Raw genomic sequence first — 72,089 nt, 5'->3', positions numbered from 1 at the left:
TCAATGGGGCTAATTATACCTATTGGAAAAATAGGATGATGTACTTCATTCAAGCAAGTGACATGGGAGCATGGAATGTCGTAGAAGAAGGATACTTCAAGCCTCTCACTCATCCAAGATTATGGAGTGAAGGAGAGACAAAAATGTTCTAGCTCAACTCCAAAGCCATCTATATCATATTTTGTGCTCTTGGACCAGATGAATACGGAAGAGTTTCATCTTGTACAACCGCTAAAGAAATATGGGACAAACTTCAAGTCACTCATGAAGGTACCGATGAGGTAAAGAAATCTAAAATTAGTATTCTAACGCATAGCTATGAAAATTTCAGGATGAAACCAAATGAAGATATCAAAGCTATGACGGATAGATTCTCAACGATTGTCAATGGTCTCAAATCATATGGAGAGATCATTTCAAATGAAAAGCTTGTGAGGAAGTTAGTCTACTCCCTCCCAAAATCATGGCAATCAAAGAAGACGACAATCATCGAGTCTAAGGATCTAACATCCTTAACTCTTGAAGAGCTAATCGGTTCACTCCTCACTCATGAAATGATGCTTGAAGATGAGGTGGACCTTGATAAGATTGAAGAGACACCAAAGGAGAAGGAGAAGAAGAAAAACATTGGAGTTGCTCTCAAATCCACAAAAAAATGAGAGTGATTTGGATGAAGATGACGATGACGAGGAAATGGCATTGTTTGCAAAACGGTTCAGAAAAATGATGAGACCTTACCGAGGAAGAAAATTCAAACGAAATCAAGGCCTCAAAAATGAACTAAAAAGAGAAGGACCCGATCATTTGCTATGAATGCAAAAAGCCGGGGCATGTTAAATATGATTGCCCATAACTGAAGAGAAAGGCTCAATCAAAATTAAGCACAAGGCTCATATGGCTACATGGAGCGATGAAGAAGGTTCCGATGAAGAGGAACAAGAAGTAGCAAACTTGTGCTTGATGGAATTCGGGGAATATTCTAAGGTAACCTCTAACTCATCTGATTTTGATGATTTATCCTATGATGAGTTATTAGAGGAATATAATGGGTTGGCTACGGATTATGAGAAATTATTTTTAAAATATAAAATGATGTTTCAAAATTAAAAAAATGAAAATAAACTCATATCCAAAACCAACAACGATCTTGAAAGTAAAATCAAAGATGTGCAAATCAAACTAAAAGAGTTTGAAAAGAAAAATTTGGATTTGCAAAATTTACTTTCAAAGGTCAATGATGATCATCAAAAGAAAATTGATGATCTTAAAACTTCTTTTGATAAAGTTGGAACAAAACATTTTGAAAATGGAGAAAATTCAAAATCCAACTTTGTTAGAAAAAGTTTTAAAAACTACAATCATAGAGGTCCCCAAAGAACCTCTAATGGAAAAATCATTAGAAGTATATGGGTTCCTAAAGAGCTCATTACTACTAAAGATAAGAATATCCTACACAAATGGATACCTAAGGGGACTAGGATTTTGGAAACTAATGAATATGGACCCAAAAGAATTTGGGTACCAAAAATTAGAAATTAATCTATGTTTGTAGGAAAAGGAGCATTGCTACAAGGCACGGGAAACAAATCCAAATTCATGGTACCTTGATAGTGGATGCTCAAGACACATGACCGAAGACACAAATCGGTTCATTAAGCTTAACGCCAAAAATGGAGGAGAAGTGACTTTTGGTGATGATTCAAAAGGTCACATTGAAGGTATTGGTACTATTGGTAATACCTCTTCCATACAAATTAAGAATGTTTTATATGTGAATGGATTAAAGCATAATCTATTGAGTATTAGTCAATTTTGTGATAAGGGATTCAATGTCATGTTTGATATTAATGGTTGTAAAGTTATTGACATTGCATCTAATCGGATTATGCTTGTTGGTCATAGAATAGGAAACATATACATGGTGCATTTAGATTCTATTGATATGACTAATTTGTGCCTAGTTGCTAAGGATGAACATGATAGTTGGTTATGGCATAGGAGACTAGGACATTCTAGTATGAGTGTTTTGCAACGACTAATTCAAGGTGATTTAGTTCGAGGGTTGCCTAAGCTTAAATTTGATAATGATAAAATCTATGATGCTTGTGCTAAAGGAAAACAAAAGCGAGTTTCTTTTAAATCCATTAATGACGTATCAACTAGTAGAGTATTACAATTGATCCATATAGATCTTTTTGGGCCAACTAGGACTACTAGCTTGGGCGGAAAACAATATGCATTTGTCTTGGTAGATGACTATTCTAGATATACTTGGGTTCTATTCTTAAGTACTAAAGATGAAGCATTAGAAAAATTCATCACATTTTCAAAAGTAATCCAAAACGATAAAGGTTACTCTATAACTAGTGTTAGGAGTGATCATCGCACTGAATTTGAAAATCTTGGATTTACTTAGTTTTGTAATTCTAATGGTATTAGTCACAATTTTTCAGCACCTAGAACCCCTCAACAAAATGGAGTTGTTGAGAGGAAAAATCTAACTTTAGAAGAAATGGCTAGAACCATGCTTTGAGAAAATAATTTGCCAAAATATTTTTGGGCAAAAGCCACAAATACCGCTTGTTATGTTGTAAATCGAGTAATGATTAGGCCAATTTTAAAGAAAACTCCATATGAAATTTTCAAAAATAAAAAGCCTAACATTAGCTATTTTCATCCTTTTGGATGTAAATGTTTTGTTTTAAACAACGGTAAAGAAAACCTTGGTAAATTTGATGCTAAAAGTGATGAAGGAATTTTTCTGGGTTATTCCTTAAATTATAAAGCTTATCGAGTATTTAATAAAAGAACTTTAGTTGTAGAAGAGTCTATACATGTTGTTTTCGATGATAATCCCCTTCCGAGGAAGGATTCTTGTGTTAATGATTATGTAGGTATTATAAATACAAATGACGTTAGATATGACATTGGAGAATCATCATCAAAAGAAGAAACGAAAGATGAGGAAACTCATGATCCCCTCGAGAATCCAACCATTGAAGAAAGGGAAGTATCTTATCCAAGAGAGTATAACTATGTCAAGGATGGTGAGATTATAGGTGATCCATCCAAAGGGGTAACGACTCGATCTTCTCTTAAAAATATTTGTAATTATGTTGCATTTATTTCATGCATAGAGCCTAAAAATATTAAAGAAGCATTAAATGATGAACATTGGATTATGGCTATGCAATAAGAATTAAATCAATTTGAGAGAAGTAACGTATGGACATTAGTTGAAAGGCCTAGTAATAAATCTACTGTAGGTACTAGATGGGTATTTAGGAATAAGCTTGATGAGAGTGGTAATATAGTGAGAAACAAGGCTAGACTTGTTTCTCAAGGGTATACTCAAGAAGAGGGCATAGACTATGATGAAACATACGCTCCTGTAGCTAGGATGGAAGCAATTAGAATGTTATTAGCATTTGCATGTTTTCATGAATTTAAATTATATCAAATGGATGTTAAAAGTGAATTTTTAAATGGTTTTATAAAGGAAGAAGTGTATGTGGAACAACCTCCAGGTTTTGTAGATTCAAAATTTCCAGATCATGTTCTTAAATTGACAAAAGCGCTTTATGGTTTAAAACAAGCTCCTAGAGCTTGGTATGAAAGATTGTCAAATTTTTAATTGAAAAAGGTTTTTCAAAAGGGAAGGTTGACACTACATTGATTTTAAAGCACAACGGTAAAGATTTATTAGGAGTTCAAATTTATGTTGATGATATAATATTTGGTTCTACTAATGATGTTCTTTGCCAAGAATTTTCTAAGCTAATGTAAAGTGAATTTGAAATGAGCATGATGGGGGAGCTCTCATTTTTCTTGGGACTCCAAATCAAGCAAAGAAAAGATGGCATCTTCATCAATCAAGCTAAATACGTCAAAGACATGCTTAAGAAGTTTGGACTGGAAAATGGCAAACCTCATGACACTCCAATGAGCTCTTCAACAAAGTTTGACTTAGATGAAGGAGGTAAATGTGTAGATGTTAAATTATATAGGCCAATGATTGGATCTCTACTTTATCTAACTGCAAGTAGACCAGACATTATGTTTAGTGTTTTCTTATGTGCTAGATTTCAATCATGCCCTAAGGAATCATATTTATTAGCTGTTAAAAGAATCTTTAGATACCTTAAGGACACTCCTAGTTTAGGACTTTGGTATCCTAGAGACTCTAGCTTTAGCTTGCATGCTTTTTCTGATGCGGATTATGGAGGATGCAAATTAGATAGGAAAAGCACCTCCGGTACTTGCCAATTCCTTGGAAATATGTTGATTTCTTGGTTTTCAAAGAAACAAAATTGTGTTGCATTATCTACCACTGAAGCCGAATACATTTCAGCTGGTAGTTGTTGTGCACAAGTTTTATGGATGAAACAACAACTTTTTGATTATGGAATTGAAGTTGGCATCATTCCTATCAAGTGTGACAATAGTAGTGCTATTTGTCTCACTAAAAATCCCATCCAACACTCTAGAACTAAGCACATTGAAATAAGACATCACTTCATTAGAGACCATGTCACTAAGGAAGATGTAGTTCTAGAATTTGTTGATACTTTGCACCAATTAGCGGATATCTTTACAAAACCTTTAGACAAGTAAATATTTTGGACACTTAGGAGAGAATTAGGTTTGACCAACCTATCTTCACTTAGTGTTTAAAATAATTTTAGCACTTTTAAGACTAAATGAAAAATGCTAATTTTTGATTGCATTCATTGCTATTAGTTAGGGGGAGTTTATGATTCTTGATGAAAAATTAATTTTATGTTCAAATATCGTTTAAAGAATAATTTGATTGTTTGAACATGATTAATTTTCAATATATGAGTTGCCAATACCACTAGAGAAAATTAATTTAGCATTTTGTGTGTTTAAAATCGGATTTTAACATTTTGGTCCAGAGGGAATCGATACCCCCATGAGGGGAACCGATTCCCCCTTTTAAGGGGAACCGATTCCCCCCACAGGGGAATCGATATCCCCCTGGGGTTCTGGTTTTATCGGGCAGAACCCTTGGTTTTGGTTCAAAAACCTTTTTTCTTCTCTTTTTGCCGCCTATCACTCCTCTACTCTCTCAAATCTCCATTTTTGCCTCAAATCAATGATTTTAATCGGAATTCACTTCAAACATCATCTTCTAAACCTGCTAGCATCATTAAAATCGTGCAAACAGCATCAAAATCCACTCAATCTCATCTTTCAAGGTAAATTTTTTTAAACTCTCTATTTCATTGATTTTGAACATAGGACTAGTTTTAATTAGTTCTAGGTAGAAATAGTGATCGGAAATTGATTGTTTAGTGATTAGAAACTAGATATTACAACTAATTTCATAAATAACACAAGAATTTTCCAAAATATTTGAAATTTTCGAAATAATAATTTTTTTTAATTATTGTGTTTTGATTGAATTATGTTGTTGTTATGAAAACTATACATATATTGTTTTTCAAAATCTTATTTTTCAATAGTTTTCAAAAACTTTGCCCATTAGGATTAAATTAGAGAACCTTGAAATATTGAGGACTCAATTGAGTTTTGGGATTGATTGAATTGCATACATGTGTTTTCTAAATTGCATGTTATCCATTCTATTCTGATTTCCAACCATGTCCAATCCTAAACATGCTAGGTCATCATCTAGTCACTCACATCGTCAACCAAATCCACCTCCAAATCCTTCTCATATTCTTGAAATTCCAATTCCTAATCCTAATCCAGTTGATTCCAATATAACGATCCAAAACTCGTGCTTCAATCATCCTAGTCCTAGAAATCATCGTTTTTGGTATTATCAATATTTCGACTCTTACAAAATTAGAGAAGAACGTATTCCTTCTCGTCAAGCTATGTTAGATATTAATTTTAAATATCTTCCTCTTTTACAAGAGTAGAAATTTGACAAACTCTTTGAACTTGAACCCATTGTCTACCATCAACTTGTTCGTATTTTCTATTCTAATACTGTTTGTGTTAAAAACCGAACTGAAACCGAAACCATAGGAATTCATTCCTACCTCCTAGGATAATTATTATATATTGACTCGGCTTACATAGCCAATGCATTCGGATTAGATAATGATGGTATTTCAAATGAAAAAAAAATCATAGGATCTCGTTATAAAAGAAGGGATAGTGCAAGTGTCTTAGACCTTCATGAATGTTTTCTTCATCAAATGATTTCTTGGTGGTTTCGACCATCCGGAGGTCGTTATTCTACTCTTAGAGCCTTGGATCTTTGGTGGTTACATTGTTTCGAAAACAATATTAAAATAAACCTACCTCAGATCATTTTTGCTGAAATTGTTGAAACTGTAAATCTTGTTCCTAACAAGAAACTCTGTTCATCTCTAGTTTACGATTGCATTTTGAGTAATCTATTTTCTAAAGCCGGGCTTAGAGTAGGTCTAGATGCCTCCTTTCCTCTAAAGAAACAAATTAATCTTATTTCTTTAACAAGAGCGGGATGGATAAAGGATAAGGAAACCGGTGAATGGGTTCGATCGTCTGAAAATACTCCGGGAGCTAGTTCTTCACGAGCTCAACCAGAAGCTGACGACGATCCCGAGCTTCAACAATTAATGCGAGACATCGATGAAGCCGAAGAGGAGCCTGAACAGCCTGAGGAGCAGCCCGAGGAGCAAGCACAACAAACGCATCAAATGCCTCCATATTTTCAATCTTTTATGGAGACATTCCATTTCCGATATGCTACCATGGATTCGCGCTTTACTTCTATAGAGTCTCATTTATCCACAATGGGAGCTCAACAATTAGAAATCCTCCGAGAGATGCGAACAAACAACGCTTCGATGAATGAACGTATTGATGCACTCTCACACGAGATGGCCGCTATGCGAGCTCGTTTTCCTCCTCCCGATCCGGATGTTTAATTATGTGTTTAACTTTAAAACTTTGAACTAAAAGATTATTGTTTCAACATTTTGAATATTTTGGATTGTTTGATTTTGTGGATTGTTAGACTTTGGATTTGTTTGGATGTTTGAACTTATTGAATATTTAAATCATGTTAGATATATGACCAATTTTGCCATGTCACATTAATTATGAATATTGATTATGGAACTAATGGCTAACATTTCTCTTGATTGTGATCTTAGCAGCTTAAACTATATATATTCAATTAGCTATCCTTGTTTAAAATCTTTTACAAGTCTTTTTGATTTAACAAAAAGGGGGAGAAGTGTTAAGTGTTTTAAATAAGTGTTTTAAAGGGAGAAGTGTTAAAGTAAGGGGGAGTAATTTTTCGGAGTAATTTTTCAAAAACGTCGTTTTTGATTTCAAAATCTTAAAATGTTTTGTTATATCAAAAAAGGGGAGATTGTTGGAAACATTTTGATATTTCGATATAAAAAATTAAGTTAAATGAATTTTAAGATTTTCCAAAAAAGTTTTCTAAGTATATTCGATATAATTATTCGAATATCAAAATATTACTCCAAATCTTTCAAATGTCATTTTTAATCCTTACTCAAGTGTAAAATTAAGTTTTAATCTTAAAATAATTTCAAAATGATTTTACAAAATATTTCGAACCATCTCAAACCCAAAAATTCCAGATTGCTCAGAGGGAACCGATTCCCCCACAAGGGGGTACCGATTCCCCCTGAATGGTTTGGCTCCGAGAATTCCAGTATACTCAGAGGGAACCAATTACCCCCCAGGGGGTACCGATTCCCCCCTATGTAACGGTCGAAATATTTGAATTTTACACTTAGGGAACCGATTTCCCTTAAGGGGTACCGATTCCCCCCACGCTCCAAACTGTTTTATTAATTGATTTCACACTAAAACGGCTATATTATATTCATTAATGATCCCCAACATTCAGAAGTGATTCAAGGTATATTTAAGCAAGCTTAGAAGCCATTGATCAACAACAAGAAACATCAAGCAACTAGAATCAAGAGAGAATCAAAGAGAAATCATCAAACCTCAAGTTTGAGCATTTCAAGCCTATTTTTCATCCAATATTCATTTTGCTTTCAAGAACACTTATTGTGCTCAATTGTATTCATTCTTGAGTGTTCTTTTCTTTGTTCTAGAATTGTGCAAACAATCTACCTTGTGAGGATTTCCTTGTAAGTTTGCAAATTTGTATTGTTCTCTTTGGGAGAGAGTGTTCTCAAGAATTTGGGGTATAATTCTTGAGGATTTATAAGGTTACTCTTTGTCCTCAAAAGAAAGACAAATTAGTGAATTTGTGGAAAATCCTTAGTGTGGATAGCTAAGGTAGTGGACGTAGACTTTGGTTGAGAAAGTCGAACCACTCTAAATCGCTGTGCAATTTCTTTCAATTTTCTGCAAAAGCTTCCACCAAAATTTTTATTGCCAATTCACCCCCCCTCTTGGCAAATTCCGTCAATCGATTAACTCAACATCTTCCCTCAAGCTCTCGAATCAACAAGTAAAGATCTGAAAAATATTAAATAACGAGTGAGAGCTATAAAGCTTAGTGAATGACTAAACATTCAAATATGAGGTACATACCAATGTTAAAGGAAAAAAATACTTAAACGCCATGGAACCTTTCTTGTTTTACCTCAATGATCATACCATAATGTCACGAAAACAAAATCCTGATTACAACATGCTTGTACAACATCATAAACCTTGCAGCAAATCATATGCACACATGCACAATTACCTTTTCGGCAAAGCGACACACAACACATACATTATTTCCATTTAATATCATTGGATAAACGGAATCTATTCAACTCCCATTTTATTTTTAGACTCATATAGGTCCAAAACCACGAAATTACATTGCAAAGCTCAACGTCCAACCTTATCCCCTAATCTTCTCAGAGCATAGCTTAACGCACCAACCTTACCATGTATAACCCAAGCACTCACACATATAAAACACATAGATTACTCTTTCCTATACATTCCTATCATATCCAAAGGTCACATTAAGAACAAATAACTAATTAATTCGAGTTACCAAGAGCAGTTTTCAATTATGCATAGTTTTTTCACATATATTGGTTTAAACTCGTTTTGAAACACAATCACAATTGGTTGTCATGATCAACCCACGTTATGGATAATGAGATGATCGAGTAGTCCAAGCACACATTCACAATTAGATATAGTTTTCATGATCAACCTCACACTTATTGACAACGACAATGTTTGACTCATCCAATCACACATTCACATTATATATAGATTTTCAAAAAACATTTTCAAAATTAAATGCATTGTAACACCTTCTGACCAATGTGGGTAACCCGATCTGATTTGAGGTGTCACATTAGGGTCATTGGAGCGACCCACAATCAAACTCAAGGAAAAAATAAATTTTTTAAAACTTGTAAACTCATAATACAATTTATAAAAAAAATACAAGTTCAGAAATCATTAATATATTATAAACATAATTAAAATCAAACAAGTTTCAGACTTAGTACATATATAAAAAAATCAAATGTGACCTACATGCCACCTAATTACACATTGTATAGTACTCTGCGAGCAAAGTCGATGGAACTTCCAAAACCTGAAATAGTGAGTAGAGAGTGAACTTTGGGAAGCTCACTAATATAGAACTACCAAATGAATGCAATAGGCCATCGGGTATAAGGTAAAGCATAAATTCTTTAGCGGGACAGATTCATAAGATTGAATTAGGGAGTCTAGTGTGTTCCAACAAAACATAAAAATGTGTACAAATCCTTTAAAAACATAAGTAGTTTAAAGCAAATTCTGAAGATTGAATTGGAGAGTCTAGTGTGTTCCAACCAAACACCGATATGCAGTTCCCCATAACTATATCCATAAAGATTTACCCTAGATACATTGGGCATTGGTGCCAACCTAAGGGAATAACTTGGGGCCTGAGAGCCATAGAGCCTACCTAAGGAAATGCCTTGGGGCCTCAGAGCCTACCCAAGGTCACATTAGGTTTGTAAGGAATTACTAGCTTGATCAAAGATGAACCTCCACACTCCACAATCCTACCCAAACAGTATCCCAATAATCAATTCATATAGTAAACTATAGATTCCTTGATCCATAAATCAGGAAAGATTATATTTTCCAATGAAAACAGGTAAACAAAGAACACATATCATGTAGTCATAGTTCATAAACAATAAATCAATACATCAGTAAATCAGAATATCAAATAGTTAAAAGATTTAGTATATTAGTAACTTTGATAAATCACATTTCAGGATAGATAAAATAATTATATAGTAAATAGGGAGAACACTAGAGGATCCAGTTATTTTCCAAGGGTACTTAGTATTTATCAAGTAGGGAGCCACGAAATTTCTTCAAATTGATTGGATTTCAGAACGAGGTCCCTATAAAAGGGAGTTTAATAACTAATGGATTCGTCAGTCATTCGGGAAGTGATTTATCAAGATCATAGTATTAAGATATATCAGTAAGGTATTTAGGAATTTTTTCATCAGAATTATTTAGGATTCAGACATTCATAAAATGTTTTCATCATGAGGATTTAAGCAAGTATTTAAGTAGTATTTATTTACTTCATGTATTTTAATAGTATTGGGGATGATCAACTTACTTAGGTTGTACTCTATAAATCTCAAGGGCGTTGCATCATTTAAAGTTTTACTGTTATCTTAAAAAGTTATCCAAAGGCATTTGTTTAATCGAAGTCATGAGGGTATTTAGATCATTATGATATTCGAGGTAGATTTATTTATTCTAGAGTTTAAAGGTATTCAGTCATTCCAGGGCTTGGGGGTATTTTAGGTTATTTCATACTTCAAGGGTATTTTGGTCATTTTACAGTTCAAGGATATTTCAGTTCTTTCCTTCCGTCCACTCTTTTCATTTAATTCAAACTTGTCATTTATTTCAGTCATTTCAAATAATTCTGATAATAAGAGTACTTTCAATTAGTTCGTCTTGGGGTGTATGCTCATAAATCAGAAATTTTGGGTCTAGTGCCTTCTCAAAGGTTACAAACTATTTATATGAAATCTACCAAAAAAAAGGAACTATACAGTTAAATTCATAATTTATCGGAATAGATATAAATTCTTATAGTACTTTCTCAATCAGGGTCAATTCAAACTATTTTTACCTCTCAATGGTAATTATGTAATTTCTTATCTATGTATTTTCGATGTTTCAATTTTTAATAAGAGTAATCAAATTTTTAGGGTTAGGAGGTTAAACACTTCATTGGTTAATCACAGAACTTGGGATTGTTCCATATAATCACAGAACTTGGGATTGTTCCTTATAAATCATCTAATTTCTTATACGGGCCATCAGAGTTTTATTCATTTACTTACTTTTTACCGCATTTGAATTAAGTTTAGAAATTATTTATTATACACATGAGAAGAAACATATTTATCCATTCACTTAGCAATACCAACATGTACCGTAAAACATGCATTGGGTAGTAAAGTATTACCTCGATTCTCGACCTACACTGGTCGAACATTCAAACTCTATTCATCACTCTCAAACTTGAATCCAATGTCCAATAATATCTTAGATATATATTAGTAGAAACTACATTAGAAGTGGAACTTAATTGCAAAAAATGGATTGAATAGAGAGGTTAATAGTGAGAAACAACTTATCGGGTTTGAATTTGGCGAAACAGACTTAGGAAGTTGAAAAACATCAGGATAGATGCTCCCAAAAAGGTCAACGGCCGGTCAATGGAAAATCAACGATTAATGTTCGATCAACACCTGGTCAAGTGCTCGGCTCAGCTCAGCTCTGCCCGAATGACTCGGTCCAGTCTAGCCCAATCAGGTGAGATTGGTCCAACTGGTCAATAGACCCCCTGATTGACAGTCGACACCCATGTGTAGGGACGACGCGTATGGTGACTTCGGTCATTGGTTTATCGTAAATTTTTCCAGTCTTGTAGATCGATACCTTAAGAGTCTCGTGCATCTGTTATTTTTTGACGAGACACGGTAGAGTGTGGAATTTTAAAATTTTCAAACTTTTCAAAGGGTAATCGACGATTGAAAATGAAAGAGTAATGACATCACAATGATTTCGGTTGGATTTTGAGCACCGGTGACGGCGAGTTTGATGGTGCAAGTGGTGAGGCAAATGGTCAGTCAGATCGACGAGAATCGATGAAAATTCGAGTGTCGGGGGTGGATTTTTTGGTGATGCTTCGAACGTTGATTTGCACAGTTGACGAAAAATCATGCTTCGATAATCCTTTGGTTTTGGTCACCGGTCGATGGTGAATCGAATGAGAGTGGTAGCGGGTTGAGCGATGGCTGGATGGTGGATAAATTAGCGGTGGAAGGGTCGACGACTAAGGATTTTGGGGATTAGGGAAATTGGGGATTTTAGGGAATATATTTTTTTATATCCCGGTTTAAAACTACAATATATATATTTATCTAAAAATATCTCCAACAGTACCCTAGCCTAAATGGTTGGCATAGGTGACCATGTTGGGGATAAGGGTTCGAACCCCACAAGCCACAAACTTCATTTTTTAATTTTTTCACTTTTGATACAAAAAGAGTAAATTAGGGTTTATGTCCCTAAATTCTCAAAATTTCATAATCAAACTGTAAGTTTCAAAAACTTGCAATTTGGTCCCTAATTTTATTAAATTTGGGTTGTTACAATTTCCCCTCCTCAAAAGAGATTTCATCCTTGAAATTTACTCAAGTTATAAAAATATGGGAAATGAGCTTTAATCAATTCTTCAATCTCTCATGTATCTATTACAGGAATATGGTTCATCTACTAGACTTTAACCAGCTGAATAAACATTCTCAACAAAACTCTACTATATCAAAATTCCAAAATCTGAACAGAATTCTCCTCGCAAAACCAAACATGCCTTAAATACCAATCCTTAATAAGATAATACCTACTTAACTTAAGTGCAACATGCAAACTTAATTGTTTTCTTTTATACGAGGAGCATCACCACAAGATTTACACTTTTACCAAGTATTCGGACATTTTCCTTTAATCTCGTACATGTCAAATCATTGAGGTGCAAAGCTTATCACTTATTTGGTTTCAAACTCATAAAATTGGAGCAAGAATTATTGCAAAAATTCTTCAATTCAGTACATCAGTTTAGAACTTTTGGAGGAGAACACTTTATTAAAACGTGGACCAAATATCCCACGTTACTCGCAGGGTAACTTCCAAGACTGGGAAGAATGCTGACATTATTTACTTTTTGCACATATTGAGTCATAATTGATAAAATCCTTTGGTATAGTCATTACATAATGCTTACTTGACATCAGAGTTTCGGCTCAGAAGAGTACGATCATAAACTAGGGGCATGTAAGCACATATTGAGTCATAATTGATAAAATCCTTTGGTATAGTCATTACATAATGCTTACTTGACATCAGAGTTTCGGCTCAGAAGAGTACGATCATAAACTAGGGGCATGTACAAACCATACATCCTATGATAGTTGATTGCACGATCTACCCAAAAGAATGACTCAACCTAAGCTCTAATACCACTAAATGTAAAACCCCTAGACCAATGCGGGTGACTCGATCTGATTCGAGTTTTCACATTAGGTCCACTAGAGCGACCCACAATAAAAATATAGGAAAAATTAAATTTTTTGTTAAAACGTTTAAAATCATAAAATAATTTATAAAAAGAATACAAATTTAGAAAACCATTCATATAACAAACATAATTAAAATCATACAATTTTCAGACTTAGTACATACATAAAAAATCAAATGTGACCTACATGCCCCTAATTACACATTGTACCATACTCTGCAAGCAAAGCTGAAAGAACTCCCAAAACTAAAGTTGATAGCTACATTGGATCGATTCTTTTAACCTAAAATAGTGAGTAAAGAGTGATCTTTGGGAAGCTTAGTAATACAGAACTACCAGATGGATGCAATAGGTCATCGGGTATAAGGTAAAGCATAAATTCCTTAGCGGGACAGACATCATCATATTCTAGCAGTGACTTCAGATTCCATTAGCTAAGTCTTCAATTACAGCCATAAATTTATGGTCTGAAGGAAATATTCAGAGAGAGATTGATTCAAAAGATTGAATTGAGAGTCTAGTGTGTTCCAACAAAATAAAAAAAAAGTGTATAGATCCTTTAAAAACATTAGTAGTTTAAAACAAATTCAAAAGATTGAATTGGGGAGTCTAGTATGTTCCAACCGAACACCGATATGCAATTCCCCATAACTGCATCCATAAAGACTTAGCCTAGGCCCATGGGTATAGGTGCTAACCCAAGGGAATATCTTGGGGCCTGAGAGCTTACCCAATGAAGTACCTTGGGACTTTAGAGCCTACCCAAGGAAATTCCTTAGGGCCTTAGAGCCTACCCAAGGAATTACCAGCTTGATCAAAGATAAACCTCCATACCCCATAATCTTACCTAGATAGTATCCCAATAATCAGTTCATACAGTAAACAATAGATTACATGATCCATAAATCAGGAACGATTATATTTTCCAATGAAAACATCTAACCAATGAACATATATCATGTAGTCATAGTTCATAAACAGTAAATCAATACATCAGTAAATCAGAAATATCGAATATTTAAAAGATTCAGTAAATTAGTAAGTTTGGTAAATCAGATTTTAGGACATATAAAATAATATTCTAGTACATAGGGAGCACAATAGAGGATCCAGTTATTTTCCGGAGGTACTTAGTATTTATCAGGTAGGGAACCATGAAATTTCTGCAAGCTGATTGAATTTTAGAACGAGGTCCCTATAAAAAGAGAGTTTGATAGCTAATGGATTCATCATCATTTGGGAAGTGATTTATCGAGATAATAGTATTCAAATATATCAACAAAGTATTAAAGAAGTTTGGATTGGAAAATGTGAAACCCCAATCCACTCCTATAAGCCCATCTATAAAGCTTGACAAATATGAAGAAGGTAAATGTGTAGATGTTAAACTCTATAGGTTTATGATTGGCTCTTTGCTTTATCTAACCGCAAGTAGATCCGACATTATGTTTAGTGTTTCCTTATATGCTAGATTTCAATCATGTCCTAAGGAATCTCATCTACAAGCCATTAAGAGGATCTTTAGATACCTTAAGGATACTCCTAGTATAGAACTTTGGTATTCTAGAGACTCTAGCTTTAGCTTGCATGCCTTCTCATGTGCAGATTATGGAGGATGTAAAATAGATAGGAAAAGCACCTCTGATACTTGTCAATTGCTAGGAAACATGTTAATCTCTTGGTTTTCAAAGAAACAAAATAGTGTTGCAATATCTACCACTGAAGCTGAACACATTTCAGCCGGTAGTTGTTGCACACAAGTTTTATGGATGAAACAACAACTTTTGAACTATGAAATTGAAGTAGGTACCATTCCTATCAAGTGTGACAATACTAGTGCTATTTGTCTCACTAAAAATCCCATCCAACACTCTAGAACTAAGCACATTAAAATTAGACATCATTTCATTAGAGATCATGTCACAATGGAATATGTAGTTCTAGAATATATAGATACTTTGCATCAATTAGCGGACTTTTTTACAAAACCTTTAGATAAAGAATGATTTTGGACACTTATGAGAGAATTAGGTCTAACAAACCTACCTTGATTTTGTGTTTAAAATAATTTTAGCACTTTTATGAATAAAACAAAAATGCATGTAAAAATGAAATTTTTAAATGCCTTCTATGCTAATAATTAGGGGGAGTTTATGATCTTTAGTGAAAATTAACAAATATGTTCAAATTAGGCTTAAGTGTGATTTGAATGATTGAACATATTTAATTTTCATAATAAGAGTTCCTTAAACCACTAGAGTTGATAAATTTTGCATGAAAAGTATTTAATTGCATATTTTTGACCATTTTGTGCACTTGGTAACGATACTGATCATCCAGTACCGATACTACTCTTGCTAGGTATCGATACTACTCTTGCTAGGTATCGATACTACTAGCATAGTATTGATACTTCTATAATTGAGTATCGATATTGTTCATGTAGTACTGATACTACTTGAATGAGTATCGATACCATGGTATCGATACTACTCGAAATATGCCTTGAAGTATCGATACTCCTCGATGAGTACTGATACTACTATTCAGGTTTAGGCTATAAATCCCTAAAAATTATATCTTTCTGCCAAAACCCCAAATAGAATACTCTTGTCGTTCCTTCCTCCTCTCTACCAAAATCTCTACTTTGCTTTATTCCAATGATTTCAAGTCGGAAATCAATCTTTTTTCAACTCAAAATCCTGTTACTTTCATTAAATTCATGCAAATAACAACACATTCCTCTCGATTCAAATTTTCTAAGTAAATTTTTCTAACACTATTTCATTGATTTTTAAACATAGGACTAGTTTTAGTTAATTTTAAATTATATTAGTGAATGTGCATTTCATAGATTTTAGTTTTACACTAGAATCTACAACTAATTTTATCGAAAACACAAAATTTTTAAAACAAATTGATTTAATTGGTGTTTTTGATTAAATTTTCAAACTTATTTTTTAAAATAGTTTTCAATTTTGCCCATTAGACACTAGTTTTAGAGAACCTTGAATTGATGACTCATATTGAGTTTTGGGAATAATTGTTGCATACATATGTTGTTTTAAATTGCAGGTTTACCATTCTGATTTCCTAAAACATGACTCCTAAAAGACCTAGGACTTGCTCTAGTCATTCCAATCAACCACAAAACTCACCTCCTATTCCACCTCCAAATCCAAATCCCAATGAACCTGAAATGACTTTCCTAAATTCTTGTTTCAATGAACCTAACCGTAGGGGTCTCTACAATAGGTACGTTAACCATTTTGAGTCATACAACATTAGAGAAGAGCATCTCCCATCTCTACAGGCTATGGAAGAGATGAAATTCAAATACTTCCCTACCCTCAAAACTTGGAAGTTTGATAACCTCTTTAAAGTAAAACCAGTTGTCTATCAGTAACTAGTTTGTATTTTTTATTCCAATGTCGTGTATCCACAAAATGAGTCCCAAACCGCCACCAAAAGTATTTGGTCCTATCTATTAAGCCAATACATTACTATAGACTCAGACTATATAGCTAGCACATTCGAACTAGATAATATAGGGGTCGAAAATGAGAGAGATTTAGTGTCTTCCCCATATGAGGTCAATAAGAGTGTGAGTGTATTAAACTATAAAGAGTGTATCATTCACTTAATGATCTCTTGGTGGTTTAGACCATCCATAGGAAAATGCTCCTCTTTTAGAGCTATTGGCATATGGTGGATCAATTGCATCTTGAAAACTAAGAAAATAAATCTACCACAAATTATCTTTGGGAAATTAGTAGAAACCGTAAAAAATGTGCCTTCCAAACAAGTTGAAACTTTAGTTTATGGTTGTATACTTAGTAATATATTCATCAAAGTTGGTATTAGAGTAGACCTTGATATAACCATCCTTTTAGGCACCGAAATCAACTTTAAATCTCTACGGAAATCGGGATGGACTGGCGAAAAAGACAATTGGGTTCAATTAATGAAGATAACTCCCGGTGCTAGTTCATCACGAGCAGCTCCAGCTCCGGCTCAAGAACTTAAAGATCTTTTATGGGATGACGGCGATCCTATAAATTAACCCGAAGAAGAGTCGCTAGGTAATAAATTTCAATGCCTCCATATTTTCATTGGTTTATGGAGACATTGGAACTACGCTTCGCATCCTTGGAGTCCCATTTGACTACTATAGGAACTTAACATTAGGAAAATCAAAGGGAAATTTGATCTCAACGCAAAGCAATGGATAATAGATTCAATGCAGTAGATGAGAGGCTCGACGCACTCACTCGCGATGTTTCTTTCCTTAAAGCACATCAATATCATCCTGATCCTCATACGGATGAGTGGCCAATCTTGCTAGGTTTCTTAAGTTGAACTATGTCTATCAACCTTTACATTGTCTTAACATTTTGATACTTTCTGGATTGAGTTATTTATGTTTGAATGTTTTGGATGTTTGTGTTTTTTGATGATTAATTATGAATGATTAGTTTTATTTTGAACTTAATTGAATATTTATGTAATTTCATTAGTTCTTGAATTACATCATAGTAAATCTTATGACCAATCCCAATTGCATACTGAATATGAATATTGATTATGTTAACTAATATTTCTCTTGGCTTGATCTTAACAGCTATATATATATATATTTCACTTTGGCTATCTTGTTTATAATTTATAGAGACTTTTTTATTTAACAAAAAGGATGAGAAATCTCAAAGTAAGGGGGAGTAAATTTTTCAAAGTGATTTTTCAAAAGAAATCTTAAAATTTCGAAAATGTTTTGTTATATCAAAAATATGGAGATTGTTGAAAACATTTTGATATTTCGATATAACAAATAAATTTGTTAATGAATTTTAAGATTTTATATTCAATTTCAAATATAAATTTGATTTAATTATTCGAATATTACAAATATTACTCCAAGTTTTAAAATGTCATATTTTAGTTCTTACTTAAATGAAAAATTTTCACTCTTAAAATATTTTTGAAATATTTTTTACAAAGTATTTCGAACCATAATCAAGTCAAAATTGAGATTTCAATAGGGTAGTACCGATACTGCCTTAACAGTATCGATACCCCCAAACATCGAATGCAAAATGTGTACCGATACCCTACACGGTATCGATACCATTGCATATAGTGGTACTGATATCATAGTCATGGTATTGATACTACCTCTTTAGTTTTGACTCTAAGAAATAACAGAATACAAATATGGTACCGATACCATGACCGGTATTGATACTAATTTACATAGTAGTATCGATACTCTTTGGATGGTATCGATACTACTACACATAGTAGTATCAATACTCCTTGAAAGGTATCTTGAAGCATTGGTGAACAAGTATTGAGAAAGAATTGAAAGAGAGAAAGCCTTAAACTTATTGTTTGAGAAAATCAAGCCAACATCCATTCAATATTCATTTTACTTTCAAGAACATCATTTGTGCTCAATTGTATTTATTTTTAAGTGTTTTTTCTTTGTTCTAGAATTGTTCAAACAATCTTACCTTGTGAGGTTTTTCTTATAAGTTTGTGAAATTTGTAATTTTCTCTTTGAGAGAGAGTGTCTTAATAATTTGAGGTATAATTCTTGAGGGAGTTGTAAGGTTACTCTTTGTCCTGAAAAGAAAGACAAATTAGTGAATTTGTGGAAAAGTCTTAGTATGGATAGCTAAGGTAGTAGACGTAGACTTTGGTTGAGAAAGTCGAACCACTCTAAATCACTGTGCAAATATTTTTATTTTCTGTCAAACTTCCACCAAAATTTTAATTGCCAATTTACCCCTTTTTGGCTATTTCATCTTATCAATTGACTCAACAAAATCAAATATTTTAAGGTTCAATATTCTTTTCTTCTCAAAAAATAATAATAGTAATTTGATTTTTATTTACAAATATATATATATATATATATATAATGAATAGAAACAGAACCTGGGAAAAAGTCGTTCACACTGGTTTAGCCACCTAAATAGTCAGCCGAGAGCCAAATGCAAAGTAGCAGTTTATCTTGGAGAGAGCATAAAACTTATGCCTAAATCCATGTTCAAAAGATTGGGTATTAGAAAGGTGAGACATAAGATAGTTATGCTACAGCTTGCAGACATATCCTATGTGCAACCAGAGTGGAAAATTGAATATATACTGGTAAAAGTTGATAAATTTATTTTTCCCACTGACTTCATTGTTATGGATTTTGAAGAAGATGAGTTCGTACTTATTATCCTTGGAATACCATTCCTAGAAACAGGAAGAACCTTAATTGATGTTGAAAAGGGATAACACATTATGAAAGTGAATGACCAGTAAGTCAAATTGAAAGTTTTTCCAACCTTAAGGCATGCTGATGATCCACAAGAATGCCAAGTTATTCACTCCACCACTGAATTCAATTTTAAAGTATATGAGAATTTCCACATCAATTCTATTGTCGAATCGGAGGAAGTTTGAGAACTTGACGATTGAGAGCATGATAAAACCATTGAATAATAAATCGATCGGGTAAATATTTCGAACAATTAGATTACTCAGGTAATGAAGGTAAACTCAAAAAATCTTCTATTGAGCAACCTTCTATTTTAAAATTGAAACCAATACCAGGACAATTAGTACTTCTCTGCAATTCTCGGTTAAAACGTTTTTAGGGAAAACTGAAATCAAGATTGTCTGGAACATTCGAGGTAGTAAAACATTTCTCCCATGGTGTCATAATAATCTAGTCCACCATTGATGACCATGAGTTTATAGTCAATGTATAACTATTAAAGCACTACATTGGTGCCCCTGTTGAGCGCAACAATAAAGTGGTTACTCTTGGAGATGCATGAATATGTTATCCTTTAGTATTTTATTTTTGTTTTTAACTTTTAGACTTTTTCTTTATTTTTTATTTTTTTTTATTTTTTCCAATTTGTTATTTTTATTTAATTTGCATTCTTATTTATTTTATACATTATATATTTAATTTCATTTTTCTCTTTATTTAATATTTATCTTTTTGTTTTGTTTGAATTTTAGGATACGAGTTCAAGAAAAGGAATAGTTTGATTAAAAGATGGAGTTTGTCCTTTGAAGAAACTAATGGGTTGATTTGAGGGATTACCTTATTTAATTTCTAGCTGCCTAGACCCTTTGTATTGCCTCTCATTCCCTTCACCACATTTTCCTTTCACCTTTACTCCATTACCTTCCCATCCACTTCTGTTTGGAGTCTTTACTATTTCATCTTCTATGAATTCTAACTTTTCATTACTTTCCATTTTTTTCTTTTCACTTTACAACCTCACAAAAACCTATGGCCATGAAATTCAAAGTTATGACTAAACCAAGTTCTTCTAAAGAACCATACCATACATTCTGTTGGAACACAAATATTCCACCATCAAAGACCTAACACGAGAATGCACCAAGCGATGAGGTTGAAGACATAAGGATTTTAAGGGCACCACCAGCAGTACGCTCCCAACCACCGCAAGCCAACAAGTGAATCAAACAAGTGACTCAAATGACACTTATCAGTCAAAGTGACACCCTTTCTAACTAACCCATTCATTTTACATGCATTGAGAACAATGCTCCTCTAGAGTTTGGGGGTGTTGTTCATTTTGTCATATTGCATTTATTATGTCATGTTTTGTGTTTTGCATTGTTTGTGTTATTCATTCAGGTTCTCCATGACATTTACATTCCATGGCATTTAGATATATAAATAATTGTTGAGACTTTCACTACTAGAAAAAACCCCTTTAATGACGCGCATTGCGCGTCATCTATTGGTACGGATGACACACAAATGACTGTCGTTGAAGCCATCGACATGAATCTTAGATGACACACAATTGTGTATGATAAATCTATGACACTCATTTATGACACACATTTATGACACACATTTATGACGCTCATTTATGATGCACATTGAACGTCATTGAAGCCCCCGTCATAAATAAAGATGACACACATTTGTGTGTCATAAATTAATGATACGCATGTATGACTTACATTACGTGTCATTGAAGCCCCCGTCATAAATGAAGATGACACACATTCGTATGTCGTGATTGTATTTCGTAAATTATATATATTTATATATATTGTAGATTGACAAATAATCAAACTAAATTACATTTAATGCCTCATAATACTAAATATATATATCATATTATATATAAGCAATCCATTTGCATACAATATATACACATGACACCCATGAAAAATGTTACCACTGGCACTGTAATATTACAAACATAAATAGCCAGTCATTACAATTATAGAGTGATTTCGTTGGATGTAATCAAATAATGCATTCTGTTTCCACATACTTAGAGCTTTGAGCATCTGGATAAAAACTACATATATATGCAAATATGCAGTGTTGCCAAACCTGTATTGACAATAACAAAAAATGAGGATGCTTAGAATATGCAAAAACAATATCAACAAAAGGTAAGCAAAATAAAACAAAGATGTCAAAATTTTGCACAGCCAGTACATAATAAGCTTCATATCATATAAGCAATTTGTAGCCAATATCATAAACCTTTTGGAAACTAAACAGCTTAAATGGATTTAAAATTTAATTTTCATTAAAAGTATAAGAAAAACAAATTAGTGTTGTCAGAACCAGTATTTCAGGGCAAGGCATTAAGATATGAAAACATGGAGTAAGACAAATGGTAGCAATTCAACAAATTAGGATCCTGGTTTAATTAAGAAACTTCATTATGCAGAGAAGGTAACTTGACCACTCCGTAAAACCCCCTTAACCTTAGTTCAAGTTTAAGAAACAAAATAAAAGGTAAAACAATACATGTAACAGGTACTACTACTGTATCTATACTTGATTTGAGCTTAACAATAATCATCCAGGTTTATTTAGTTGAGAATTTTCACAAACTCAAGTCAACCTACCAACTTGGGTTTGAAACAAGCAACAAGGAGTGGTTTTCAGTAGTACCCTACCAACAATGATCATTAAGGAACAATATTATACTTAAAACAAAAAAGAGTCTGAAACAAGCAACAAGTTCACAAGTAATACTATGTTTTCAATCTCGGTAGGGTTTTCAGTAGGGTTTTCAAGAAATATGTATTTTTTGCTGACATAAGTAACTCATTACACAACACAAACCACACCATAATAAGGAAAACACTACACCACACACCAAACAAAAATTCTAGTCATACCACAGTTAAATACTTACCAAAGACTTGATGCAAAGAATGCACTTATAGGTATTACACATGTTGCATATCTACAACACCGAGAACATTTGTTGAGGAAAGAGAACAACGATATTGTAGCTAAGCAGTAATTGAGAATAATAACATCTATTTTAGATAAAGAATAGCACTTACATTTCAAATGTCATTTTGACAGGAGCTACAACTGGAAACCTTAAATACTAATAAGAAAATGAAAATTACTAAAAAATAAGCCTAAAACCAATAATTTCTTTTGAACCTTTGGAGAAGCTTTGGAAGTCTTCCACAAAATTGTAGCATAGGCTTCTGGACTATACCATTTAAAGAAATAGGAAAGAAATGAAATATCGGCACAATTAGAAATGTCATCTAAAAAAGATCAACATTTACAAGGAATAATATACAATCTTACCAGGTACAACGAGGAAAAATAAGGTTTTAACCAATTGCAATATCATATATTGTGTGGGATCAAAAAGACAAGTTGTACAGGCTTAAACGACTTTCAATAAAAATAATTTACGACATCTCAATACCTGGCAACAGAAAAGACTGTATTTTCCAACATCAACAATTTATTAGCACAACCAATGGCCAAGGCACTGCCAGAGCCACCTTCCTCGATAACAATAGAAACGATTGGGACCTTCATACCAAATATGGTCCTCAAATTATGGGCAATAGCTTTACCCTACATGAATGTAACGCATAAAAATCAGTTGTGCCAATATTAAAAGTATATATGGTATGCTTCATAATACAATAGTCCTAATACTTGACCCAGATCCTCAGATTTAAGGTCAGCATACGCCCCATGAGTGTCAATAAAAGTAACTATAGGAAAACCATGATAATCTGCATAATACATCACGCGCAGAGCCTTCCTATAATTGTAAGCATTTCTTAAATATCAGTTAAGAGTGACAGATTTTTCTCTTTGAAAGGTAAAATTCAACATGCAAGTTTCATATACTTACCCATGGGGAGTCGACATTCCAAAGTTACGTTAAATATTCTCTTTAGTGTTTCTACCCTTTTGCTGACCAATAAACATGTATCACCTACCATCTATGGTTCCTATACCAGTAACAATAGTTGGATCGTCATACCCCGATCGATCTCCATGAAGTTCCATAAACTAGACACATGAGAATATACAAAAAATTTATTAGAACAATTCTTCACCCTCCACACACTGGGTGTTAAAGATAATGTTGATGAAAATATGTAGAATTTAATATCTGAGTTAAAGGTCATGCAACCACCAAACCTTATCGGTAATGTTAAATACATGATCAAGGAATGCAGGTCTGTTAGGGTGCTGGGCAATGTTCGTATAGGGGTTAGATGTGTGTATAAGTCCTTCAAGGCCTGAAATAAATAACATAAAGGATTATAAGAGTTAACCGAAAACCAAAAACATGGTGAAACATCAATATCTTTAACAACACATCAACACTAAATGATGTGCAAGCCTTTTCTAAAACATTGAATTAAGCTCATCCCTTATTAAGGTATCAAGCTTACAGCAGACTTAAAGTAGAATCATAGATTTTGGAGATTAACACCACCGAATTTCAAGCAAGCATATAAATGTTCTACTATTGATAATCCTCTGCAATAAGAGAATGAATCCAAAAATAAAATCAAGTACTATAATAAAATTCTAAATAACAAATAAATTCCATAGAAAATGCAACATCAGAAACATTTTATCAGCCAATATTAAATATAAATTCCTGACCTAATTTTTAGTTTTTTTATAATTAAATTGAGCACACGAAAACATATTCCATACTTAACTTTACTCTCATTAACAGGCTGAATATGTATCGACTCAGAGGAACATATAAATGTATAACTAGAAATTATATTACTTCATGGAAACAGCTAATGTACTCTCAGATGGTCTCAAATAATATAATTGTACCTGTTGATATTTATTCTCCAATAATATAATCTGATCACTGAAGTCCAATCCAGTTTCATTTGCCATCCTCCTCACCTCCATATGAAACAAACACAAAATTTGAAGCAACCACGGGCTTGTTATGATCATAAAAACCAAAAGTCACTGGAAATAAGGAATTACATCAATCATCTTATTCTCAAAATTTACAAGGAGCTTCTCTAAATCCAAAGTAACAGGATTTTGCTTTTCTTTCAAAGGCTTGAAATGGGAAATATGACTTAGGACTCCACCTTTCACATTTGGATCCGGATCTGCAAGCCACGAATATTCATGCTTCACTTTTCTCAACTTTGTAACTACAGTTACACCCCTTTTTGACGCATGAAATCATGATGTCCCTAGGGTTTCAAGAGGGATGTCTCTCATGCCATTACCGGAGCTTCGAAGAAGATAGGAAGCTGAAGTTCCAGTAAATGCAGCTGGAGAATACGTCATAGAAGCCATCATGCCTCAAGCTTAGATATCTCAGAACTCTACACAAAACTCAAACAGTCAAATCTCCAAATTTCAGTCTAATGATTAGAAAAAAATAAACTTCAAATGACATTAAAAGAATAGATGCATTACAAGCATAAATCAATGCAAAAAAGAATCAGATTTACAAAAAGAGTAAGACTGAGAAATAACTGGAAACACGAGACGGAATGGAGGAAATAGAGGTCGGTGTTGGTCAAGAAAAGGAAAGTGATTTTAGGGGAGGAGGAGGAGAGGTGGGACGAGGTGGAGGGAGAGACGGTGGCGCGGTGGAAGAGACGGAGATCATCGAGTTCATTGGAGGCGGAAATGAGCGGCAGAGGCTAGGGATTCAAACTCGGGCCTAACAAGAAGAAGAGAATCGGGATGAAAAACAGGAGAGAATGAAAGGAGTGGAAAACATTAGGCGGGGGGAAGAAGCGGGAAATGATGAAAATAATGGGGGAAATTAGAATACGACTCCTAAAGATGACACACAATTAAAAAGTGTATTTCGTGTTTTTGCAATTTTTTTGGATTATGACTATTAAATATGAGACACATTATTGTAAGTCATAAATCGTTCAGATTTTAAAAAACATGACATTGTTTATGACACACATGTTTTGCAAGTCATAAATTAGTGTGTGTTATCGTTCGTGTGTCATTAAAGGTATATTTTCTTGTAGTGTTTGTACTTACCTATGATGAGATAATTATCGATAGTATTTTAATGCCAAGAATCTTAGGGCTTGTAGATAATTTGATATTTCCTTAAGGATTATTGTGATCCTATAACTATCTACCGAATGTCTTGTTTGGTTGACTTATGGGTATTTTGGTGAATGCTTAGTTATCTTGCATTTTTGTTTAAGTTCTATGTGAATTGCTAGAGGTACCCATCTAGCTCTAGCCTAATAAATTGTTCACAACAATCTTTTAGCTCTAGAACACTCCACTGCTAAAGCAAGTTTGGTACGCTTAGTGAATACTAAGTAGGAAAGATAGTCGCCAATAGCATGAGTGAATGAAAGTCTTCACGGGATAACTCTAACTAAAAGGCTAGGGGGTTCATTGTTAACAACATCTTACTACTCAATTACTCTCAGGTAGTTACGATAAGCTGAAGTTATAGTTAATCTAAATAGTATTTGTTGCGAAATCTTTTGGTTTATTAAATAATTTGATAATTATGATATTCTCTTCAAATACCGATAGTAGTGAACCTTCTCGACTAAGAGCACAGTCTTACACGAGCATCATAGGTTGAATTGAGTTGATTTCTTGTTGTCTTGAGATTTGAAGGTGATTGGCAGAAAATTCCTAAGATTTTGAGGTAACAGGTGCAAAACAAGTGTAAGATTGATGTGTCTAATTGCTATGAGAAATGGATGTCATGCATTGCTTGAGGACAAAAAATAGTTTGAGTTTGGGGGTGTGTTAAATGCATAAAAGTACTATGTTTTATACTTTTTTTCTCATAATTATTGCTAGAGTTAGGCTTATTTTAGTTGCATTATTAGTCACTCATGCATGATTCCATAGTTTCCTTCACTGTCAAGTTTGATATGTCATTACGGTTGGTTTTTGTGGAAAAGACGTTCGTGTGGGTTAATTTGTGCATGTTAGGCATTGCCTTGGCAAGCATAAATTGTTGTGGCATTGGAAACTATTTTCTAAAGGGTTTATCGAGTCGATTGCCTATGATGACTGGATAAGTCCACCTTATTCAATATGAGCACGAAAAGAAAGAGATAAGTCAAAAAATATGGGTTTTCACACAAAGTTTTAATGAGGTAAGGAAGTACGATTTGCAAGGAGTTTGATGATAAAAATAAAAAAGATTTATTATCTCTTTTATTCTAACTAAAACTCATCCTCATTAACAACCAATTCAACCTAATCATCTCTTATAAATAATAATGAAATCACAATCTGCAAGGGGAGGCCGACTATATAGAAATACTGAGAGTTGATCGCATATCTTCTTTCTTATTTTTATTTGATTCATGTTTGGAAATTTTTACCATGTGTTTCTTTTACACCCAACCATGAACTATACTAAATTGGCTTGGGTTATTGGATTTTTATCACTGTGAAAATGTGTGGATTTGTTTAAGTTCATTGATTGCGGTTTAATTTCAAAGTTTGTCCATTCTTAGTTCTTACTTTGATTTCGAACAAATTGGGGGAGGATCTCAAGAGTTATCCATTTATCTAATATCGGGAGGGTTAGATTCAAGAAACAAATGAGCATGATCTTCATTCTAACGAACGTTTGTGAAGGTTAATCCATCTTAAGGATATGATTCTGATTTTAATGACTAAAAGAAGCACAAGATCACTGTTGTTCACCCATGGTTAAAGCAAAGATGCATCACCAATGCATGAACAATTAACCAGTTCTTCGGGTTAGGGATAATAAGAAGGCATTGTAGAATGCTTCACCAAGCTTTGAAGGGAGGAACCCAATTTCTACGTCAATTGAATCATTCTCAGTTGTCATGGCAATCGAGTTTCCTTGGCAATCAATTACTCAGACTATACATACATTCATCACACCACAACTCACGATAACCCGACTTTCTCTCTTATTCAATCTTAATATACTTTTATTTACTTGTACCTTTATTTTTACTCGTTAATTCAAATTTCTTCTATCACCAATTTATTCCTTTTTACAGTACAAGGAGTTAAAACACAGAGTTACACCAATCCTTGTGGTGACGATATCTATTCTATATTATAACTTGCGACATGTATACTTGCACCAATCCCAGAGTTCTCAGATTGGTACAGGTGTTTTCCTATTTGGTGTCACATTATTGTTTTAAATAATTTGTCTAAACTATTTTGGAAATTTAAATATTCTGACTGCATGACATTTGTTTTACTGTATGCTTTTACTTATGATATCTTCATTTAGTATATTTTTGATATGATCTCTAGTTACCGTATTTCTATATCTGATTTTGGAAAAATGACATGTTTTAATGTTTTATTATATTAAATTATTTTTTCACTCAAATTCATGCATATTTACTATCATTGGTGGGTATGATTGGAGGAAAGTATTTCAGGCCTAGTCTATGACTTGTAAGACCTTACTGCAGGCTCCTCTACTTTTTGCATTGGCTAACACCTTCCCGCAGGCCGTTATTCTATCAATATAAGGTCATTATCGGGCGTACATGTGGGTGTATGGTTCAGGGAAACCTGTATATTCTAGTGTACGGATGGGGGTAATGTTCATGTTTAAATATCTTGTTTTATAAATGAACTTTTATTGAAATATTTTATCTGTATGTTTTTATACACCGCAAGGATCATACTAGGTTTTTTAGCTTATTCATTAATTTTTAACTTTTCAGATAATATCCGATAGTATGCTAACAGACATGGCATGAGGAGGATCGACCATTCTCAACTTTTGTACCACTGTATATTTTCTTACACCCATTTCTGTTATATTTTGGTGACACATGTTTTTAATGTCGTTTGTATGTATATGTATCCTGATATTTTGTTTTGACCACGTTTCCATTCAGACTTCTGATGATATGTATATACATTTTAATGTTATGTATTTTTGTTTTTTACCATTAATCTTAGTTATTTACTGAAATGAATTTTAAGTGCTTTTTGAATTTGGAAATGATTTCTATATATGACATGTGACTGTCTGAATTTGGTCGAAACTCCCAGTCCAGATCTAGGGGTTATATATATAAATATATTCGGGGCCATGGCCCATTAATCTCTTATAAGTTCCGCCTTTAGCAAAGAAAATAACTATTTAGAGCTTCATGGTAAAGTTGATATTCATGGAGTAGCTTTAGTTCTCTTCTAGTACAATATTAGAATGGTACAAAACAATTGTTGTTGTTTTGATGTCCGTAATTTTTTTATTGATCTAGATTAATTATAATTGATAATATCTATTTTGAACATATTTAATTATTTGATAATAAACATTTAAATATATCATAGCTTGCTTTTATTTTTGTAATGCAAGCCTATATTTTTTTATTAATAAACTTTTTTCTGCTACACAAAAAAATATTATAATGAAAATATTTAATATTCATTTAATTATGAGGTTGGTTCTACTGTTATTAATTAATGTGATTGTGTGGGATTGGTGCCGTGATAGGCGTAACTAAGTCATGTTTAAACTTCAACCAAATGGTGTCTTTATTCTATTAGGTTGCAACCAAATACTGAAAAGGGAGCAGGAAAGCATCATTATCAATTATTATTTTCTGAATGGATCATTATTGATTATTATACACATTGATTTCATTTTATTAACTGGTTCATGTGGGAAACCTGTTACAATATGTAGAGTTTTTATGTTGAATAATTGTGGTTAATTTTATTTTATTTTATTTTTTTGCACAAGTTTGCATATTTTCTTGAACATGGAATATTTCTTTCCTTTTTAACTTGTTGGAGTTAGCATGCGTGTTTAGATCTATGTTTACGCTTTTAATAACATTCATAACAATCCGCCCTTTAATTAATTTAGTATATTTTCATTAATAATTTATTAAATTATAAATTAGGCTTGTATGCATTGAGGATCAATCTATTGTATCTCATTAGTTAATAAATAATAGGCATAATGATAAAAAAAAGTCCATAATGTTCGATGAAATATATATTTTGATCTTTATTATTTTTTAGAGTATTTTGACTCTAATTAGAGATGAGTAGAAGGGGACGACTGGGGTGATCGTTCCCTAAAATTTAAAATTATCATATATTTTAGATTTTTGCTTTGTATTTTCTATTGATAATTTGTTTTCGTCCCCCAATAATTTTATAAGTTTTTCTCCTCCTAAAATTTTAGAAGTTCTACCCAACATAGAATTTTACTTCCATCTTTGACCTCAACATTTTATTTTTGGGCAACAAGGCCCTCAGTGAATGGAAACCGATAATCAACAAACAATAAGCATACTAAAATAGGACCTTTTTTCCCCTAAAATGACACTATAAGAACCAATATACTTAAAGAAAAAAGAATAAAGACCAAAGTGAATATTTAGCCAAATGTTGGGGGGTTTTAACCCTAAAATGAAACGTTGGGGCCAAAACACTCCATAAAGTATAGGGAAAATAACTATTTAATAAAACTTTAGGATCAATTTTTGATATTATACCTAAATAATAGTTATAAAAACTATATTTATAGATATTTAGAATTAAAATTAAGTGTAACAAACTTGCACATGATTAAGTGAACAAAGGTCTGAAGCCAGGAGATATAAAAAACTAGAAAACAATGCAATATTCAATCCTATTAAAGATTACCAATTAGCAATGAAGCAGATAAATTTTCTCCCTTTGAGAAAATAACCCAATTCTCTGTTGAAGAGAAGAAAATTCATCTACTTCACCACTTGAGGTAACCCTTTTGTTTTTCTGCTTAATTTATTTCCCAAAGAGTAAAAAAAAAAGTTTGCTCAACCCCTACTCAGCAAGGGCTCCATACCAAAACTGTCCCCATGTTTTTTGTTTGAGAAATGTTTTGTTATAGAGCAAAAGCTTAATTGGGGGTAAGCCTAAGAAACTTTTAAAGCTATTAGATCTATCTAAATCTCAAAACAAGAAGGTTGCTTGAGTCACAAGTCTAGCGAACAAAGTCGCCCTTGGAACCGGTGATGCATTCCTTGTCATCTTCGAATCCCTCAAGAGAAAAATGAGGGGAATGGCCTTTGCCAAACGACCGGATGTGATCTTTCAGAGACCTTTTGTGCTTAAAATCGGAGCCACAGGTGCAATACCATTGCTTGCCGCAGTTCTTCTCATGCGTTCGCCAATCGCCTTTGACGGCGAACGTCTTGCCACATTTTCGACACATGAAGGGCTTGGAGCCATGTTTCCTTTTGTAGTGTGTTTGGAGTGTTCGGAAGTCTTTCAATGGCTTGGCTCGAGGGTGATTTATGTTGTTTTTGCAGCCCTGGGCACAGCAATAGCATGGCAGCCTCAGCATTGCTGCTGGTTGTGTTCCTTTAAGTGAATCTGGCCCTTTCCTATATTCAGACCCATGCCCCCACATATGCATCTGTTCATGCAAAGATATCATGTTTTTTTGGCAAAAGGAAACACTTTCTTTTTTTTAGTACTCTATTGACAACATATAAAAATAGGCTACTCGATGAGTTCGACTCTTTATAATGATCATACAATGATCATTAAGATATGTTTTTTAATTAAAAAGTTGAACAATTAAAGTGATTAATGAGTAAAAATTAGACACCAAAGATAAGAATCCAAAGCTCTAAAACTTTTGTTTTGGCCTAATCAAATTCAGCTTCCTACCACTAAAACATCTTTATAAGTAAAAATGTTAAACAATGTTTTTGCTATCCCAGCTTGCTTTCTTCCCTCACAGCTTTCCACCCAAAAGGTAAGCAATCAAGGACAAAAAGTCAAAAGAAATTGGATGTGGATTAGTTAAAATAAAAGGAAAGGACCAATTTTCACTTCGAAATTATTACCTCAATTATGATTTAAAACAGTAAAATTGAAGCCTGCAAATTAATTACCTATTCTACTTTCCCATTTATTATGAAACTACTCCCAGGTCGTACTCAATTATCAACCCATCAATCGATCTAGTAGTTAAAGGAATTGTTGATCTTTCTAGAAATCTTCAATTCGAGCGGCAAAGTGTATATGAGTTTATTGTCAATTGATCGATTGAATTTTAAACAAATATTATCTTTTAATCATTTTAGTTAATAAACAGAATTGGACTCGATTATTATTTTTGTTTTTAGCTGTTTCTTAATATCTATGTAATCTTTGAATTTCCAGCGGAAGGAGAAGGGTGACTTGATAAAAATTGACATTTGGTAGAACCAAAATCATAAAAGATTTAACCAGAAAAACTCAAACCAAAATATGAAAACTATGGTCAGGTTCCTTTGCATGTACATGCTACTTCAAATTATATCCAAAGTAGAGTGTGTCTGTACGAAAATGCTTAAAACAATTGTCTATTTTGTATCAATATATTTTCAAGTATTCTTTCTTCATTTTGTTCTTTTCACCTACATGAAAAAGCTGATCTTCATGGATTTATAGGATAATTTGATTTACAGAAATGAAAAGAAGAAGAAAAGCAGTGGACTGACCTGCATGTTATTGTACCTATTGAACGTCTTGCTGCAAATCGAGCAAGCAAATTGCATGGGACCGACGAGAATCTGTGCTGGAGTTGGGATCCAAAACCTACTTACAGTGTTCAAAGAGCATCCATGGAAGGTTTTTTTCGTGGTTTCTTTCTCCTTCAAAACATCGTTGTCTGCAACTGGAATATTATTACTTTCAGGCAACCCAATGTGTAGAGAAACCGCAAATTTCTCAATATTTTCTTCTTTAACATCCCCAATACTCTTCTTCTTCTCCAAATCTTCCTCTTTCAATGGTTTCTTCTCAGTAAACCTGCTCAAAAGTGGTAGGCATTCAATAGTTTCCTGCTGGTGCTGCAGTTTCAAGGTATCCATGGGGTTAAGCCATTCAAAAGATGATGATGATGATGATGAAGATGGCTTGAGCCATTCAATGAATGTGGGAGCTTGAAAACAAAAGCTTTGGTCATCTGCTACATGGTAGCTCATAAACCCCATGTTTATCAGAGCTTGGGATTGTTTTTACCAGAGTTGTTTATGTGGGAAAAGCCTAGTAAATATAGCAGCTGATTTATGAAAGTTGGTTTGGTTCAAGGGAAGAACTAGTCCTCTTTTTCCATTCAATTCCTCTTTATATTTTATTTTTTTGGTCCAACTTTTGTCATTTGTTTGATTTAGGGTAGGGAATGAGAGATTAGTGGTGGGGTTAAAGAAAATGACATGCACAAATAACCAGACTCCTTTCAATAAAGAGAATCCTACAATACTTTTTGCTATAATCTAAATACATATATCATTACTTGAAAAATACGGTAAAATTAAAATAAACTTATATATTTTCATAATTTTATATGATGATAAATTAGTCATTAAATGTGATAATACGATTATATTTATTACGTCTATATGTTATAAAGTAATTTAATAATTTAAAATCTATTGATCGGTTGAGTAGGCAAAGATGTTCATATTATCCGATTTTTTGTGAGTTCAAATCTCAAGATTTGTTTTGAAAATTTATTACCTCTCTAACTAATCAAAAAGCAATTTCATAATTTATGTTTTAAATTAACCTGATAATTTTATTTTAAACTTCAACTTAATCTGATAATTTTATTTTATTACAGTTTCGTATAAAATTAATAAAATATTAATAATTTGATTATTAATTAGAAATAATAATAATAAAATAGTTTAGTAATGTATGATTTCGTAGTTTTATATTTTTTATATAAACAACTAATTTTGTTTAAAGCAGTAAATATCTTAAATCACAATAAAATTTACAATCACAATCGTAAATGAGCACATAATTAGTAAAATTTCTTATAATCATTGAAACAAAACTAACAACTTAAGATCACATAAGAACCATACAAGGAAAGACTAAAAATCTAACCAATGAGCATACAAATAGATCCGATCGCATCAGGTGTTAAATTTGACCTCTGACTTAATGAAAATAGTGATATGACATAATATAATAACAAGTTTAGTCCCAAAAGTTATACATTCAATCAAATTGGTCTTCATTCAAAATAATTTAATAAATCATTAATATTCAAAAAAATATTATTAAATTAATAATAAATTATTAAATTAGTAATGAAAAATTATTGAATTATTTCAAATTAAAAGGCGTAAAATATTGATAGGATTTTTAGATATCGAAGATTTATTGAATTATTTTGAACTAAGATCAATTTGATAGAATGTGTAAGTTTTGAGGATTAAAATTATTATTATATCATGTCAGATTATTTTTTTAATCAACGATTAAACTTAACACATGTACCAAATTAAAAACAAAACATATACTATTATGTATAATTTCGAAAAAAACTGAATGATCAAAATAAAAATGTGGAAATAGATGAGGTACTAAATCGCTAGTTTACCCTTTCTTCAATAATAAAAGTTTATTTCCGCAATTTAATATATGATGGAATTTGACCAATAACAAAACATTCTGATACAATCTATGTATTGGCATTTGAAATAGATTACCTCGGAAAGGAATTATAAAAAGTAAGAAAATGTCTTTATGAAAAACAATGATAAAAATGAATATAATATATTAACATTTGAGTTTTATGTCCACAAAGGATAATAATTTTTTTTGTATTCATATATTTTTAATTAAGATGAAGTAATTAGAAAGCAATATTTATTCTAAGTATTCTCAATTATTTGATAATAGATATTCTATTACTATTGTAAATACTGGTGTTCGAACTCGTAACCTCTAAAAACAATAATAATTCCTTTAACTACGAAGGTAACTTGACTTGTGCATTTGTATTAATATTTGATGTGCCTACTTATGATTTTATACATGCTTAGGAAATTAGATAATAATATATTATTATAAAATTTTAAAATTAAATTATTTTAAATTATTATCATTTGATTCACTAATACTATCTAAAATTATACACTATCAAATACATCAGATCTTTATTTTATAAATAAATTAGAATTTCTTATATGTCCATGTAAATTTTTATGATTCAACATAGGCTGCTGCCACATAAATTTATGCAATCAGTGCGACTAATACCATGGGATATTTTTCGACATCTTTCTATAATTTTATTAACTATGGTTTTCTTTATTAAATGAAAAGATAATATACTTCAAATATATATAAATGTTGAAATTAGAACCTACATAAAATAAAATTGCATTAACATCTTTAAGCACTCTATCGGTGGGTTTACATTTGCTGCCAGCTTAATCAGTTTTTTAAAGAAAAATATAAGAGAACAAAAGTTGTATATGTATAACACAATAATAAATTAGAACCTACAAAATAAAATTGCATTAACATCTTTAAGCACTCTATCGGTGGGTTTACATTTGCTGCCAGCTTAATCAGTTTTTTAAAGAAAAATATAAGAGAACAAAAGTTGTATATGTATAACACAATAATATTGAGGAAATAATACCCGACAAAATCAGAGGTGTTTGAAATGAATCAGATTTAGTTTAGTATCTTTGAATGATTCTCACTTTACACAATTGCCCCACTGCCTGTCCCCTCCTATAAACTCAATCCGCAACCTCTTTTTTATAATCGATAGTAGGTGGTGTTTTGTTTATATCATTAAATTATTAATTTTATTAATTATAGGATTAAATTTTGATTTTCATCTGAATTGTATCATTAAACCGTTAAATTGTTAATGGCATGATGAGGTGGTTGAGGCTGGCGACATAGACTCCTCATCAAAATGATGTCATTTTAATCTAGCTATTAACGATTTAACAACCAGGTGGTATAATTGAAATCAAAATCAAAGTTCAATGTTATATTTGACATAAAATTGAAAGTTCAGTAATATAAACGATACAACGCCTAAAGTTTGGTGGTTTCTGAAATAGTTTACCCTTGGTAATATATAGCTCGGAAACAAAAATCTTAAAATAATTTAAATATTTTGATTTAACCCGTTGAATATATATATGTATATAGAGAGAGAGACTCAATTGGTATTTACGTGAATATATATATTTTTTTATTTGTAATAGTATGAGAAAATTATAATGTATTATCTATTTAGAATTTTTTTTTAACCGATTGATAACACGCATACGCTTTGCAAATGCAATTGTTTGAATCTAGATATTTTTGGGAGAATAAAATTTTTTTACTACTAAATCATACACTAAATTCAATGTGAATTTTTATTTAAATTTAAATTATAATTTATTTCGCATAAATCAATCCTCCATCTTGTTATCACTGTCACTTCCAATGAATTAAGAAATTTTAGTAAAATTATTTATGATATAATAAAAGTTGTCCATATGATGATATGTATTGACATTTAGAATCCAATTATTCAAACAAATCCTGGTTAAGGATTCAAAATTGCAACTTTTTGTGCAAAGTATAAAAACATTAGCATTTACGAAGTGCTTGTGTTTAAAATATTTAGACAAATAAGAAAAAAAAAGTTTTGGCTGGACCCAATTTTCCAACCGATTGATAACACGCATACGCTTTGCAAATGCAATTGTTTGAATCTAGATATTTTTGGGAGAATAAATTTTTTTACTACTAAATCATACACTAAATTCAATGTGAATTTTTATTTAAATTTAAATTATAATTTATTTCGCATAAATCAATCCTCCATCTTGTTATCACTGTCACTTCCAATGAATTAAGAAATTTTAGTAAAATTATTTATGATATAATAAAAGTTGTCCATATGATGATATGTATTGACATTTAGAATCCAATTATTCAAACAAATCCTGGTTAAGGATTCAAAATTGCAACTTTTTGTGCAAAGTATAAAAACATTAGCATTTACGAAGTGCTTGTGTTTAAAATATTTAGACAAATAAGAAAAAAAAAGTTTTGGCTGGACCCAATTTTCCCTAATCATGCAATAAAAGTCCTCTAGGCGTTTTGGAGGTAAGCTTAAGCCTTTCCTCCATCAATTTTATGTTCAATTTGCCGACAAGATTTTGTGAGCTGATTTTCTCGGGATAAATCAATTTTAACCCTTTCCTTTTGTATTTGTTTGCATGCTTTTTTTATTCCCTTAATGTGCTTTCAAACCGTAACACCCGACATCCGGCCTAGATGTTTCGACAAAGTATCAAATATCACTGCACTCCACAAAGTAATTTAGAAATTTGGTATGATTAAAATAAATATTTCAAAGTAATATAAAATAAACATTTTAATCATAAGATAAAAGATGTCCAAATACTTGAAAATTATATAAGTATGATAATTTAAAACGCATTTTCAAAAGTAATTAAAAATAAAAACCAAATGCCACAGTTAGTCAATTATTGATAGAATCGTACGAGTAAAATACTAATAATTGAAACTCGATCCTCCAATTACCGATCCGATCTTAATGTCTCGAACCATCTGAAAGGGAAGAAATAAACGGGGTGAGCCAAAGCTCAGTGTGGTCTGAAACTAATTCAACAAGTAATAGAATTTACATGCAAAGACACACATTTAATCATGATATCATATAAGAAATATAATGAACATATAAGAGCAATTATGCAATTATTAATCATTACCAATGCACCATATCCGAACACCCATGTAATTTAAGTTTATCAATAACAACATCTCCGGTAACATTTTGATTAGCAACGACTCCATAAACAATGACTCCAATAACAGCGACTCCGATAATAAAATACAATCTCTAACCCTCAATACTCCAATAACAACGACTCCGTTAACAGTGACTCCATTAACAACGACTCCGATAATAAAAATATAAACCTTAACCCTCGATACTCCATTAACAGCGACTCCAATAATTAAAACTCCAATCTCCCAACCCCCATATATATATATATGCACCACAAGAAATAGCATGCCTTGTGTGTGCACGCACGCACGTGTGCATGTGCATTTAAGTTTTAAAATATATAAATTAATGTGTTTATGTATGTATGTGTCTGCCCGCGTATGTACTTGCGTGCGCGTGTGCATTTAAATTTTAAAATATATAAATTAATGTGCGTGCGCGCATGTGTACGCGTGCATTTAATTTTTATAATATATAAATTAATATATCCACCATTGTGTATGTACGAGCGTGCATGTGCATTTATGTTTTAAAATATATAAATTAATATATCCACCACAAAAAATAACATGCTTTATGTGTGTGTGCTCGTGCGAGCATTTAAGTTTTAAAATATATAAATTATTATATCCACCACAAGAAATAACATGCCTTGTGTATGTGTGTGCACGCATTTGCGTGCGTGCGTGCGCATTTAAGTTTTAAAATATATAAATTAATATATCCACCACAAAAAATAGCATACCTTGTGTGTGTACGCGCGCTTTTAAGTTTTAAAACATATAAATTAATATATCCACTACAAGAAATAGCATGCTTTGTGTGTGCGCGTCCACGTGTGCACATTTAAGTTTTAAAATATATAAATTAATATATCCACCACAAGAAATAACATGCCTTAACATTTTAGGATTTCACACAACAATAATCAAACACCACATGCTTCTATGAACAGAGAAATTATTTAATCATGCTTCACATTTTCACACAATTACTAAACATAACAATTATTAATTTTAAAAATTTATGAAATGGTAATATGAGAGAATATGCTCGTATTAAACTATATGAACTTACGAATATATGAATAATTAATTTAACTTTAAATCAAGGAAAAGACACACTTACACACTAATATCCTACTAACATAAGTTGGTAATATTTATATGTCGAAGGGGAAAAACACACACCTAAAAAATTTGAAATCCGCTTATTTAACGAGCAACACTCTTTTTACGTCCCGACGAGGTACTAGGTCCAACATGATTCGATTGACGTTGAGTTGATTCAAATTCACTCCCTGTATTGAAATGATTCGTGATTTAATAAATCCTAACTGATTCATATTATTTAACCATCCCGAGATTGATATATATATATATATATATATATATATATATGCGTGTGTGTGTACCAATAGTGAAAGAAAAAAATTGCAACCCATTGTTGCAATTCGAATGGCTATATATGTAAAAGTTAGATCCACTTACACAATGTAAAAGTCTTTAGTTTAAATATATTTAGGATCGTTGGATGAGTGAAAACATATGGATGAGATTGACTCCTTATTTTTTCCAATAAATATCTTCACATTTCCTACTTTTAATCTCAGCCACATATTTTTACTCATCCAACAGTCCGAAATTTGTGTGAAACTAAAAGAGTTTTACACTGTGTAATTTGATCATATCCCTATATATATACTCTAAGTATACTGAAACCATTTACAATAATAGTTTACATATTTCACGCATGGTAGAAATGCAACAATCGAAACTTGGTCGCAGTCTACCAATCCATTGGCAGCGTGGATGAATCGCGAATGAATGAAAACACTCCTTCCCAACCAACTTTTAGTATAATGAAACGAAATAATAAAATAAATAAATAAAATTGTGAACTCGCCTAAACAAGAACGTGTGCACTCTCCCTGTTAAAGCATAGCTGCATAGCTACGTGCATGGTCAGTAGTGGCAGTTAGGAGTATGTATGCATGTTGAGCAAGTTAGCTACGTTGGCATCGTGACTTTTGTCTATGATTAATCCGTCTTTCCTGCCACATCTAGTGGGAGCTGAAACAGTTGCTCATGTATGGATGACCATAAACAAGATCTTTGCTTGTAAATCAACAACGACAGTAATGAATTTACATTATCAACTCAAAGTTGTTCATCAAGGTGATTTAGGGATGCGAGTGTACATCTCTCAAGTTAAAGAAATATGTGATGCTTTAGAATCTTGTGGAAGCCCACTGTCTGTCTTGAACATATTGCAACGATCTTGAATAGATTGTTAGTGGAGTATATGTCTATTATTATTGTGTTCTCAGCTAGTCGTGATGCTTTAACTTTGGAAGGAGTTGTGTCTGTACTCTTTGATGCTGAGACTCAGTAGAAAAACTTTAATCGTTTTGATAATATGACAGTTGCTGCTAATGCAGCACAGGTGAAGAGTATTGTGGATAATAGGCCTGATCGTTTCACTAGACAAGATCAAGACAAGTATGAGAGGTATATAGCCTATAATAATCAAACTGGTCGTGGTCTTGGACGTGCCAAGGTTCGGTGTCAGTTGTGTGGAAAGAATGGCCATCTTGTTAATCGGTGTTGGTACAGGTTTGACAAATCATTTTCAGGTGTAGACGAGTTTGTTATGAGAAGTTCGTTTAAGGATCGATCGCCTACAGCTAATATGTGACAGTATAATTCCACTTCGTGTGCATGTGGGAGTAAAACGGGTGTAAGTGCAACTGGTCTGGATGGTCAAGAACGACTCAGACCACTTTCAAATATGGTTATAACAAATTCTTCTTTTTCCTCGTAGCTTGTTGATTCAGGGGCTACTCATTACATTGCATCTGATGCCATAGAAATTATGGATGGCTTAGACTATACATGGGCTAGTAAGCTTACTATAGGAAATGGTAGTGGTCTTTCTATTTCTAAAATTGGTCAAGCTTCTGTTCATACTTCATCTCGGTCTTTAATGTTGAGTGATTTGTTGCATGTGCCTTCTATAATTAAGAAGTTTGTTTCGGTTTCCAAGCTTGCTACGGATAATAAAGTGTTTTTGGAGTTCCATACTGATCATTTTGTGGTTCAAGATAAAACTCTAGTGTTGTGTTGCTGTGAGGTAGAGAGACTGGTGGTTTGTAAGAATTTGGTGGTTTTCTGTCTGCTCGAGTTTAAGATGCTGAAGCAAATATGGCTCATAGTTCTAGTAGTAACTATGTATTGTGGCATGATCGATAAGGTCATCCCTCTTATAAAGTTTTGTTACAAGTTTGTAAACAATGTAATGTTACCTTGCCAAACAATATGAATAAAGAGTTGCTTCCAATTTGTGTTCCATGTCATATGGGTAAAAGCCACAAGCTTTCATTTAGTACATCTGAGACTCAATATGAACATACATTTCAGTTAGTGTTTACTGATATATGGGGTCCGGGTCATATTGTGTCAAATGGATTTAGATACTATGTATCATTTGTAGATGCATTTTCAAGACATACCTGGGTGTACTTGTTGAAAGAGAAAGGGAAGGATGTTCGAGCATTTCAGTTGTTTCAGCAGTTAGTTCATACACAATTTGGTCAGGTGATTAAAGTTGTGCAGAGTGACTGGGGAGGTGAGTTTCGTTCTCTGTCAGCCATGCTTGCACAATGTGGGATTCAACATCAGGTGACATGTCCTCACACATCACAGTAAAATGCAGTTATTGAAAGAAAACATAGACACTTGTTTAAGATAGCATTGACACTGTTAGCTCGAGCATCCTTACCTTTGAAGTTTTAGTCGTTTCCGGTTGTAACAGCAGCTCACTTGATTAATCAATTACCTACTAAGGTACTTCAAGGGTGTACTCCATTTGAGAAGTTGTTTGGAAAGCCTCCAACATATGATCATCTAAGAGTATTTGGTTGTCGGTGTTTTCTCCATTTTCGTCCATTTTAACCTTATAAGCTTGTATATAGATCACAATCATGCGTGTTTTTGGGTTATAGTATGAGTCATCAAGGTTATCAATGCTTAGCACATGATGGACAAGTGTATATGTCTTGTCATATAGTCTTTGATGAGCAGGTGTTTCCATTTGCTGAGCTTGTGGGCAAGAAGTGTATGACAACTGCATAAAGCTCATGTACTAGGGCTTCATTGGTGGTGGTTCCTGGTACTCAACATGTTTTTGGTAATTCCTCACAGCTAGTTACAGATGGTAGTTAGCCTGTGCTGCAAGACTTTGGTTGTGCACTAGTATGTAGTGGAGGAGTATATGAGGCTACTGAAGTTAGGGCCTCTAGTAGTAGTGTGAGTCAACCTGCTGGGAGTGCTAGTACTTGTGTAGGTAAAAATGGTGATAGTTTGCCAGATATGGTGGAATGTTAGGTAGAGCAGCATGGTGAGTTGTCAATTGGTGAGTCGATTCCCGTTGGTGCGTTTAGGCAATCTGAAGATGGTCTAGCGTGTCACTCGACTCACAATGAACATCCAATGATCACTCAAAGTAAACGAGGAATTTTTATGCCAAAAGTGTTTGTTACTCGGGTTCAAGGGAGTGGTAGTGAGCCATGCACGGTTGGTAGTAAGCCATGCATGGTTGGTTAGGCTAAGTATGATTCACTGGTGAGGAATGGTACATTGGTGCTTGAACCGTTACTAGAAGGACGAGCAACAGTTGGGTGTAAATGATTGTTCAAGGTTAAATATAATGTTGATGGGTTTGTTTTAAGGCACAAGGCTCATCTTGTGTCAAGAGGATACTCACAGTATCATGATTTCAATGATACGTTTAGCCTGGTGGTAAAGACTACCACAGTAAATATTGTGTTGTCCTGTAACTCATGGGTGGTGTTTAAGGCAGGTGGATGTCAATAATGTGTTTCTTAACGGTGAACTTGAGGAAGAAGTGTACATGGTGCAACCACCAGGGTTTGAACAAGTGGCTAGTGATGGGGCTCGGTTGGTATGTAGGTTAAAGAAGGCGTTGTATAGGCTGCGTCAAGCACCGCGCATGTGGTATGCCAAGCTATGCCATTTTTTATTGGAGCTAGGGTTTTGTGGTACGACAATTGATGCATCATTGCTTATTCACCGAGTTGGTGGAGCTCCTATATTGGTCTTGGTGTATGTAGATGATATTATTATCACAGGTGAGTCTAATGATGCTATTAATGGGGTTGTTAGACTGCTTGAAAGAAAATTTTCTTTGAAAGACTTGGGTGAGCTTGGTTACTTTCTTGGTGTTGAAGTTAGTAGGTCACCTGAACAGTTGGTGTTAAGTTAATACAAGTTTGTTCGAGGATTGCAGGAGCAGACAGGTATGCTTAATGCTAAGTCTGCACCTACGTCAATGGTGGTTTCACCAAAGTTGACTTGTGATGCTGGGAAACCACTTACAGATGCATTGATGATTCAAAACATTATTGGTTCTCTATTGTACTTGAGTCATACATGACCAGATATAGCATTCAGTGTTAATCGAGTGGCTTAGTATATGCATCATCCTTGTGACGATCATTGGCTTGTTGTTAAGAGAATATTGCACTATTTGAGTGGGACAGTTGATTATGGCTTGGTATTTAGGCCATCCTCTGCATCTGAAGCTTGCTGTGTGACTACGTTTGCTGATGCTGATTGGGCCAGTAACGCTGATGATCGTAGGTCAGTGTCTAAATCGTGTGTGTTTCTTGGATGTAATCTAGTTTCATGGAGTGCTAAAAGGCAAAAGACTATGGCCCAGTCAACAACGGAGGCTGAGTATCATAGTATTGTTGATACAGTGTATGAAGTAGTTTGGGTTCGTTTTTTGTTGTCTAATAAGGGTAAATTTGTTACTGCAATTCCAGTTGTATGGAGTGACAATACAAGTTCCATTGTCATGAGTTCTAATCCAGTGTTTCATGCTCATTCAAAACAAATTGAATTGGATATACATTTTTTGCATGAGAAAGTAGCTTGTGGAGCTGTTCAAGTTAACTATGTACCTGGAGAACATCAAGTAGCTGATGGGTCGACTAAACCCTTGGAAAAGTCTACACATGTTTTGTTTCGACAGAAAGTGCAGATAGCGGAGAAGGGGACATCTAAGAAGGACGGGGAGAATGTTGAAGCATAACTGCAGAGCTACGTTCATGGTCAGTAGTGGCAGTTAGGAGTATGCATGAATGTTAAACAAGTTAGCTAGTAGTTAGTTAAGATTGGTTAGGGCTGTTAGAAGTTTGTTATGAGTTTGTTAAAACTACTATACAAGTCTTTCTTGTATAAATGTTTTGATGTAGTTCTTTGATTGAATGCAAGTTTAATATCTTCTTGATATCCTCCTAAGTATCTTACTTAAGTTCTAACACTCCCTCTCCGGCGAGACCCAATCGATGTGATGATAACAAATAATAACGACATCGACACAACAACACTAGCGATAGAACTCGAAGAAATATTATTTACGCTTTATGATTTTCTTTCGCTTTAGAAAGAATAGAGTAGCCACATTTGTTTTCTTATTTAATCCCATTTTAAAATATATTAATAATAAAAATATATTAACCCATAAATTCCGCGTTGAATTATATTTACTCCTCTTAAATTAGTTGTTACAACAATGGAAGATGGCAAGCCAAAAGTCCATGTAGAAAGGGACAAGTTTTTAGTTTTAGGGAAAAATGATTAAATCACTCAACCAGTCCCTTATCTTGTTGCCATTTCCAATAATAACTTTTATGCTTACAAATTACATATTTGGCCCAACCTAGTTTTTTCTTATTTTATTTATTTATTTTTATTAAATTCAAAAACTCTATTTTAATTCTAATTATGAATCGAATAAAACTAACTAAAATTTTAACTCTTATTTTGAGGTATGACAACTCTACCTCCGTTAAATAAATTTCATCCTCGAAATTTTACCTAAATCGAATTGATGAGAGTATCTCTCACGCATGTCTTCTTTAGGTTCCCAATTTGTTTTTTTCTAACAACTATTTCTCCAAAGAACTTTGATCAAGGGAATTTGCCTCTTACTTAAGACCTTCTCATCTCTCATTAGAATCATAGTTGGTTCCTTCTCAAACACCAAATTTGGTTTCAACTCAATTTTTTAATGGAAGTATATGTGATGGATCTTACATGTACCTACGAAGCATAGAAACATGAAACACATCATGGATTCGTTCCAACTCCAAAGGTAGCTCAAGATGATATGTCACATGACCAACTCTCTTAAGAATACAATATGGTCCGATAAACCTAGGACTTAGTTTCCCCTTTTTACCAAATCTGAGCACCTTCTTCCACAGAAAGACCTTAAAAAATACTTGATCCCTCACCTCATACACAATTTCCTTGCACTTAAGGTCTGCATAAGACTTCTAGTAATCGAAGGCTACCTTAAGACGATATTCTATCACACGTACAACATTTTTTTGTCTCATGAACCAACTATGGACCTAGAACCTTTTGTTCACTCGACTTAGTTAAACACAGTGGTGTACAACTCCTACATCCATACAATGCCTCATACGGAGCCATCTGGATAATAGACTAACAAATTCAGCTAACGTTAAGTGATCCTCCCAATTAACCCTAAGCTCAATTACACAGTCTCATAACATATCCTCTGGAATCTATATTATTCGTTCAAACTGGCTGTCAGAATGTGGATGGTAAGCCGTACTAAAATTTAGACAGGTACCAAGTGCCTTGTGAATCTTTTACCAGAATCTAGATGTAAACCTTGGATCACAATCAGAAATGATAGATACTGGTACACCGTGTAATATCACAAACTCTGAAATGTATAGCTTAGCCAACTTCTGCAAACTATAATATGTTTGACTGGTAGAAAATGATTAGACTTAGTCAACATATCAACAATGACCCAAGCCGAATATTTCTTCGAGGGTATTAACGATAAACCACATAAAAATCCATGGTGACTCTCTCCCACTTCCATTGCGGTATTTGAATTGGTTGCAATAATCTCAAAGGAACATGATGCTCCGCTTTAACCTACTGGCATGCTAGGTATTTAGATACAATTTTTGTTACATCCTTCTTTATACCAGACCACTAATACATAGTCTTTAAGTCCTGGTACATCTTATTACCTTCAGGGTGCATAATAAAAGGACTATTATCCGCTTCACGAAAAGTATCGATTGCCTAAACTCTTCATCAGTAGGCACACAAAACCTTCCTCGATAACAAGATTCCATTTTGATCAAAATTAAAGCATGAATTTCCACCTTGCTCAACTTGTTTAACCCGAGGTAGCAAAGTTACATCTAAAGGATATTTCGCCTTAATATCCTCCATCAACATCAGCTTCAACTACAACTTTGCCAATAAACAACGACTCAAATTAGCAAACATTGACCATAGATCAATCATCTCCATCTTGCTAAGTGCATCAGCCACTATGTTGGCCTTTCTTGGATGATACTCTATTACTCAATCATATTATTTTAAAAACTCCAACCATCGGCGTTGGAGCAAATTTAAATCTTTCTGAGTTAGAAGGTACTTCAGACTCTTATGATATGTATAAATGTAGCAATTCTCTTCATACAAATAATACCTCCATATTTTTAGTGTGAACACTACCGCTGTAAGTTCAAGTTCGTATGTAGGGTAGTTATGCTCATGGGACTTTAATTATCGTGATGTGTATGCAACCACCTTACCTTCCTACATTAAAACAAACCCAATCCAGAATGAGATGCATCACTATACACAATATAATCCTTACCAGACTCATGTTGAACTAGCACAGGAGCTTGGGTAGCGTAGACTTGACTTCTCAAAGCTAGGTTGTTGATCTTCACCTCAGACAAAGGGTGCATTCTTCCTCAATAGCTTAGTCAATGGTGAAACGATTATAGAAAACGCCTCAAAAAATCTTTGGTAATAACCTGCTAATCCCAGAAAACTACGAAACTCAGGGACGTTCTTAGGTTGTCTCCACTCTAGAATAGCTTCCACCTTCTTCGGATCCACATGAATACCATCAACAAAGACCACGTGTCCAAAAAATAAAACCTTTTTCAATCATAATTCACATATACTTAACTTTGCATATAATTTATTCTCCCAAAGAATCTATAGAACAATCCTTAAGTGTTCATTGTGCTCCACTTCAGTTTTATAATAAACCCAAACGTCATCAATGAATACAACGATAAATTAATCTAAATAAGGTTGGAAGATCTGGTTCATCATATCCATAAAAGCTACAGGAGCATTAGTCAACCCGAAAGACATCACCAAAAATTCATAATGCCCATAACTAGTTATAAATGCTATCTTTGGCACATCAGAGTCATTCACCTTTAGTTGATAGTAACCTGACCTCATATCTATTTTATAGAATATTGTAGCTCATCAAAATTTATCAAATAATCATCAATTTGAGGTAATGGGTATTTATTCTTGACCATGAGTTTATTTAGCTATTGGTAGTCAATGCACAACCTTAAAGTCCCATCATTCTTTTTCACAAACAAAACAGGTGCTCCCCACGGTAAAACACTCGAGCTAATAAATTCCTGAACCAAAAGCTCTTTCAACTAGATTTTTAACTCCTTCAACTCTTTTTGCTCTATGCGATATGGTGTAATGGGTACTGGATTTGTTCTCGGATAAACTTCAATTTTAAACTCAACATCTCGATCAGGTGGTAGTCCCGGTAATTCTTCAGGGAAAACATATGGAAAGTCCTTCATTATTCGGATGTCTAAAATGCACAATCTAACTTTCACGTATCTAAAATGTATGCCAAATATGCATCGTATCCCTTTCAGATCAACTTTTCGACAACTAGGGCAGACACCATGGTGGATAAATAACCTCACCCTTCTCTAAATAAAATAACTTCTCTATCATCCTCTGTTCTCAAGATTGCTTTCTTAGCGACACACTTAGAATATACGTCATGCTCGTTCCCAAGATAAAATCAAATTCCCCAAAAGGGAGTTCCGTCAAGTTCGCAGGAAATATTTCACCCTATACCTCTAAATGACACCTTCTAAAGATTTTACTTATAGTTACATATTGTTCTAAAGGGATGAGTATTGTTAAATTAGTTTCAATGTCTTCTAACCCACTACCTAAAATATTTATCCAATGTACATCCACCGTCACAATAGTATGAGTCTCATGATTCCCTTAATTTATAAATAAAGGCCATACCATGAGTATACATATACTGGTATCTAACCAAAATACCATGCTACTATATCATCATATGCCACAAATAATCATCCTAACACAATTATAGTACATAGCCTTTAGGTACTAATCATACAACAACAAAATGTAACAAGCATAAAATCATATCAAAAGTATTACAATATAGTCAATGGTACATATATATATAATATCGCGGTAATACTATTGAATAACTGAAGTGTCTTAACACTGGTACTAATATGCCTTAACACTAATATGAAAGTGCATTAGCACTAATATAAAAGCGCATTAAAACAGATACTAAAGTGCCTTATCATTGATTGGTGTATATCCGAATATTTCTCATATGTATATATGTATGTATGTATGTATGTATGTATGTATGTATGTATGTATATATGTATGTATGTATGTATGTATGTATGTATGTATATATGTATGTATATATGTATGTATGTATGTATGTATGTATGTATGTATGTATGTATGTATGTATGTATGTATGTATGTATGTATGTATGTATGTATGTATGTATGTATGTATGTATGTATGCATGAGTGCGCGCGCGCGCGTGTATGTGTGTGTGTGTGTGTGTGTGTGTGTGTGTGTGTATAAATGCATTAGACGATCGTCATACATGCAAGTAGCTTGAGTATCTACATCATTTTATGAGTGTCAAACAAAGGCATTAGTCTTATGGAATATTATCTCATAATATTTTTATGCTTATCACATAATTATTCAGGTTTTCCAATCGTAAGATTTTGATATTAAGGTTTTGGTTGTCTTTAACCCCTTTTCGAGATATTAACCCAAAACTAGGCTTATTGTCTAATTTAGTACAATGGTATTGTTACTAAGACCTTTAGTATCGATACCAACTCTTCAATATCGATACCCACCTTGGTACTGATAGGAAATTTGTATTCTTTGATATGAGGAGGCCTTGTAATATCGATACCCTACTTGGAGTTTTGATACTTCTCTGTTAGGTTACCACTACCATCCCAGGTACCGATACCAAATCTAGCTACTAGATTTGTGACTTAAAGATGGTATCGATACCCGACAACCAGTATTGATACTTTATGTATAGAGTATCGATACTACCCAACCAAAAACCTGATATTATTAACTTATATTATTCTTATTGAGTCTTCATGAACACACTCTTGTTATATATCTAAGTGTCTCATATCATTATTCAAACACTTTGTATCTCGACTCTCACTAGCGTAAGTAATTTCACTCACTAAGGGTATTCTAATAATTTACCCCACTCACAAGAATAACATATGTTTAAGGCTTATGAAAATATTACTTAATAAATTATCAGAGTCTTAACACCTTTTTTCGAGCACTCTTAGGTTTTTCGTATCACTTATTATTACTTAGGGGTATTTTGGTCATTTAATCCATTTCAGGTATTTAGGCTTCCTCTCAAGTTCAACGAGCAAATACTACTATAAGGTCATACACTTTCGAAAATATTTTGTAGATCCTTATAAAACATTATTCACAACTAGGGGTAATTTGGTAATTTCAGCCGTTTAAGGGCATTTTAAAAATTTCCCAAGCTATATGATTTATCTCAACCATTATTAAACTCCTCACTTTTAATTTTATTTAGCAACTCAAAGTCAATAAATCAATCATCAAATATGGCATTGGTACTTTTATATAGGTTTCGATACCTATCCTAGGGTATTAGTACTCTCATCGAGTATCCATACCAAAAATAACCTCAAAAGTACCCTAAAATACCCTTACTATTAATAATATACATGTACTATTGATACACTTTCAGGTAGTATTGATACTCCCTTGAGTATCAGTACCAAAATTATCAAAACAACCTTAAAACCACCCTTGTATTTTTCAAAGGATGAGTATTGGTACTCCTCTCAACAATATTGGTATTCCCCTTAAAATAGCCTAATTTTACCTAGAATATAAACAATATCAATATTGTTCATACACTATCGATACTATAACCCAGAAATACACTATTTAACACGAGAAACACACCTAAACTCACCCCTAAACACTTGTTTTAAAATCTAAGTTGCTTATTAAAGCTTATGGAAGTTATTAGGGGTCATTATACATCACTTTTACACTTGAATAACATCTAAAATGTCCATAACAGTAAATCAAACACCCAAGCTCCCACATGTTTTTCCACCCCATACAAGAAAGCAACATCATGTACATGACACACAAACATCAATGAAGAGTTATAGTGTGTTACCTCAGCTACTAGCTACCCAAATACCTTTCTAGATCCTCCAAGCATCAACATTTCTAATCCTTTGCTCTTTGGGGGTTCTTGCACCACTCTTGTACTACCTAAAAGCCACCAAAAATTCTAGCATGAAAATGAAGGGGACTAGATGTTAAACAACGACGATAATACATGAAAATCATATAAAAACCATGAAATGAGTCTTTGGATCTCAAACCCTCCCAAAACCTCACGAGAGCTCAAGAACACCGTTTATGGAGATGGTAAACTTTTCATTTAGCTCAAGAACTCTAGATTAAGAATCTTAATTCTAGATTTTTGGATTAAAGAATGTGGTAAAGAAAGGTAGAAGCTTTTCTCTTGTTCTTGATTTAGTGGAGAGAAAAATAAGAATGAAGAAAGAGAAATAATAAAAGAAGATGAAAAAGGAAAGAATAACCTTTTTTTTAAATAAACCCCACATCTATAAGAAGAATGAATCTCCATAAATCAGTTAGGCTTTTCACAAATGGGTAAATCATACTCTAGGTTCTCAACATTCTTTCTAAGCTTAAAAATCCCTTTTTTATCTTTTATAAGGCTAATTTGTTACTCGATTAAACTCAAATTCGAACCAATGGACCTCCATGCTAAAATGAATATATTAAATGAATTCTTAGGTCAACACAAAACTACTAGCTCGATATTCGGGGTGTTACAAGTGTTCCACCTCTATTTTTCTAGGTACGTACTTAGTGCACTATTTATTTCTATCCTCACTATTTTGATTCATAAAATTCTATGACTAATATATAAATTTCATAACTTAAAGAAGAAGATAAAAAGTGAAAATTTGATAATCTTATTAAGATAAGACTTTTTGTCATAGTAGCTATACTGTCAATGACCTCTTCAAAGTTAATATTTGATTAATGTGATAGACAATGCTACTAAAAATTTTTGTAGTTATTTAATTTCTATTACTATACACTTCTAATTTAGAAACAAGAAGTGATAGTCTATCCATATATTTTATGTTTAAAATCTAGCATTTACTCTCGTTTACTTGAAAAAAAGTTGGAGTAGAACATTGTTTACATGTCTTATATGAAATGAATTTAGACAACTTGAGGTTAGAGAATATGGGGGTAATTGGAAATTCTCTATCCTATAAATGTTATAGTATGTGGAGATGTCTAAAACAAATCAATGATTTAATGTATTGTGTTATGAAGTATATAAGTTTATAATTTATATGTATGGAAATAGTTATTTAAAATTCAATAAAACTATGAGAATTTTAACCCTCTTAGTTTAGGTATCTTTAATGAAACATGTGAAATTATAGTAGGTATATGTTTATCTAAGTAGAATAGCTTTTGTGAAAGCTTGTGGAAATTTGTTTTAATAGTTCTACTTTGAAGATTGAGATGACAAGTCTTGACTTACTCAGGCAAGAGATTAAATGCCTTATGAATAAATCTTGCTGAAAATCCTTAAATAGAGAATTATTTATAATTTGTTCTTTTACATGAATCGTATAAATGATTTAAAAATCAAGCCTACGAAAAAAAAACATAAGCCCATAAAACTAAGTACTTTGAGGTATAATAGGATTGAAGAAAATTAATATTGATCTCTTAATTTAAGAGTTAAAATAAAAAGTGATTCATTATTTGTCATATAGAATAGGTATTAAACACATTTGGTTGAGGAATTCGTGTTTGACACCAACTTAGTCTTCTAAGTTCAATGCGGTCAAACAAAGCCATGAAAAGGCTCATAGTGTACATTCATATCTATTCCTAAGGAAAATAATGTTGAATAAGGATGAGCTTTTTCTCTTATTGAACTTATAGCACAGGTTTTGGATGGTCCTAGTGAGAAGGACTTAATAAATTCATCAACTTGAAAGGATGGGCTTTATACTCTCAATGAATTCATACTCATGATTTGAGTGGTCCTTGTGAGACAGACTTGGTGAATTCAGAAATTTGAGATGTTGGGTTTTACACTCTTAATGAGTCCTTATGAGACGGACATGATGAATTCACTGAATCTTAAAACAAATAGGCTGAGCTTTATAAATGTTCTTAATGATTTCATATCCTTGATTTGGGTGGTCTACATTGAGATAGACTTTATGAAATCACCTACGTAAGTGTGAAGAACTAGCCAACTTCTATGAAAAATATTGGGTTGTCTTTCTAGAGCGTTTACTAGCATCCCGAGGTATATTGATTAAATTGATTGATTTATCACGGAACTCAATTGGATCAGAGATTAGTCGTGTGTCATAAGTTTACTCCTATTTTGACAAGTTCAAGATTCGTTCACTCGTTAAGAGAATAATTGTTGATTTCACTATGTACTAGTTTAAATCTAGTAGATACTAGTGCTTAAGCCATTAATTTTGTTGTTATTCTTTTCTCTTTTTAATAATATTTTATTTATTTTCATTAGTGGGGGATTGTTCGATAATGCAAATAATTAAATAAAAATAAATATATTTAGAAAAGATTTTTTTCTATATTTGGGAGATATTGAAGAGTGGTTGAGATTTTATTATAATCGCATCTATTTATTACAGATTTACCCCTTATCTTTTCCGTAAAAATATCAAACTATAATTTACTATTTCATACACCAATTCCATTTTTTCTATCGATACTAGTTTTCGTCCGAGTGATTACGATTATTTATATATGTTATTGTATATAATAATAATAATATATTATAAATATTATTATTTATATAGCGCAATGGCCCATTTACAAGTTTGGAGGCCCAATTGATAACTTAGGAGCTCGATTACAAGTTTAACCCAAGCCAAACCCAGACCCAGATCCAACAGGCCCGCAAGAAGGCCCAAACCAGCAGCTAGGGTTTCCATCCACTGTTACAGCGTCGCACAACTCTCCACCGTCCGATCAAGATGAAGATCAATGCTCCAGATTGCTCCAGATGATTCCAGAAACCCTAGGGGTATCATTACAACCCTAGGGGTTAATTCTGGCCACCGCCTTTGAGGCTCCAATCGAAGAATACCACGATGGTCGTCGCCTCTCCAGAGCTATCTTGAAGGTTCCAGAAGGTGAACGAGGACCGCACAACACATCAAGCTAGGGTGAGTCACCACCATAGGTCGGTAACTCAATGGATATCATCATTATTACATCGATCTTCAGGGGCTATATAAACCCCAGCCCTACAAAGAACAAACAAGAGTAAGAAAGATAAACCCAACAAACATCAACAGAGAGACAGAACGAAGCGAAAGCCACAATAAATAGAGAGAAATAGCAACAATAGAGGGCATCCAATCAGCGCAAACAATGAAAGGAAAACAAATAAAGAATCGTCGAAGGAAACTTACCCTCGTCGAAGCCCAAAAGTCGCAGGAAACATAATTTTACCGAAGGTAAAATCTCATATCTAGGCCGATTAAGAGGTTTTTAGGATAAAAGGCGCTTGGATTTGTTTTTATAAGGCTGAGAGCATCCAATAAATCTTATCTTTTAATTTTGTTTTTATATTTTTAATATTTATATTTTAGTCACTATTATATTTATATATATCTTAGGTTAAATTATGCATTTAGTCCTTAAATAATAATAAACTTATATTTCGACCTATATAGTAAATTAAGGTAAATTATATTATTAGTACATTATTTTTTAATAATATTTTTAATTAGGTTAAGTAATTATAATATTCTATATTTTAATTATTAAATATTAGTTATAATATTAGTATTAGAATTATTAATTTGAATAATTTGAATAATTTACTTTATAATATTAAATATTATAATAGAATTAGTAATATTTATGTTAAATATTTAGTAAATATTTTAAATTATTCGTAAACTAGTTTAAAGAACAAATTTATAATTACTACAAAGATATTTAATTAATAAATATCAGTACTAATTTTGGGCGTTGTGGGAATGCTAATTCTTTCCCATACGTAACTGACTCTCGAACTCATTTTTCTGGTAAGCAGACCCGAGTTGTATTATTTTAATAATATTCTTTGGAATTTTTATTAAAATAATACAACAGTTTGGTGACCAATCTCACCACATAAATATATTGGTGGCGACTCTACAATATGATGTTTTATTTGATTAATGGAGGATAAACACTTACTTTTTCGAGACTAGTTACACCGTCTGGGGTGTACTATTTGTACTCTCTGTCGCCATGGCAGAGAAACGTCTCGACATTTTCTATAGAATTCTCTTCTTTATCTTTGAAAAAAGCAATGCCAAGCAAGTTCCATTTCCTTATTTTGGATGTAAGAAATTTGAAAAACAATGTCAACCTTGGAGGAAAGTGTGAGGCAACATAAACTTTGGGGATTACACCAATCCAAATGAAATTACTTCTAAGGCAATGTTTACATGGCACAATAATTATATCGTCTTTATTTATTTATTTGTTTGTTTATTTATTTATTATTTATGTTAATCAATGTTAACATCTTCATTTTGCAACAATATATTTTTCTAACTTATATTAGACTCTATAATATGTTTAAGTTGAGAATTTAATTCATATATTCTAAAATAATTTTTTTAATATATTATCCTTATAATTCATATAAAATAATACATATATCTATTATAGATACAATCCTCCACTTATAAGCTCAACCATAACAATAATTACATATAATACACTTCGAAATAGAATGTAATCATAACCAATCATATGAAAGCACAATTGAACTAATAACCATAATATTTGTTTGGAACCATACTAGAATAAGTGTGAAAGAGACATACACAGATTACGAGAAAAATTAAAATAAATTAATAAAGACATTATTTGCGTAATACAAGACTTAAAACCGACATCCAAGGTTCAAATACCTCAAAATTTTCATTTTGGTAAAATTTCATGTACTATCAAAATCAATGTTAAAACTTACAATGAACTGCCCACTAATAACTAGAAAAAATATAGGCTGGAATTAGGATAAACTAAATAAAGTTTACACATAATGAAACTTGAACATAAGATTCAAAATTTTCAAAATCAATTTTTCATGAAATATTGAATACAATGATCTGACTGAAATTTGGTATCATCAACTTTCATCCTAAAAGTTAAAGTTTGATTATGTTGATAAGATTCGATAGTAAAAGAAGAAATTGGTTGAAGTCTTTTCAATCCATCAAAAGCTAATAGTATTAAACATATCAGTCTTTATTTGAGTATTTAATCAATTATAACAAGAGACGGATATAATATTTTGTGTTAGAAAGATAGACTCAAATTTTTATGCATAAAAACAAATTATCAATAAAAATAAAAAAAATAAAAAAATAAAAAATAAATAAAAATAAAAAATTTCGAGAGTAATTGCTCTTAACTACATCCGTGATTATAACTTAGAAATAGAAGATATGAATGAATAAAAGTTCTCAGCCTCTATATCTTATTTTTATTACATCAATGTTAACTTCTAAAAGAAATGACCGTCAACCTCATTTGGTAGAACGCAAGGTTCTTAATATTGAGGTTGTGGGATTAAATCCCACGGAAGACATTTCATAATTCGGAGGTATCCACGAAATTTTTTTAACTTCTAAAAGAAGAGCCCATGGAAAACGATTGCAAAATTACAAAACAGTCACCTCTTTTTTTTGTCCTCCGGGTGTATAGGCTATTAGCCTTTATTTATTTTAGACTTAAGATAAAAATAAATATTTAAAATATACTTAAAGTGTATGCTTCTAATGTTACACTTTTATATGCTTGAATTATAACGGAAATTAAGTGACATATGTCACTAATATAAATTTTTAATTTTTTATTTAATTAAAAACTTAAAATTATAATTTATTTTAAAACCCCAAAATTTTATAAAATTACTGATTAGTGCTTAAATTATACATTATTTTATAATCAATTACTCCATTATTTTATGATCAATTACTACTTTATTAATTATTTTAAGCTGCTAACCTAGCCTTTTAGCTCATTTTCGATACAAGACATTGAATTCTAGAAATTATGCGAAAACTGACAAAATTGTGCAATTTTTTATTTTCTAGATTCATGGCCGGAGTATTGGGCATGGCTTTAGGCATGACATCGCTGTGGCATCTAGACAATAACTTCTAAAAGGTCCAGTCAGCAATGGTGTGAAGACGAAAGACTCAGTCGAGTTTTTGAATTCAAATTAGGATTTATTTTATTTTTATTTTACGAATTATCTTTTTAGTTTTAAATGTTATATTTTAGGGGTTTTGAGGACTATAAATACCCCACTGGGGTAAACGTCAAAGAGGAACCCGATCATTCATAATTCATTTTTCAACTCTTATTTCTTCTTTCTTAGTTTAATAAAGTTTTCTTTTTTATTTTTCTTTCTTGTTTTTATTTTATTTTTCATTCAAAATGCTAAGTATGGTTTCTACCATGCTTAGCTAAAATTTCCATAGCTGAAGGCTAAAGCAATGACTCAATTCTAAGTTATGAGAATGGAAAAGCACATCATACCCTCAAAGGTTACATTTTTAGTTTTCAAAAATCAATGATCGGTAATCGACCATCCATTTATAATCAAAGCGATTTCATTTCAAAAAGTGCACATTCAAATTGAATTTCGGTTTCGATTACTAGTTGGGAGGAAGGATCAGCATGTGGCATATTCGACTTCCTGTGAACACACTTACCAGCGGTCCGCTAAGGGAAACTGAAATTGGGTTAGATTCTCAATTGAGAGGATAGAATTTGAGTCGGGTTTTCTAAGAACATAAAAGTTCTGGATTAGTAAATGATTGTTGCAATTGATTCACAAAAGAATTGATATCTAAAAATTTATTTTAGATTGTCAATTCATTTAAGAATAAAACAAATTATAGGGTTGGGCCCTATAGATTGTAACTGGCGTGAGCCAGGAGGTAAAATCTTATTCAAGGATCGATTTGAATCGAGGCGGAAGCTCTAGCTCAAGGCTAATTTAATCATATTGAATCTTCATCTTTAATTTAATTTTTACTTTCTTGTATTTATTTAATTGTTTTCATCTTTAATTACTTCAATTTCTCATCAAACCCCCTTTTTATTGTCCTTTATATCACGCCTAAATCGGAATAAAGAGCGAGAAATTCACCAGTCTCCTAGTCCATGTGGATCGACCCTTACTCTCCTTATACTATTCTTTATTTGATTTTATTTTGACATCAGAACGGCACGCTGTCAATTACCTAAAAATCCAAAAATCTCTTAAAACCCTAATTTTAATCCGTTAGCACCGTCGTCGTCACCAATGTTGTCAATCGGCCGAACACCCAATGTTGTTTGACCGAACAACCACCCAACGCTGAAATCCCTTGTAAATACAATATTTCATGATCGGCTAAAAGAGGTTCTCCATGTTGCGATCGTCGATTTTCCATTGTAATCATTGCGTAAAGCATGGGGTTCGACCAGTGGGGGGTTTGATCAGTCACACATTGTTGGGATTTTGACTGATTGGCGCTGTTTGTGGCAGTCGACGATGGCAGGGGATTGAAATTAGGGTTTTTCGGGATTTTGGATTTTTTATAATTTCAAAAAATATCGAGGTTTTAAAAAATAAATTTTATTTTTAAGTATTTTTTAAATAAAATCTTATATGTCCAACATGGGTCAAATAACAGTAATTTTAAGGTTCTTTACAACCAAAATACCTAAAAATTATAACGTCAGAAATATTAGGCACCTAAAACTATATTAGAGAAAACTTTATGTACCTATATTTAACGAAAAATTCTTTATACATCTAAAGTTAACTTTGAGTATAAATTGAACACTTATTTTTACATTAAACCTTTTATTTTATAATTTAATAGGAAAAGGTTAATTAACATACGATATTTCTGTTGTGCAGTAGAGAAATTTAAAGTTAAACTACGACGGGTCTTATTTTAAAATATTATTTTATATATTTTAAAAAGTTATATAATTAGTAATAATTCCAATTATGATTAAAAATATTATATTAGAGTGAATTTTAACTTAAAATGTTACTATGTCTACTCAAAAAAATTATAAAATTAATAATAATTTCGGTTACAAAAGATAATGTTACATGAATTTATTGATGACAACATTTTAGTTTATAATCAAAATAGTTATACAATTTATCAGATTTATTATCGAGAATATAATATTTTCGGTTTTAATTTAAAATGTTATCCAAATTACTCTAGATAATTATGCACATGATAAGATTTTCAGTTACAGTCGAAATCTTTTTTAATCCTATATTAGTCTATTCTATTTTAGACTCCCCGTAAACTTAACTTAATGTTATTTTTCTTAATTATATTTTCATTTAAAAAAGAAAACTGAACATAAAGTCCATTTTTAAGCCAAGATGTATATCTTTTCGCAAATAGTATATATCACATCTACTTTCCATCAATATGTCAAATTGCCAAAGAGATTTTACTTTTTTTTTCTCTATAACGAAACTTGCTTGCTATAGTTTCAAGTTAGGTAAACTCTTTCTCACACCTTTTCTAAGTTATGATTTTATCACATGAAACATTTTTAATTTTTTATTTTTATAATATATATATGGGTTGCATTCATACAATATAAAACTTATATCGTATATATATATATATATATATATATATATATATATATATATATATATTAACACGTTTTTAATATCATTATATATATATATATGTGTGTGTGTGTGTGAGAGAGAGAGAGAGAGAGTCCCGATGATGTGAAGGAAAATGAGAAAATAGATTTAGGGACCAAAGATAATTTGACAGCATTGAAACATTTCCAAATCCTATGTTGAATCTATCCACATGATTATTTCTTAACAAAAATGAATTGAGAGCTTCAGATATTTATGCAAATATTTCTAAAATCTAAAATATATTAGATTTAAAAATAAGCTCACCGATTAATTGTAAAAGTATTTTTTTAACAAAAATGAATTCAGAGTTTCAAATCACAATCAACATATTAACGTCCAGTTTAGACGATCGTTAAATTTTAACAAAAAAAAGATAAGCTTGGAATATATGAATAGTCGAATAACAAGTTTGTAACCTTTAATAGTTAGAAGACTCAATAAAGTAACACTATATAGTCCAGGGATATTTTGTAACTTTTAATAGACGAGAGACTCAGTAAAGTAGCACCCTATAGTCAATGGATCATTTGTGTAATTTATCTAAAATAAAAATGGACATTCTTAATAGGTTAAAGTATACAAATAGTTCCTAGACTATAGGGTGTTACTTTGTTGAGTCCCTCGACTATTAAAAGTTATAAAATGGTCACCCGACTATTCATATATTCTAAAATCGTTCTTTTCGATTAGAAAGATGATGATCTTCTGAGTTGGACGTTAACCTACTGATTGAGATATGATAAAATCATATTTTAATGATACCTATTAACACCATTGTTGCTTTCAAGAACTGGCTTGATGACATAATATTTTAAGCATTGTCTCAACAACATAATATAAACGAAGATTCAATCCACAAATTACAATTTAAATGGTTTTGAGGTCATATTTTATCACATCTCAATCAACAAGTTAACGTTAATGACCGCCAAATTTTAAATGAAAAAAGACGAGTTTGAAACATATAAAGAGTTGAATAAATATTTTGTAACTCTTAATAGTCGGGACTCAACAAAGCACCGTCAATAGCCTATGGACCATTTTATAACTTTTAATAGTTGAGTAATTAAAAAAATAATATCTTATAATCGGAGATCATTTATGTACTTTATCCTTATTATTTACAGTCACGTATATTATTATTAGTTTGTAACTATTGTAAATAATGTAGCATTATGCGAGACAACAAACGTCACATCTTTGTTACCTCCTTTTGAAATTAATTAAATGTGAAGTCATCATGGTGTCAGCGTCATATTTAAAACAATTGTTTAATTATTTCCGAAAGATATTTTGTTTTCTTTATTTCGAATTTCAAGGGAAAATTCGGCTGATTACTTGAATTTGAATTTGATGGATTTTCTCAGTCTTTGTAATGTGATTTATGTTTTATTAAATAAAAATGTATTCTATTTATAAGTTAAATATAAATTCAAATTTATATAAAATAAAATAATATAAATATTTTTTGATCATTCAATTAATTAATTAATTTCGATTTGTGTTTCATTTAATACTCCAACTAAAACATCTCAAATTTTATAAGAATTTAAACTAAGAATTTAGTAGCCTAAAGTGATTAGATCATAGTATCTATTTATAATTTCTTTTAATCATGGACAATATACGTACCCTGTAAACATAATTGTTAGAGTTTGAATTCTTTAGGAAGAACATCATTTTTTTCATTACTAGAATCACTTGATGGATTCCATTTAATTTTATTACTAAATCAAATCATTGGTAATTAAATTTTTTAATAATAAAATTATTCAAACATATCATTATTATTTTAGAAGAAAGTATACTGGTGTTTCTTATTTTATATTTCTTTTGTAAGAGAAAACTACATGACAATGCTTCCGTTTTTAATTATTTTTAATATTAATTGTTAAAACGAAATAAATTATGAGATTTATTAACTTAAGGGTGCGAGAATCCACCGAGTCATCCAAAATCAATCTTAAGCGTCAAAATTCAACAATCAAAGATAATGTTTGAGTAATAAATTCGATGATGGAATGATTAAATTAGTCTTGGAAAGTCGGGGTTTAAGAATCCTTCTTCCTTCAGCCACAAATGTGTTATTCACAAACTCTAAGGAGTAGAATGAACATTTTACCGCATCCTCGTCTGCTTCGATGTACGGTGCATCCGTAGTCACACTTGCCACAATATCTTCCTCAGCATTGATAATTACTAAGGCTCCGTCAATAACAAACTTAACTTTTTGATGCAGTGTGGATGATACTGCACATGCTTGATGAATCCAAAGTCTTCCCAAAAGACAGCTATAGGAAGGCATGATATCCATCACTAGGAACTCGACATTATAGGTGGCAGGTCCGATGGTTAACGGCACCTCGATCTTTCCAATTATCTCTCTCTTGGTCCAATCAAATGCTCGGACCACGTTCTGGCAGGTTCTCATATGTGAGTTATCTATTATCAGCCTTTTCAACGTGACTAAAGGCTTCACGTTCAGGGCTGAGCCGTTGTCGATCAATACACTTGGTAAGGCATGCCCCTTACAATACGTGGTGACGTGTAATGTCTTCGTTCGGCCTCTCCCTCCAGATGGAATCTCATCATCTGAGAATGAGATGAGATTATCATCTTGAATATTGTTTACCAATCGATCCATCTTGCTGACTGGTATGTTTTGTGGCACGAACGTTTGATTCAGGACTTTCAATAGTGCCTCCCGGTGTGCCTCCGAGTTTAACAATAGAGCCAATAATGTAGTGCACGTCGACAAGCTATGGAGTTGTTCTACGACACTGTACTCGCTGTGCTTCAAGAACTTGAGGAACTCTTTAGCTTCCTCCTCCTTTATGGGTTCGTTGATATTTATTGAAAATCTAAATCAAAATATAATAATAAATTTTAGTATTTACCTATAGTGGAGGTTAATTTACTCTAATTAAGAAACAATAGTTAATAAGCAACGATAAAAAAATAATAAGAAAAAAAATGAAAACACAAATATTTTGTAAGAAATCAAAGGGTACATTTGGTTCATAGAAAAAATTATAATTTGGCATGGACAAAGTCAGAATATCAATCTGAAATAAAGTATAATTAACAATACAATGTGAGGGTCAAAATAAAAATAAATTATAATTTGAAGGATTAAGTAAGTATTTACTCTTATATATTTTTAATAATAAAAAATTGAGGACAATGACCTCTAAATCGATGAACCATAACTTCACTATATTACTATGAGTAATAATCTTTTTCGTAATTTCATTTTTTACTAATTTTTATTGGTTAAAAAATAATATTATCTACAAAAAAAAAAATTGTTAAGAATCTTAAGACTATATTCTCAATAATTTATTATATATTATCTAAAATAATAATTTTTTTTGTTAAGAATTTTAAAACTATATTCTCACAAATTTATTAAATCTTCTTCGTACTGCTCAGTCTGTTACATATTCTTTTTAACCAGATAACTAATTATTAAGAGGGTAAATTTATTACATATTTTTATTTCATATTAATTCTATATTTAAATAGTATTATACATATTTAAATAGTTCTTTAATAATTAATGTATTTTTATTAATATTATATTTATAATAATAATATTTTTTAAATATATTATCTACAATAATTTTTTTTTGTTAAGAATTTTAAAACTATATTCTCACAATTTTATTAAGTCTTCTTTGTACTGCTCAGTTCTTTAATAATTAATGTATTTTTATTAATATTATATTTATAATAATATTATTTTTTTAAATATATTATCTTAATAACTACCACATAATATAAATTTGATTAAGATAATAAATTTATTCAAATTTATTTCATAATATAAACTTGATTTTAGTTGTTTATCTTTATTTTTATATGAAGATTTGATTTGCTAGCTTATGGAAATGATGATGCCATAAGTTACTCAAAATTGAAATAATATATATGTTAACATTCTAAATTCAGGGATTGACTTACTTTTGGATTTTCTAAGAGCTATAAAAAAACAACGTTGTTATTGACACTTGTTGAAAGCCTTGATCATCATCTAAGGGTGAGTTTCTAGTTCTAAAATATATTTTTTTAAACTTAAACATCCTAGGGAAGGTTTCAGACCTGATCTTGACAGAGAGGAAGTGGTGGTTATGGAAGACAAAATAGACCAAGTTGATGTATTGATTGAAGGACAAAGGACGATTTATCGGAATTACTTGACAATTCAACCTTAGAGCAGGACATTTTCCACAACAAAACAACACCCATCACATGTCATCATCTAGATTAGGTTACCTAGACTAACCTACAGATACTATTGCAAGGCTTTGTTCCATCGTATCGCAAGTATCGTGGGCAAGTGGTGAACGTAGACTATAATACTCAAGCAGGGAAAGGGGGGAAGTTTGCAAGGTTAACAGTAATGATTGAATTAAAAAAATTGCTCAAATCTTGCATCAAAATCGATAACTTCATTCAAAAGTAGGATTCCCAGTGGAAGAAAAAAAACAAGAGAACTTGGGAAGCACAAAGACAAGAGAGAGTTTGAGAGAATGCTCGGTGATTTTTTAAAATGAAGAATTGAGTACAAATGAGGAGAGATGTCTCTATTTATAGTGGAAGCTCCCCTCAATGAACGACTAAGATCTAAGTACATCGACGGTCCAAATCTATACAGTCATAAAATCAAATAAATCTCCAAAAGAGCATTCACTCGCTCGGTTTGCCCATCGGTTTGTGGATGGACTGTTGTGGAAAAGTTCGAGCTTGATCCCATCAACTTTAACAACTAGCTCCAAAATCTCCTGGTGAACTGTGTCTCGATCACAGACAATGTTTTCGTTATTCCCCAATACTTCACCACGTGCTCGAGGAAAAGTTGAGTCGCCTCCTCACCTGGACATACCTTGGACACCAGAATGAACGTCACATACTTCGAAAACATGTCCACCACAACCATGATGCTTTAAAGCCCATCAATATTTGGTAATCCAACTATGAAGTCCATGGAAACACCTTCTCATGGTCCATGATGCTTTAAAGCCCATCAATATTTGGTAATCCAACTATGAAGTCCATGGAAACACCTTCCCATGGTCGTTTGGGAATGGGCAAAGGCTGCAAAAATCCCTCCAGTTTCTTTATCTCAATATTGTCTTTTTGGAACACAAGGCAAGTCTTTACGTAGTTATGCATATCTTCAGCCATGTGCAGCCAATAATACTTCTCCACAAGTAGTGTTATGGTCTGATCAACTCATGGATGTCTCACCCACTTGGAGTCATGGCATTCCTTCATGAGCTCCTTGCACAGTCTTTCATATTGAGGCATAAAAAGAAGAAGCCCTCGAGTATAAAGCAACTCACCTTCGAGCCAAAACTCTCGAGTTCGCCCCTCTTTGGCTCCCTCCATTATTCTTTTTGTCACATGGTCATGGGGTATCCCTTCATTGATCCTATCGAGCAAAGGACCCTCCACCGTCTTGATGGCATACCTTTGGCTTAAAACATCATCAACATAGTTCACCTTTCCAGGCTTGTACTCCATGGAAAAGTCGAACTCAGCAAGGAGCTCTTGCAACGAGCTTGCTTGGGAGAAATATTTTTTGAGTGAGGAAGTAGCTATTTGCAACAGTGTCAGTGAAAACAATTAACCTGGAACCAAGCAAATAGTTCCTCTAAATGCGCAAGTAATACACCACCGCAATCATCTCCTACTGATAACTCAGTCCCCTGTCCGTCCAACACCGCCAGTCCCAGCAGCAGCTACTAGTCTAGCACCAATCCCACCACAACCAACTCCTACGACCAAGTAATCCACTCCAGCACGAGCCTCATCCAACAAGAAGCACTACAAGAGAACCGTAGGCCGTATACTTTAACTGTCTCCTTCTTAACCAGCAGCAGTAGACTCTGGATCCAAGAGTCCCTCTCCTCCCAAACAACGATGAACAAGGATTCCAGTCAAGCTACCCCACCACAGTAAGTCTTACTTTTGTTTTCTTTTTCTTTTTCGCATATGCATATAACATCATGTAGTTTAGTTTTCATGCATTGAGGACAATGAATCCCTCAAGTTTGGGGGAGGTATTGTACCATATTTTGCTATACTTTGATATAAAGAAATTGATGTTAATTGGTTGAGAATTTTGGTTGTCATGACATAAGCAGGTTGAGATTATTGTTAGGAATGAATTAGGGATGCCCAATGATGAATGCAGAATTTTATTGCCTAGGCCAGAAGTATTGTAAGACTGTCTAAAGAAAAGAACCAACTCTAGGCTTGATTCCTTGAAATTCATAAACACGATTGTAGGTTATTTTTGCTCTAGGTAATCTGTAAAATTTTTAGGAAATAACTTTCTTTTTGCTGAGACTTAAAAAATATTCTAAGGGTAAAGTGGAAACTCTCTAGTATTTTAAAAACTTGAAAAACTCAAAAATACAAAGGGAAACTCCTCTGTGCAAAGGCATGAACAAGAAAAACTACAAAACAAATTAAGAGTAGCCAAGGCATATGAGTGAACGAAAGTAGTCACATGATGACTCTGCTCGACTAGCTTGGGGGTGGAGGGTATGTTCCCTTTCACCTAGAGTGTGGAACGGCAGGTGCGATGAGCTGAATCCCCTGAAAAGAAATGAATGAAGAGAATAAAAGTTGATAAATAACTAGAAGTATAAACTAAGCCTGATGAATAATTTGTTTCCTTGACAAACCAGTAGTGCTTACTTTAAGTTTTCAAATTACCTCTATGCATAGACTGGTTACAATCACGCACACACAATAGCAAGGGATCCTGACTAGGGAAGGGACTTGACTGATATGACTGACAACATGTTGAGGCCAAACAATTTTTGTTGAGGGCTGAAATCTCAAACCAGATGATTTTCTTAATACTATTTTTCCATGATAATTTTAATCCTCTTCTAGCTATTATCCATTTCTTGAGGACAAGCAATAACTTAAGTTTGGGGGTGTGATAACTCCTTAAAAAGACTTAATTCCTAGTCTTTTTACTTAAGTTATTGCTCGTCTAGACAAAGTGTGCACTGCATTTTTAGTTGCATATAGGTTATATTAGATTGTGGTGGATAAGTTTTGCTTAGGCAAGATTTATTTGGTTTGACTGATGCCGCTGAAGAGAAAGGATTGTTTGGGTTGTGTTTGTGCAGGAATCCTATAGAGGAAGAACATTTTAGTCGTGACAATGTAGAAGTGCAGAGGCCAACGGAATAGATGAGAATGTGATGAGCAGATTTATCTCGCCAAGGCAAGATTTATTTGAGGAAGTCTGAAGCATGTGTGGCTAAACCGCCTATGTCACACGCCAGCTGGATGACCTACTTCACATGCAAGCAAGCCTCAATTATTTTGACAACCGCCAGCCGCCTTTCCTTTTTAAGCTTGAACAATTAATAACATCTAGTTAAGGAAACTCCAAAAGTAGAAAAAATCCTAGGAGATATTTCCTTATAAATAACCAGTCGTAGCCGCCAAAAAAGAGAGGCAAGGAAAAAGAGAAAAGCGATTTACCTAAGGAGTGAGCAAGCAACTACAGTGCTTTCCCACTGTCTACCCACCAACCTTCCTTGGTGTCCTCCATAGCCAGACGATAACAGAGCGGTGATTAGGCCTCGAGAGAGGGTGTTCACCAAGGCAGGCGTGGTGAAATCAGGATTGTCGCGACAGAGCCCCCGGTTTTGGGAGTCGTTCTTCCTTTGTTTTTAACTCTTTATCTATTTGGGGTTGTATTAAACATTGAATATTGGATGATCTTTGATAGCACCATGAATGCTTTACTTGGTGTTAAACTTTGTTTTGCCCGAATAATATTTTTATGTTTATGAATGATGAATTATGTTTCGATTATGACTGTTTTTCTCATAGTTTTAATATTTTACCTTAGCATTGTAAGAGCATCGAGAGATAGCCTTGGGTTTTGGTAAAACATGTCTTGGCATTGTAAGAGCATCTAGAGATAGCCTTTTGTCTATATAAGTGATTCTTAAATTTGAGAGAATTAAGATAGATCAACGTGAGCAATGGAATGAATCCGGGATGGTGAAAAACTTGTCTACCTTAGAGATAAGGAGTGAGTTTCAAATGACTAAAGGGATAGATGCTAGGGTAGGAAAGACTACGTCTATAGTTAATGCGGAGAGGTATTGCCGTAGCAACCGTCTAAGAATACCTAGTAATCCTGTCGGGCAGTTTTAGTGAGTCATAATAATTCATTCTAAACTGAGAATAATTGTGTCAAGACAATAATTTAGCATAAGTACACGTCTGAATATGTGAGGTTGTTTGCATTAGATTTAAACCATCACTTGTTTTATTAGTCTGCATATTAATTTTGCCTCAACCAAACTTTTCGGAAATCATTGAATCATTTTCTTAGTTCATTAATATTAGTTCTTAGGATAATACTTGGTAGGACTTAGCTTGTGACATTAGTTCTAGTTGTGGTGGAAATATATTTCTAATCTAATCCTTGTGGAGACGATACTCATTCACTACTATATTACTTGCATCAATTGTGTATACTTGCACAGGTTTACTTTCCTTAGCATATACATTTACAAGCGATCAAGTTTTTGGCGCCGTTGCCGGGGATTAGCAACTGACGATTATTTTTAGCCATAACAAGTTCTCTTTGTCACATCATATTAGTCTATCATAGTTTACTATTTCGACCCTGAAATTGAGAAATCACTTATACAAAGCTTGCACGCCCAAAGAACCAGAGAACAATCAAATCAATTTCAAATGCAACACAACATGGGAGATTTAGGAGATCCAGATGCAATAACTAATCTTCAAGTTGCAAAACCAAGAGCGATACGAGATCATTTGAACCCTATTCTCGATGACCTCAATCCAATCAGAGTGGCACCTGAGATCCAAGCCACTCACTTCGAACTCAAACCGGTGATGTTTAACATGTTATACTCTATCGGTTAATTTAGTGGTTTACCCAATGAAGATGCGAGACAACATGTGCGTGTTTTACTTGAAGTATGCGACTCATTTCAGTAACAAGGAGTACATGAGGATGTGCTAAAACTGAAGCTTTTTCCTTACTCCCTACGTGATAGAGCAAGAGCCTGGCTCAGCGGAGTTCTTTCCGGCTCAATGGAGTCATGGGCAGATTTATGCAAGAGTTTCCTACTGCGATACAACCCGCCCAATATGAACACTCAGCTTCGCAATGACATTGTTAGTTTTCACCAAGGAGATGATGAATCAATGTGCGAATGTTGGGATAGGTATAAAACTCTACTTCGCAAATGTGTTAACCATGGATTTCATGATTGGATGTAAGTGGTGATGTTTTACAATGGAGTCAACGCACCAACTCAAATGATGCTAGATGCCTCAACAAATGACACCTTACTAGACAAATCACCCGAGGAAGCTTTTGACATCCTCGTCAGGATAACAAATAATTATTATCAATTTCCAAGTGCAAGATTGGGAACTAAAAAAAAACATCAGGAGCATATAAATTAGAAGGTAAAGATTCGGAAGTAGCTCAACTTTCGGCCATAACCAATATGTTGAAAAATTTGCAACGTCCTAATGAGGAAAGAGAAGTCAAGGTGACCAATAATGTGTGCCTATTTTTTCACAGCAATCATCATGAGAGTGAATGTCCTGAAAACCATGAGTCAACTAATTTTGTATGCAACTACAATCGGAACAATAATAACCCCTATTCTAATACGTACAATCCTAGTTGGAGACAACACCCAAACTTTTCATGGTGTAATCAAGGGAACAATAATAATCAAGCCACAAACTACACGCCACAGCAAAATAATTCAGACCATCAATATTTTCATAATCAGCATCATCAGCAGCCCTGGCAGAATAATAAAGGTATAACTTCTTCCTCTAACACCAATTCGAATTCTAATTCCTTGGAGTTATCATTGCAGAAATTCATGGCCTTGACAAAAGATTTCATGGCTTCCACAAAGACCTTGATGCATGAACATTCTGCAACAATTAAAAATCAAGGAAATTTGTTACAAAGCCAAGAGACACTTTTGCAAAGTCATAGTTCATCTCTCAGAGGTTTGAAGAATCAAGTGGGACAAATTGCTACGGCATTACATTCTCGCTCACATGGAAATCTCCCTATTGATACTGAAGTCACTAAGCATCATGAGAAGGAGCAATACAATGTACTTACGCTAAGGAATGGAAAATAAGTCAACCAAGATGACAAGTTTGGGGGAGAATACCTGAACAATCCTCACCAAGGCGTAACACAACTGGATGATCAATCTGAGAATGTTGAACGAAAGGAAGTGCCTGAAGAGAATGAAAGAAGTGAAGGCTTAGAAAAGTATCGACCGACTAATAAAATATTCATGGACAAGGCTAGCGATTACTCAGCACCATCAACAATCAATGTGAGACCTCTACCACCGTTCCCTCAACGGTTGAAGAAACATGATGATGAAATCCAGTTCAAAAAATTTACTGATGTTGTGGATCAATTATGTATTAATGTGCCCTTACTTGAAGCCATCGATCAAATGTCTTCCTATGCCAAGTATCTTAAGAAAATTGTTACAAAGAAAAGGAATTTATAATGTGTCGTCACGGTAATAGAAATATGTTCAGTAGTAAGCAAACTCCCACCAAAACAAAAAGACCTTAGTAGTTTTATAATACCATGTTCCATTGGTAATGACTTTATAGGACGAGCCCTTATTGATTTAGGATCAAGTATAAACTTGATACCAAAATCCATATTTATTAAGCTAGACGGGTATCATACCCATCCCACCTCGGTCATCCTACAGTTGGCTGATCGGTCTTATGTGCGACCCGACGACAGAATAGAAGACGTCTTAGTGAAGGCGGAAAAGGTCATATTTCTAGTAGATTTTCTCATCCTAGATAGAGAAGCCGATGAAAGCGCACCAATCATTCTGGGAAGCCCCTTCTTAGCAACCGGGAGAATCCTCATAGATTGTGAAAAAGAAGAATTCACCATGAGAGTAGGCGAGCAAAGTGTCACTATCAATGTATTCAACTCCATGAAATACGTGGACGATTCAGAGGAATGCCAATGCATTAACAAGATTGAAGAAAAGGAAATCCTTGGATGAAGTGAATCCCTAAGGCTCGATGAATATAATACTTTGTACCACGAACATACCACCGAGATACCTGAAGCAGAAAACATTGGCCCAGACGAATTGTTTTCAGAAGACGATCTTGAAAATCATGGCCTCGACCATAAAAATCTGAGTAATGAACACCCCGAAAACAATACCAAAGCAAGATGTGGAGGAAAGACAAGGGACCAATTGAGACTTCTTCATAACAGATCAAGTATGAACCCTTAGATTATTATGAAGTTAAATCTCATGAGTCATCTTCATAACATGAAACGAAGTTTGAACTTAAAACTTTGCCATCACATTTGAAATATGCTTATCTAGGAGTTGATGAAACCCTATCGGTGATAATTTATGCCAACCTAACCTCCGAACAGGAGAATAGTTTGTTGAATGTCTTATCAATAAACAGGAAAGCTATAGGATGGATGATGGTATACTTGGAAGGAATCAGTCTGACCATATTCATGCATAAAATCAATCTCGAAGATAGCCACAACACCTCAGTGGAACCCCAAAGACATCTCAACCCGATCATAAAAAAGGTAGTCATGAAGGAAATTATAAAATGGCTGGATGCAGGAGTAATTTATCCTATATTCGATAGTACAATGCGTACCAAAGAAAGGTGGTGTGACCATGGTTAAAAGCGAGCATGACGAGCTACTTACCACGAGAACAGTCACGGGATGACGCATATGCATGGATTACAGGAAGCTCAATAAAGCCACAAAGAAAGATCATTTCCCCTCCCTTTTATCGACCAAATATAGGATAGATTAGCGGGAAAAGCATTTTACTATTTCCTCTATGGATACTCGGGGTATAACCAAATTGCCATAACACCTGAGGACCAAGAAAAAACAACTTTCAAGTACCTGAATGGTACCTATGAATTTAGACGAATGTCGTTTGGACTGTGCAACGCTCCAGCTACATTTCAAAGATGCATGATTGAAATCTTTTCGGATATGGTAGAAGAGTGCATGGAAATATTTATGAACATCTTCTCCGTCTCGGGTGATGATTTTCACCGATGTCTTAGTAATTTATCCAAGGTGTTGAAACACTGTGAATAAGCCAACCTAGTACTAAACTGGGAAAATATATATTTTATTGTAACAGAAGGAATAGTGTTGTGCCACAAAATTTCATGCCATGGCATTGAAGTCAACAAAGCCAAGGTGGATGCAATTGCAAATCTTCCCCCACCTACTAATGTGTGAGGTGTACGCAGTTTCCTTGGACATGCAGGCTTCTACAGGAGGTTCATAAAAGACTTTTCACAAATTTTTAAACCCTTATGTCTTTTGCTTCAAGAAAAAGCTTTTGGAAACATCAATTGTTATCCAACCAGATTGGAATGAACCATTTGAGCTCATATGCGACGCTAGTGACTATGTAGTCGGAGCAGTGCTAGGGCAACGAAAAAGTAAAATCTTTCATGTTACCTACTATACGAGCTGAACTCTTAATGATGCACAAGTGAACTATACCACCACTGAAAAAGAACTCTTAGTAGTAGTATTTGCATTCGATAAGTTTAGGCCATATTTAATAGGTACTAAGGTAATTGTGCACACATATCACTATGCCATTAAATATCTGATTAATAAAAAAGATCAAAGCCTAGACTAATTTGGTGGATATTACCATTGCAAGAATTTGATTTAGAGATTAAGGATAGAAAAGGTACAGAAAATCAAGTGGCATAACATTTGTCTAGGCCAGATAACAAACCTGATTGTCCTGACATCACAAAAATTAAAGAGGATTTCCCTGACGAGAAAATATTATTTGTCACGACTGCACCGTGGTATGCTGACATTGTTAACTTTCTTGTTAGTGGTATTGTTCCTCCTTATTTATCTAGGCAGGACAGAAAGAAGTTTCGACATGATATACGACATTACTACTGGGACGAACCGTTTCTATTCAAGCAATGCGAAGACCAAATAATCCGAAGATGCATTCCAGAAGAAGAGCAACAAGATATCCTACACCAATGCCACTCGTCACCATATGGAGGGTATTTTGGTGGAATTAGGACAGCAACAAAAGTGCTTCAGTCCGGATTTATTAGCCAACCCTATTCAAAGATGCACATGAATTCTACAAGTCATGTGATAGATGTCAACGAACAGGAAACATCTCGAAACGATATGAGATGCCATGGCAAAATATTCTGGAAATCGAACTTTTCGACATATGGGGAATAGATTTAATGGGACCTTTCCCATCATCATTCAGAGATTTGTATATTCTCCTGGCAGTGGACTATGTATCAAAATGAGTGGAAGCCATCGCAACACCTAAAACCAATTCCAAGATAGTGCTAAAGTTTTTGTACAAAAACATATTAACCCGCTTCGGAACACCACGAGCTATAATTAGCGACGAAGGCACAAATTTTGATAACAAATCGATTACCAAGGCACTGAAACGATATGGAGTACGACATAGGATTGCTATGGCGTATCACCCTCAAACGAATGGACAAG

General features: G+C 33.1%; 1 protein-coding gene, 2 long non-coding RNA genes and 1 pseudogene across 3 annotated transcripts; all 4 read right to left on the bottom strand.

The window, feature by feature from the left end:
* Window positions 1-21,886: 21,886 nt before the first annotated feature.
* LOC120129135 lies at window positions 21,887-22,951 on the bottom strand. The gene is made up of 3 exons (XR_005516705.1): window positions 22,922-22,951; window positions 22,768-22,818; window positions 21,887-21,947 (listed from the first exon to the last, which is right to left on the bottom strand). It is a non-coding gene; the product is annotated as an uncharacterized LOC120129135 (long non-coding RNA).
* A 10-nt stretch (window positions 22,952-22,961) lies between these two features.
* Window positions 22,962-25,187, bottom strand: LOC120128404 (annotated as a pseudogene).
* Window positions 25,188-30,467: 5,280 nt separating this feature from the next.
* Window positions 30,468-32,929, bottom strand: LOC120128897 (zinc finger protein WIP3-like). The gene is made up of 2 exons (XM_039146507.1): window positions 32,339-32,929; window positions 30,468-31,263 (listed from the first exon to the last, which is right to left on the bottom strand). The coding sequence occupies exons 1-2, from the start codon at window positions 32,831-32,833 to the stop codon at window positions 30,829-30,831; spliced, it is 930 nt and encodes a 309-aa protein (XP_039002438.1). The 5' UTR covers window positions 32,834-32,929; the 3' UTR covers window positions 30,468-30,828.
* LOC120128908 lies at window positions 30,477-49,829 on the bottom strand. The gene is made up of 4 exons (XR_005516673.1): window positions 49,818-49,829; window positions 45,590-45,600; window positions 42,643-42,645; window positions 30,477-30,563 (listed from the first exon to the last, which is right to left on the bottom strand). It is a non-coding gene; the product is annotated as an uncharacterized LOC120128908 (long non-coding RNA).
* Window positions 49,830-72,089: the final 22,260 nt, after the last annotated feature.

Source organism: Hibiscus syriacus, unplaced genomic scaffold (genome assembly GCF_006381635.1).
Source record: "Hibiscus syriacus cultivar Baekdansim isolate YM2019G1 unplaced genomic scaffold, ASM638163v2 tig00001644_pilon, whole genome shotgun sequence".
Lineage (NCBI taxonomy): Eukaryota > Viridiplantae > Streptophyta > Magnoliopsida > Malvales > Malvaceae > Hibiscus > Hibiscus syriacus.
This window is presented reverse-complemented; position numbering and strand designations above follow the sequence as displayed.

Coding starts and splice junctions, on each gene's coding strand:
- LOC120128897 (XM_039146507.1), bottom strand. CDS start 32,833: ATGGGGTTTATGAGCTACCATGTAGCAGATGACCAAAGCTTTTGTTTT. Junction 31,264..32,338: donor ATAGGTACAATAACATGCAG/GTCAGTCCACTG, acceptor TTGCATGAACAG/ATGCATATGTGGGGGCATGG.